This window comes from Larimichthys crocea, chromosome III (assembly GCF_000972845.2).
Source record: "Larimichthys crocea isolate SSNF chromosome III, L_crocea_2.0, whole genome shotgun sequence".
Lineage (NCBI taxonomy): Eukaryota > Metazoa > Chordata > Actinopteri > Sciaenidae > Larimichthys > Larimichthys crocea.
The window spans coordinates 26,695,971-26,768,059 of record NC_040013.1 but is presented as its reverse complement, the minus strand read 5'-3'; the positions used below and the strand labels follow the sequence as shown (position 1 = coordinate 26,768,059).

At 41.4% G+C, this 72,089-nt stretch overlaps 2 protein-coding genes across 2 annotated transcripts in view; both read right to left on the bottom strand.

The window, feature by feature from the left end:
* The window catches only part of ccnh (cyclin H), a 5,908-nt gene extending 5,262 nt beyond the window's left edge, over positions 1-646 (bottom strand). Inside the window, exons 1-2 of the mRNA XM_019262523.2 lie at positions 285-646; positions 81-203 (exon numbers count right to left, since the gene is read on the bottom strand). Of these exons, the coding sequence (XP_019118068.2) occupies positions 81-203; positions 285-401 (240 nt within the window). The 5' untranslated portion in view covers positions 402-646. The remainder of the gene's footprint in view (positions 1-80; positions 204-284) is intronic.
* A 37,989-nt stretch (positions 647-38,635) lies between these two features.
* Positions 38,636-56,353, bottom strand: tmem161b (transmembrane protein 161B). Its single transcript, XM_027277869.1, has 12 exons — positions 55,904-56,353; positions 50,037-50,140; positions 48,935-49,015; positions 47,284-47,381; positions 47,013-47,169; positions 45,420-45,571; positions 45,248-45,308; positions 44,976-45,116; positions 43,488-43,601; positions 42,472-42,646; positions 41,739-41,835; positions 38,636-41,639 (listed from the first exon to the last, which is right to left on the bottom strand). Exons 1-12 carry the CDS (start codon positions 55,904-55,906, stop codon positions 41,350-41,352), a joined length of 1,473 nt encoding a protein of 490 aa, XP_027133670.1. The 5' UTR covers positions 55,907-56,353; the 3' UTR covers positions 38,636-41,349.
* Between the last annotated feature and the right edge of the window lie 15,736 nt (positions 56,354-72,089).

The window sequence follows — 72,089 nt, the reverse complement described above, 5'->3', positions numbered from 1 at the left end:
CTAACCATGGACTTTACCATTTGAGTTCAACACTAAGTTCACACTGATCGTTGACACATGGGGAAAAGGCGCATACACACCACAACAGACTTTGGCATCGCGGGTTTGAACGCGTTGCAGAAGTCCAGCATCCTCCTCTCGTAGTGTCTGAATAAGACGTCCTCCTCATGACGCTGCAGGAACGAGGAGTCACTCACACCGGGCTGGTTCACACACAGAGACAGAGAGAGGAGGTGAGGTACCCGGCCACATGTGATCTTTTGCTGGTTTCTTTCCAAACTCACCTTCCCAGTTTCGAGGATCTTGTTGCGGAACTTCTGATTGGCTTTGCGTCTCATCAGCTCGAGTTCATCTTCACTTCGGAAAATCCAGTATTTCCTCTGGGAGCTGTTGTGGAACATGACTGACCAACAAACCAGGAAAAGTTGTGCAGCAGCAGCTCACTGCGCGTCAGGCGGTGAACTCACTTTATCTGCGTCTGAGTGTTCGCGTGTCCATCCACAGCCACACAGGCTCCTTTAGCTACTCGTAAAACTCCAATAATATGAATTAAAAAACTACAAACAGCAGCAACAACTAAAGAAAACGCGCGTCGCCGGTCTTTTACGCCAATGCTGTCCTCTTTGGATGACGCGCAGCCATCTACCGTAATGCGCGTAATGAGTGCGCAAAGGGAAGTTTCTCTCTCTCTCGCTCTTTCACTAAAAACTCAAACAATGTTTTCCTCAAGGGCTTCAGTTATATGGATATAATATATAATATAATTTTTAAGTATGACTGGGAATTACGTTCATTAAACTTAAAAAACCAAAGTTATCTGGCTCCAGCAGTTTTTTAGCCTATGGAAATTAAATTTCATTAATTGGATTTGGATATGCAAGTCTACTTTATTTTATTTCAAAGGTATCTATTTTACACATAGGCTACAATGCACCACTTCTGCAGGGAAACATAGAAATAACGTGCAACATATAAATATGATAAAGTAACTTTCTATACTTCTGACTTGCACTCCCCTTTCTTCCCCCTCATGCACCTGCAGCAGCTCCCAGACGACCCGCATGAAACTCTGAGAGTAACTGAGCCGCTTCACGGCCACGCTGGTCAAACGTCTGGGTTTGGGATCATTTCAGATGGAAGAGCGCAGCAGAAATTGAATCACACAGTGTGTTTAGACGGAGCCACTCAACCCCCCACCAGTGTTTCCGTATACCGTCATTTGCATAAACATGAGTAATTTATGAATAATAAATGCCCCCCTTGCATTCAGCGGGAGCCGTTAATTTGCATATCACCACAGCTACAGTTTTATTTCCTTAGTGCGGCGTTATCACGAAGCCCCTTCAAGCCTGCATAAACCCGAATCAAAGAAATAATGCTTTAACAGGTATGTGCTGAGGACTGTTTTATTATCTTAATCTCTCTCTCTCTACAGGCGGAAAAAAAAAGAAAGATTTGAACTTTAATGTCTTGAGCCGTGTCTGTGATCGGCTTGTGAAACGCTGCGCGCTTATTGTTGCAGCAGGCTTTACATCTACAGTATCCATCGCTCGGTCTTGCCCTGTAAAAATTGCATAAACATGAAGTGCCGATGCATTATTGATGAGACCATTGCAACGTTTACTGTATGTGCGCCCGTGCGTGTGCGCGCACCGATAGGGCGTATAATGTTTGACGTGCGCGCGTGAGTGCCTCCGTGCATGTACGCATGTGTTGTCAGTCTAACCAAACACCTTTCCCTCGTGCCATTTCGCTTAAACCCGCAGTGTGGTGTGTGGATGACTTATTCCCGCATCTCATGTTAGAATATCTTAAAAACGCATTTTTATTTATTTTGTTTTGTTCTGTTGTATTTTCTGTTTATATTTTTTGGCAGTAATGACACTTGGTCAATGTAGCCTGCTGTCTCTTTATTTACACAAGAAATGCATGAGGCAGCAAGTAAAAAAAAAAAACCCCTCTCTCTCTCTCTCTCTCTCTCTCTCTCTCTCTCTGTCAGGGTGTGTGAGAGGTGAGGCTCATGCATCTCTGTGACTAAAGCTTGTGCCTATATAATCTGACAGGTAGTGCTTTACGGGGAAATCAGACTTGGGTGATTTTGTGGCATCACCAGATCAGCTGAATGATCTTTGAGCCTCCCTGATCAAGTTAGTCTCATCCTAAAGCCGGAGTCAAAGTCTGCACTCCCGGCTGTTATATTTCAGCTGCATATTAAAAAAAAAAATAAATCTTTCCGGGGCACGGTGAAATTATTGCAGTTCATGGACACAGAAGTCAGCTGCTTGACCGATGGATTGATGCTGTGTGAAGCAACACCTTGGCTGTGCACAGCTTTGTAAACTATTCATGATGATGATAATGCTGTGGAGGAGGAGAAGGACCTAGACGAGGAGGAGGAGGAGGAGGATAATCCCCAGCCCGTGGCCCACCTCCCCACCGCCTCATCTATGAAGTTACTTTCTTGTATGAAAAGGAAATCATATGGAAATAACCTTGACAACGATGCAAATGATTTCTCTGACCAACGAGCCTGCTTAATCTCTTTTTCCTCTCCTCTGATATTCCTCCTTTCTCTCTCTCTCTCTCTCTCTCGTTCAATCCATCTCGGCTTCACACACCAACAAATACAATTAAATCCTCGTTCAAACCTCCTATATGTGCATATTAATTATTCTGCCCTCCATCCCCGGCGCAACCCCACCCCTCTTCCTCCTCCCTTCAATTGCGCTGCGGTTGCCTCGGCAACCGGGGATGGCAGTGCTGATGTCAGAAACTCCTCCAAGGACACTCATGCAGGCGCTGGGTCAGGTGATATGTACTGCTGCTGGGCATCGACTAACACCCAAGAACAAAATGGCCGTCACACCCCCCCCACCCCCATCCCCAACCCACCCCCTCATACTTTTTGCCGCATGGGAGAGTCTTTCTTTGAGCTTTTAAACAAAAGAGTAAGTGCACCTGTGCTGTGCCTGATACCTTTCTGTTTTGACCAGTATGTGTGATATGGATGATGTGGGATATATATCCGTGCGACGGAGACGCATCACAGAGCTGATCTGTCTGAGCCCCTCACAGATCAGCTGCCTGTCTGAAGAATTTAGAAATCTGCCTGGCTATTTAAGTGCATTCACATCTGTGTGTGTGTCTTTTTGTGTTTTAATGTGTCCATACATTGGTTTCCTCAGGTTGGCATTAAGCACCCGAGGTTTTTTTCAATTTAATTTTATATTTTGTATTATTTCTTCCCCCTCCCCCTCCCCTCCAGACACTCAACACACCCCCACCATCCCTCTTGCTCTCTCTCTCTCTCCATGTCTCTAATTGAGCTTTGTGTCTACCTCCATCTCCATTCAAATCCAGAGTCGATTTGCATATTGCCGCCGCACGCCGGACAGCTCCCCAGCTGTACAGTACAGAGCTAAATGAGGAACACAGACCCACTTTACGTGACGTGAATACTAAGCAGCGGAGGAGAGTCATTTTCCTGTTTCCTGAAAATACGGCTACCTGAGAGATGAGGGGTAGAGAGGAAGGAGGAACGGTTGTATCAAATCAGTGCATTCAGAGCGAGACAGGCATTACCAGTCTGAAAGGAGATGCTGATGTAGAGGCAGGGTTTATTATTTTAAATAAAACAAGACACTGCAGCAGGTATCATAACTGTAATTTGACATCAGAAGGAAGACAGATATACTGTGATATAGAAGTTGGTGATAGAAGCCAGTTTTACATGCATGACGTCTGTGCCTTCCTGCTCCGGTTTGAATGTGATTTCAGGTTTAAGTTCATATCAGAAACATTCTGCAGGAAAATAGCAAGATTTACCCAGCTTTTTTCTTACCAGTCCAACATGATAATTGCTCCCGTTTGCCTCAAATATTGCCGTGTTTAATTTGTACCCAGCTACCTCTTTGGCTTTTCTCTCGCTTCAGTCCTTTCGAGGCCTGATCCGGAGCTCCCTCTTGCACTTCCTCCAGAGACTCGGCATCAATATATATTAGGGACATTCTGCTTGAGTGTGCAGAGACACGTGATTATGTTGTATTTTTGATGCACTCCAAGCACACTTAACAGAATATGTTAAGCACACCCTTAATGGGAAACCTTAAAACCCCAAGGCCAATTTTCATTTCTAGCATGTTGGTAGGGATTTGTGACATTTCAATTCATTTCAGGATTCAATCAAAGCCATAGCTCCAGGGAGAGCAAAAATGGCACGCTCTTTATGGCAAATCCAACTGTCCTTGGTTTGCTATATGCATACAACTTCTTTTCCTCCGCAGTAAGACCACTGAGAATTGAGTGGAATTTAATGACCCATTTAACTTTACCTTGAAGACAAATGCAAACAGACAAAAGTGTTTCAGATTTTTTTTCCCCCTCTTTTTTTGGGGTGAGTTTAGATGGAAATGTTTTATTTAGAAAACAAAGCAACTCGTGCTCATTTGTAAAGGCCAGGATTTAAATCAAACACTGTGCTCCATCATTCTGAGCACCTCAGCTTTGAGTGAAATGTAGAGAAGGACAGATAGAGTGATGTTAAAGTGCAGCCATTCTGGTGACAATCTAATCCTTCACTGTACTCCAACAAGTCCTCCGAGTGACCCGTTATATCAACGCACAATGACTTCACCTTTCCAAATAGCCAGGCCATTTGGGTGAAATGTCTGCATGTATAGTGTGCTGGTGGAGTAGTGTATGGCCCATCTGTTGGTGCTGTTCTCATGGAGTGTATTTGTGTATTGTGCTCGACCATTTGGCCTTTATTTTGTGCATTCTGTAATTATGTGTCAGATTTCTTTTTTTTTCCTTTTAAAAAATATCTATCATATTTATATAATTTCTATCGAAATTGCAAAATCTATAAATTGTGAAAGTCCTGTTTGCAATTGAAAGAAATTCCTAATGTCAGGATAAATGTAACATTTTGGTTTTAACGTTTAAAATAGACATGTTCTTCTTCACAAAAATGTATTAATTACATTAGAAATTGGATACCCCCAAAACTTACCACATTTGCCCCGATAGCTACATTTTTAAATGTGTGTGTACATCACTAAAGCAAAGCGATATATCGCGTGCGTGTGTGTGTGTGTGTGTGTGTTGGAGAGCGAGAGATTCGTACATCAGTGTGAATTTGCTCACAGTGGGGGGGTTTTTGCATCTTAATCTAATTAAGAACTAGATGCCTGAATATAGACGAAGAATTATGAGCTTGAAAATGGGGGGAGGGGAAGTGTGTTTGATCAAGTCAGGTTGCCCAGCAACCCAAGCCATTTATTTCAGACAAAAAAAAAAAAAGCCCTCTAAGATTTAATAATCAGGTTGTCTGCATTAAAATGCAAAGGAGGCTGTCAGGGCTGCACCTGAAGGACGGCAAAAATTAGGCAGGGTAATTTCTCGACTTACAGGTGAATTGCTGACCTTCTGCTGTGAGTGCCTGTCAAAATCAACACTCAAACACTGCAAATCAGCCAAAATAAGCTTTTAAATATAGCTCGTAAAATTCAAATGGATAAAATCGAAGGAACATGTGCACACAGTGTATTTTTCTCATTTAGATTTTTGTTAATTGAAGCTCAAGTGAGTCCAAACACAGTTATTGTGAATTAAACACACAATGTTCATTTTCAATTTTTTCCCACTCAGGCAGGTTCACAGTTTAAATGCCTCATTTATTCCGGCAAATGAAACCAAATATAATGACAGACAGATATAATAACAGACATGAATGGGAAAAAAAATACCAAAATATATCTTTTACCATGTTTCTTATATTAAAGTTAACGTCCATTTTGGTACATTAATCATACACAAATACATATTTTAAATGAATGATGTTTTTTATTCATATTTTCTCTACCTATAATCAAAAAGCTTTTATGAAAACATATTTCATAAACATTAAACACTAGAAGGTATATTTTCTGACGCTCTTCACTGCTTCTCTAATTGACAGTGTGAAAGCTGGGTGTTGGCTGTTGAAGTGCTTCTGCTAATAATCACTGGCACCCTCCTCTTTTGTTTTCCTAATTGCCGCCATCCCTTTTGTTAGAGAGCATTCTTATAAGTGCATCAATCCCTGCTGGAGAGCACTGAAGGCTTCCTGTGGACTTCCTGTGGACTTTAACAAAAAGCCCTGTCAGGTGGATCAGCCATTAGTCACCAGTCTACAAATCTGATGTTAAAGTACACGCATAATTCCAAAGCACCCTGTGTGCTCCACAAATTGCGCACGTTTTATCCTGGAAATGTCACACATGTTGGGTTGAACTTTTTTTTTTCCTTACACAAAACATGTTGATACAAAATGTTGATTTGAACCTTTGCTCAGTTAAATCTCATCAAATGGCAATTATTTAAAAAAAAAAAACTCAATTATTTAAAATCATTAAATCATTCCCTGAATTTCCCCAAGAAGACTTTGTAATTAGAATTCCAAAAATAATGTTGAGCTTTGAAATAGCATCTAGATATACGAATTGAAACATAATAATAATAATAATAATGATAATAATAATACTAACAATAACAAAAATAATAATAATAAAACATCTTATCTTTCAGTCATTTGAAACAGTCACTTCCTGTCTGAGTAGATTAAAGCAGCATATAATCTGTAATCTGTAATAGATTTGATTGATCTGATTAAAGAATGCCCTCTTGTGGTCTGTGCACGAGGAATATTAAGAAGAAGCAATATATAATTAATATAATGAGAACAGTTCAAACACAGTTTTACCTGTGTTTTTTTTTTTGGTTTGTTTTTTACGTACTCACTCAAATTTAGTCTTATACTTACATCATATTTTGAATTTTAATAACACTTTTATTTCCTCTTTTAGTTCTGTTTTTTGTGGATGATCATTTCAGAGAAACCTCAAACACACACACACACACACACACACACACACACACATACACTCTCACACACACACATACACACACACAGGCTCAGTTACTTGAGTGGATGATGGGAATTACTCTTTCTTTTCACTAGATGGGGTAAGAGCATCATTTAAAAGGCTTTGAAACAGAGCAAATTGTTGCCCTACTGTACCTTTTTGCAAATAACACTTTGTGGATAAAAGTGTACTTTAATTCTGGAGATCTTCTAGAGATCCAGGTTCTTGGTGGAGGTCTGAACCTTTATCACCTTAGCATGTTGTGCTTGTGTTAAATCTCTGCAGGAGATGTTGAAATTTAGATTTTTTTTTTTAATTCATTGATGTGCATGGCTAAGGAGCAAGCTTGGAATGCAAAGAAAAATCTAAGCAACCAACAAGTGTGTGTGTGTGTGTGTGTGTGTGTGTGTGTTTGTGGACATTGCATTAGTGCTTTTGCCTCTACTACGCCTTGAGAAGACTTACTGTGGGTATTAACGTAACGTTCTAAAAAACACATTTTAGCAGCTGCAGTACAATGTTTGTGAATCCTAAACTTCATTCTTTTTCACATACGTTATATTCAGACTTCAAAATTGCGTTTCTCTGTGATTCAGAAAGTTTTTCCTCCTCTCTGACCTTCTCCTTTCCCAGTGCACCCCGACCCTGCTTCATACATTCATTTCAGGGCAGCATATCATTAGCTCATGGTTGTGTTATGGCCCGCTGTTGTTCGTCCCGTTCCAGCTCCTCAGTGTGTCTGAATTGGCATGGGAGAGAGAAGGGGAGAGCTTAACCACCAGAACTGTGAGGCTCTGTGGAGATGACAAGTAGCTCCTTGATTAACCCATAGGCTGGTTGAGCGGACACACTGTGTTCTTTATTCATTTCCCTTGTCCTTTTCTTTCAGAAAGAGACCCAATAGGGCCCAGCAGGTGAATGTAAAGAAACGCGAGAGGACTCCCCTCCGATCAGCCCTTTCAGACCCAGACAATGGGCCGGCCCACCTCTTGTACAGCTGCATTAAAACCCTGATTAAAGTTCTTCCTGTTAGCGATTGATTGAGGATGCAAAGCTAAAACCAACAAAAACCCGCACTGCTGAGGCCTGATAATGACCGGGCCCCACCTACAAAGCACAGGCTTCAAATGATTAGTGGGGTTTTGTTTTCTTAGTAGGTGTGTGTGAGTGAGTGAGTGAGTGTGTGTGTGTGTGTGTGTGTGTGTGTGTGTGTGTGTGTGTGTTAGAGAAAGACAGAAGTGAGGGAGGAGAGGTTGTCTAATCATACCAGGAGGTCTTCAGACAGATAGCTCTAATTAATCAACGGGCTCTCTGACAAAAACAACAAAAAAACTTTCTTTTCTTTCTTTTTTCTTTCTTTTATTTCAATTAGTACCGACAGCGTGTGTGTGTGTGTGTGTGTGTGTGTGTGTGTGTGTCTGTTTTATGTTCAAATGCTTGATTACTGTGCCTTGGCCTAAAATGGAATAAATACAAATATTAAATAACACCTAACATTAATAGCCTGTATCAAATTATTACATTAAATTTATTTTCCAAGTTTCCCTTGTGACGTACCAGGATATGTAAATACTCCGATAATAATAAAAAGGTGGGGAAAAAAGAAGAAAATGCACAATGCACAATATTATATGAAGAGGTGAATGTGTTGTACTGTACTTACTCGCGGTCCTTTAATCATCGATAATATTACGGCTGGAAAAAGACTAAAAATGGTTTCCCACATATGCTTATGGTCTGTTCAAACTTTCACATGCTTATCATAATCACGTTTTGAAGTGTGGATTTTTAAACACCCTTGTCATTGTTATGTAAACACCCCTTTTTGCATGTTAATCCTTTTATGAGAGAACGTTAGGGAGACGCATGACGACATGGGAAATGATTTGTGGAGAAGACGCTGAGAAGACTTTAACAATATGCATGTGTGTGTATGTCTGTGTCTCCCTCTGTGTGTGTGTCTAGAGAGAGAGAGAGAGAGAGGTTCTTCAAGAATCCATAAATATTGCATTTCTTTGTTTGATGGATGTGTGACACATTTTCATGTTTCCTCAACAAATTCCACTGTCATATTTTCCCTTTTGTCAGTCATCTACCAAACAGCAGATCCTGACAATTATCCCAGAGAAGCTCCTGATCAAAACCACCTTATTCTGTCTGCTGCTCAGCTCCATCACGCACACTGATTCTGCATCACTCTCTTCTTACTCTCGCACAATCTTTATTTGATTCCAGCGCTGTATATTGCACCACTCATCAGTTCAAATGCAAAGAAAAAAAAAAAAAATTACATTTACAAAGTGTTTGCGTCATCTGTATTTCACACATTTTGTAATGTCTGTTTGTAGATGCACGGCGCAGTTATTACAGTGTTGCTGCACAGTGATGGTTATAAGGCTTCTCTCGCTTGTGCTGTAACGAAGCAGCTAATTCACAGTTTGGACAGAGGAGGGCATTGTGCATTTGGTTTAATGTGGCCGCTGTTAGTGATGGACTTGTCAGCAGAACTATGGCTTAGAAAAGTCTTATTAAAAATCATTTTTGGCTACTTATTTATCTTTTTTTTTTACCTTTTCAAGAATAGTCGGATAGGTGTAAATTTGATTTTTGGGAATTGTATTTTTTTTTACTCTAGTTATTTGAGTCAAATAGAAGCAACATAATATCAAAGTTTTCTTTATTCATCCATTTTTCAAGTCATGGTCGATTTTCTGAATAAATGGTTGTTAAGCTGTGGAATTTCCTACAACAACAACAAAAAAAGAAGAACAAATCCACATATTTAAAACTACAAGAAAACCCTTTTTATTCCGCCAATCGTGCTGTGTTTGAATAACAGGAGAGTGAAAAATAGAGACAGACAGGTAGAGGAAGGCACTGAGGAGGCCCTCAGGCTACGGTGAGGGTCTTGGGCAGATTGGCTCTGGGGCTCCACAATGATCCTCACATCCCACACATTTATCAGAATAGGGTTAGCGTACAACACTGTGCCCACACTTACACTGCACACACGTTTAGACATCCGCCTACACCCACTGCAAGCCTTATAGCCTTTTTAATGTCTCCTCTGTGCACCTCTTCCTCCCACTCTACTGTTATTAGCCTCAGACAATCAGACTACCTGACTCCACCTCGCGGCATGTATATGAGTCAGAACGACCTGCAGTCTCACTTATTCTCAAGAGCATAATTGTTCCATGTGTATAGTGTGCATCAAATTGCCACTGCAGAGTCAAAGAAATGGTGCGGGAGAAAGAAAGACATTAGTACGGTATTAGCGAAATGTCTAAGACAGTGGAAGTGTCATTAGGGATTCTCCAATATGGTGAAAAAGCACACAGTGCAATATGTTGATAAATACAGTTATAGGAGTTTGGCTTTTATTCTTGCAACTTAAAATCTTTGCAGCTCAGACTAAGCCCTGTGATATATATATATATATTTTTATTTCATATATGGTCAGGGAGTCTTATTTAGTCTTACATGAGGCAAGTGTGGCCTCAGGCGCATGAAAAAGAGAAAATTCAACTTTTGACAGAGAGTCAATCTCTCTTTCATTTGCACTCTGTACATCTTGTTGCTCTATGGAACCTCTATGCTTATAGAAATGGACATTAACTGTACCTGGCAGGCAGCGAGTGGGATAAGAGCAGGGGTCTGTTGATAAATCCAGCTTGGTTCGTAGTCAGGCTTTAACAATGTCTACACCAAGCCCTCGGAGTGCAAAGCTATGAAATACTGTTTCTGTGTACCGCTGCTGTTCTGCATTCACCCCACTGATTTATTATAGATAGGACACAGTGTTACTGTCTGCCTACAAGTGTGCTTTTCATCTGCATTTGTAGCGGGTCAAAAATGAATGACCACGCCTGCACGTGATGAGTGACGTGATCAGAAATGCGCGTTGTCCAAAAATATGTTCTCTATTTCTAGAATTGGCTTTTTCCCCCTATTCTTTGTGTTGATTTGAAACTATTACAATGTTCTGGTTTATGTGTTTAAACCTAAAAAAACAACAATGTGGAATCGAGATCGTGGCAGTACACTGGGTGTATTTCCATGCCCGATCCGCACAGACTGGCAGTCTCGACACAACCCCTGTCCTCAGCTCCGAAACCCTGCAACCTCTTCCATGCCCCCACCAACCCACCCTCAACAAACGCAGCATAAACAGCAGCACGTTGTCACACACTCGACCCTCTGTGTCAGCACCGGGTCACGGAGGCCGACGACGGGCTGTGTGTACCATCAAACACACATGTCAGTGTGAAGGACTGTTAGATTGTCAGTAACTCTTCTCATCCAACCCTAAAATATTACACACACCCCCACAAACAAACACACATACACACACTCACTCACACAGACTGGCTCAATATCCTGATCTGTCTGACCCTGGTGGATGTGGATCAGTGCAGAAGCACTGACAACTCAGGCTCTGGCATGCCAACAAGTCTGGTGTCGATGAAGTGATGCTTTGAATTAAAAGTACGTTTGACGCTTAAGAGGAGCTAACCTGATTTGACTGGCTAATGTGATTTGAGTGGGCTCAGACAGAGATAGAGCTACAGTGTGTGCAGAGGAATGGATCTCTGCCAGCCGGATCTGCTTATTCACTCGATAATGGAAGCAAATGCAGCCAAATGAACCCCGAGGTTCGGCGTGGAGCTAATCTGAAATGTTAACAGTTGGCCTTGCATTGATGCTTTTCTAGGTTTTATCGCTGTGGTTATTTAATAGCTTCTGCTAACTGCTCTCGAGTATTTAGTGTGGTGATCATTGATAAGCTCTCTGAATTTTTTCTTTTTTTTCACTGGCATTGAGTAAGAAATCAAATGAAACCCAAATGCAATTATGTTAAAGTGTTAATGGATTGTATTTGGAACATCTATGTTCCTCTCTATTATGTGTTTAGCACTGGATATATTCACTCTCAAAATAGTTTTTCTTGCCCGTACTATGGCTAATTTTGTTGTGAGAAAAGCTTTTGATGAGAGAGGCCCAACTTCTGGGGTGTTTTCAGAGGTGAGAGAGTGTCAGAAATGGTGAGATACAAAGTGCAGAAGCGTTGATTGGGGAGAGGTGGGTGGATCTGGAGATCTGGGAGAAAAAGGTTTGACTATTAGGATGCCCATTTATATCGGTGTCTATGAAGTAGCGGCAGCCTGTGTGTTTCTCTTACCAACACTTCCTCTGTGCCATCACTGTTTGTGTGGGGAAAAGCAGGGTCTTTTGCTTTGTATGTAAAGAAGCTGAAGTGCAGTCCCCCCCCTCCCCACATCCTCAAAGAGCATTAATCATTGGTTCTCAAAGACACAGTCTCTCTGAGGAACAGTCACTCACCCCAGAATGACGAGACGCACATGAAAGCTGGCAAAGGGGGGTTCAAGATAAGGTATAGCGAACCATCCTGCAGGGAGAAGGGGGAGAGGATTTCCCCTCTCATTAAAGATCAACTGCTCGGCTCTCGCCTAACGAGAACTCCTGCTTGAAAGCAAACAAACAAACAAGCACTCACTTGGAGGCTTTCCACTATAGACGACTGCATATTGTCAACCCTCTACCTCCAGTAAACTCCCAGGCGTCGCGCTTCTCAGCGTAAGTTGTGGATGGGTGCTGGATCTCTATGAGGTCAGAGGTCACAGGTGGTCTCAGGAGGGAAGAAGCCCCAAAGCTGAGCCTTCGTCTGCTCTTCTCAGAAATGCCTTCATGATCTCCAAGCGAGAGGCCTCGCTCCTGAAGACCATCCCCTGCTGGGTCTCTAATCCTGTCTAAAAGAACCAGGAAGATGGCTTCTCTGCTCCTTCTCTGGCCTTTGGGTACTCCAACACCTCCCAGTATATGAAAGGATTAGCAAAGCAGGCCCTCCAGCACCCCCGCTGTCTCAATGTGGAGCTGACCCCGCAACCCTGTGGCCAGGTGGAGCTCACTGATGAGTGGATACCAAGGCCTGAATTAGCTTCTCTCTTGCTCTCTAAATGAGGTGTCCTGACGGGCGCCAGGTAAGACAGGTCACGAAGGGTCGGCAAACCCCTGTGGTCTGACACAAAAAGAGGCAGAGGATCACCTGCCGCTTGGCAGATCAAATGAGGACTTAAATAGGGGGCTCCTCTCTTGTCAAATCTCTCTCCATGAATACTCAGGAAGGCCAGAGACTACTGTATAGCCTCCCCCAGATTTGGCCTCCTGTAGACCCTACACCCTGTTGACTGCTAACACCCCTGTACTTCGGCCCAGGTCCCCTCGCAGTAGCCATCAAGCTCTTAATTCCTACTCTCAGCCCATCACTAAGTACTGTGTGCATAATGGACCTATAATCAACCTCTGGCCAATGGAGCCTTTTCTCTCAGCGTGTCTGCACTCATGTTGAGCTCGCATGTCGAGTTGCAATGAGATGCTAATTAGACTTCATATCTACAGGGCTAATCTGTGTGTTCACATTCAGGTGCTTTTAATCCACTCCATAGCCGAGCAGCTTGCTAATTTGCAGGTAGTATTACCATAGCGGTCAAGGGAAAAGGGTAAAATTATCTTATGAATTATTATGATGTAGACATGTTTGAAGGTGGCTGTTCTGACATAACACGAGGCAGTAATTTCTAAGTGTACGTACAGTGAGTTCTGTGGCTATAAGGTTAATGGTCAGATCCTGTTCTCTCTACCAAATAACCTCATCAAACTGCACCGCATGACAGGGTAAGTGAGGGGTGTGGCGATCTAGGTGCCCAACACAATGCCCCTTGTCAGTCAGCCTCATTCCTCGGGGTGAAGAGGGGCGAGGGAGGGTGCGACAGAGGCAGCCACAGGCCATTGGGTCTCTGCGATTGGCCTTAATCCGCCAGCTAATAAGTTCAGAGAGGGGCCATATGCTGCGGTGCAATGTGTGGGGAGGGGAGTGTTGCCTCATGTTACTTACACCAGGCCGGCGCTTTCTCAGGTACCGCCCTCCCACGGTCTGTTCCTTTGTACTGAGGGATCAGCCCTCTCCACGCTGTGAATGGTCCGAATTGATTAAACCCCACCGTATAATTGCCAGCAAATCCCAGCGAATCATTTCCCATCCATTTGAAAAGTACAATGTGCGTTTCTCTTTTTCTCCTCGCCTCCTTTCTTCCCCACCATCCCCACCCCTCAATGTCTTTCCCCTCCTGTTTACTTCTTTTTTTTTTCTTTTTTTTTTCAAGATCTCAGGTTTGTCCCTGCATGCCACTCTCCCCCTGCATGAGAGAGAAAGCAGAGGCAGGAGGAGGAAGAGGATAAGAGGAGGCAGGGGTGAGGAGGCATAGGGTATGCTTGGCTGGACAGTTGGCCGTAGATGAAAGTGGGCAAAAGAGAGACGTGTTTTAATCTGTGGCCCAGGCCAGCTGATCTGAGCTGGTACCTGGCTGGGCACAGCCTGGGCCGAGTCTGGTCACAGCATCAGGTCAACACCAGGCAGTCAAGATTTGAAGGAGGCAGAAGAAGTGGAACTGGCATCGCTGCAATAAATTTTAAATTAGATTTTTTTTTTTCTTCTTTAGTATTTTTCCAGCCTGTCCAAAGAAAACAAGACAAATCATTTTGGCAAGTGCCATAAAACATAAAACAACATTTGTTTACACTCAAGTCATAAAGAGCTCGAGTATCCATAGTAATTATAACAGGAGGATGTCATTATTATAGAAAGTCCACATAAGGAGGAGGTGGCTGGAGGTAATTATTGTAACCATGACAACAAAGGTCCCCTAACCTTCTACAAAGTAGTGGTTGTAACCTAAACCATGATGTTTCCCTAAACCAACAGTCATTTATGTAACCTAACCTAGCTCAACTGTAACCATAGTTTTGTCACAACATAAATTAGATTTGTAAAATCAAAAAAATGATGTTTCTCCACCAAGCTCAGAAAATTGTCGTTCTAGATGAATACAAATGACGTATTTTGTCGTTTTAATTTGAAGGTTTCGTTTTTTCAGGAGTGTACTTTGACTAAAATGACCTTTTTATGTGAACATGTCATTCAAAACAGTTTGCATTCATAATGTATTACTATTTACACTTTTCTTTGTCATTTTGGCTAAAGACAGGATAACTGGAGTACCCTCAGTATCATTGACCAGTGAACAGTCATCCCCTCTGACACTTGTCCTTCCCCTAATCAATCCCCCATTACGAGTACACATGTTCAACACCCTTTGATGGATCTGAGAGGTCCCCTGACAGAGGTTCAAGACTCTCTGACCTCAGCCATTTAACCCTTGACCTCAACTACTGCCTGGAAACATGTCCCACCCTGGGGATTCAGTTTATTTCATGTGGCTTGAAAAAAAATTGATCAGTATCAAATTCTGGAAACACAATTTGGTCTAAATTATAAGAAAATTCTCTGGACGAAAAATAGTGCCGGATGTTTGATTTGTTTAATTATACAAAATGTGGTACTGCCACAAATGTTACTTTTGTTTATATATATATATATATTTGTATATTAAAACAAATGTGCCTATGGCTGAGTTTGATTGAAAAAGATGGCTTAACTAGAAGATCCACTTACTAGCTCTTTCTGATGTTTTCAACCGTATCTCATGGTTTTCATCAGCGGATGGAGTTTGCTCATTTGTCTGGAAAAATCTGAGAAGATCTTGACTGAAGATAACATTTGTCTGGAAAAATCTGAGAAGATCTTGACTGAAGATAATTTTGTAAAATGTCTTTCCAATATTTCCAATATATTACAATATTGCTTGTTTTTTTGTTTTTTTTTAGCTGTTAGAAGGTCCAAGGTTCAGTTAAAAAAGCTACACCGTTATTCGTCAAGTGTCATATAGAGCAAAGTGCCGCCCATCATAATGGATTGCACTGTATCTCACATTGTTCTTGATCCACATCTCTTGGAGATCCTCTTTACATATGAGGTGATATACATACAAGCAGGCCCCGTCACCAATCTCGTAACCTGACATTGATCTTCAACTTTGACGCTTGGCTTTCATTACTGGCTGAAGGGCGTTGTTTGTGAGAGTGATCTTCATGTAAAGTGCTCATAAACGATCACGGGCCATGCAGGCAGATTTATGATCATGGGGGGTTACAAGGAGACGTGGGACAATGCAGCATCTCATCTATACTCATATAAATAGCACAGTCGTGTTAGTTTGGGGTTTGTAAGCGGTCATGGTGGAGATGATGATGGTGATGATGAGGAGGAGAAGATGGAGAAATATGAGGAGGCTGGGAAAAGGTGGAGAAGGGCAGTGAGGAAGCTGTCGCACAAGAAGTTGTGGTTATGATGCTTTTGGATGGATAACAGAACCCAACTGACTCCCGCTAGTTCAAAGAAAACCATGCAAATGCACATATGGATACAAAACACATATTAACATGCTAATTCTGGATGTAGCTCATGGTCAGAAATTGTTGCACCTCTGGCCCCTTATTTCCAAGCAGAATAATAGCCTAACCTTGAGATCAACACTGGAAAATGCAATCCTCAAAGACCGTTCCTCCAAAGACCCCATCTAGAGTTAATTATCATCCCCCACTCACAGTTCTGCATTGTTAAAGACTTCATGTGCATATTTTTGTCCCTCTTTTAAAACTAAAATGATTTCTATCGTGGTGCTTCATCTAGACAGGGGTTAGACTGGGAATCCAATAACTACAATGCAGTCTTACTCTTCCTCTGCATTAAAACTCAATGTATTTGCCACAGTATATCAAGGTCAATGGCATTTCCGGTTGACATTGGCAATGAATATGTGCAACTGGTGCTTTGCTTTAATGCGTGTGAAAGCCACGCATTAAAGGCTACAACCTCTTGATTATTTGCTATCATTATTGCTTGATTGTCATTGTTTTCTTTGGGTTTTTTTTTGCTTCTCGGCTGGAAGGTTAGCAGCTCACCATGACAAGAGTCATTAATCCCTCACATGTCCAGCCAAAGTCCGTAATTATGTCCACTAACTAGCGCAAGAGTTCATCAGCGAGAGTCTCTCGGGAGTGAGGTCGTGGTGTTTGGTTCGCGAACTCTGACCTCCAGTGACCACAGTGGTCTGACCCACACATGTGCTCTTGTACCAATGAGGTCATCAATGAGACCTTGTCAAGGGCCTTGAGCAAACAGATTAGGCCCATTGTTTGTAAATAGGATGACCAGCTGCCTCACTGCCCATCACTATAATTATGTGACCCGTGAAGAAGAACACTGACACACGGCTCCGTTTATTGGGAGCTCAAGTGGTTATCCAAGTCATTAAAAGGCATCACTTGGTAAAATGTATTTTCTTTCTCCTATAATACAATTTTGATCTTTTTTTTTTGGATCATCATCCGGAGCATAAATGTCATATTTTACCATTTTTTAAAGGCCAAATATACATCATACAATGATAGTATCCTATTATTGAAGCAGTGTGTATTTCTGATAAATCAAGAAAAGCTAAAACAGTGTGAGCTCTGTAGCATAACACGACTCTCACCAATCACACATTAATCCCAGCCAAAACAATGTCGTAGCCAAGGAGTCTTGGGTTGAGTTGAGTGTTGCTTAGTGCCAGTCATCCCCTTGTTAACCCCCCCTGCTCCCAAACAAATTGCCCCCCTGCCATCGCTCAGGACCCGTGAGCCCGTGTGTCCACCCAGTGCTTCAACCCCACCCCTTGGCCCCTTGGAGGGTGCGGCGTGGCTGACCATATCCTCATTTGACCTGCATCTCCCATATGGAGAGAGGCAGAGGACGGATTGAGGGGACAGAGGTCAGAGGTTAAATGACCAGGACTGTTTACAAGGCGATGGGGAGTTCAAACAGCAGACCCTTGTCCAGTCTTTGTCCTTATCCTATTAATGACTCCATTAAAGACTCCAATATTTGAACCATTATTAAATTAATTTATATTTATTTAAAGAATATTCTACAATACTTAATCCAAATGGGGAAGTTTATTAGTAATGGATTTTAAGCAAAACAGTATGTCTAATGAATAAGCAGCTCTCAGTCTAAACCTAAAGCCTCCACACCTTAGCTTCTATACATCTTCTCACATGGGTTATGAATCTGTTTAACACAGGGTTTGCTTTTGTTTGGACACCCTGTGTTTACATAAAGAGGCCCAGTGGGACCAGCCTTGGAGGTCAGGGGGTCGAACCTTGGTTGTCAGAGAGCCTTGTGACATTTCTTTCCCACGTTTCCCGGCTCCCATTGTCCACGGTGAGGAGCCCCCGTTAACGTTTGGCCCTGGGAGGTAGTGTGGCGTGAGAGGGAGGCCTAGGGGTATTGGACCCTCAGCGGGTCCCTGGGAAACGGGCGTAACCAGGCGGGGCTGAGGCGAGCGGGGACAGCATGGGGTCATTTTCCGGCTTGCTGCCCCTCTAAAGGGCTTTGGAGCACAGTATTGGCCCCTGGAGGAGTGCTGGTGTGGAAGACAGTACAAAGGGCTTTGTCTGCGTGTGTGTGTGTGTGTGTGTGAGTGTGTGTGTGTGTGTGTGTGAGAGAGAGAGAGATAGAGGGAGTTGTGTGACTGACTACACACCTCAGCAGGTTCAAAATTATTATTTTACATGTTAGCCATAAATTCTCGTCTCCGGTTTTATTAACGACTAATTGTGATAATGGATAAGGAAGTTTAATAACGTCATGGTGATTTTAGCAGGGCGAGAGCGGCAACCAGAGTCGACCAAGGTGTATGATCACAAAACATGGGATGATTATTCAATAACGACAGTGGCCGTTGTTGACGAGCCATCAGGATTGTCACATCATTTTTTAAATATATATTTCAAACGAATAACAACAAATTGTAAATAGAATGAAAAAGAGTTCAAATCAAATATCTTGAATAATAACTGTGATTAATATTCTGCATATGAGAACTAATTTCAGAGGTCACAGGATAAAATATTTGCAGTGTGACACAGAATTACAGTATTATAAATGGTCATTTCTTTTAATAAAAACACGATTTATTAACTGATTTAATCACAACAGTTGGACTGTTGGAGAGCAATAGGTGTTTTTATCATTCAGATAAGAAAATGGAAATATTTCATTGTGAATTGAACACACTCTTTTTTTTAAATCTGATCATAATTCTTTGTTTTAGTTCAATTTAGTCATCATGCAATATGTTTATTTATGTCACAGCATGATCTTTCAATATCAACACACCTTTTCTACCTTCCTTCTACCTTTCCTCACTAAGTAGCTGTGCATTTACATTTTGCCTCTTGTAGTCCTATGTCATTTGAAGCTAACACACTGAGCTATTGAATAATAAATAGACATCAGCAAAATGAATAAATAAAACATATCACCCTGCCATTATCACCTTTTTCTCTGTCTACATGCCAGAAAAAATATAACCGACGTTCCTACTTATTATAAGGTCATCCTTTTTTAATGTTAGCCTACTCATATCTTCGGGGTCTCTGACAGGTTTTCAGGAGTCTGGTTTTGCAGTGGAATTGACGTGTACAGTAATGTGTGACTACGGCTTTGTTGATCTGAGAGGGGGTGCGTGCCCGCTAGCTTTGAGAAATGATGGTGGAGAAAAGACCCCCTCCAAACCCCAACACACACACACACACACACACACACACACACACACACACAAACCCAGACACACAACCGCTGTTCCTGTGGAGAGCAAAGCAGCCGAGGATCTTGAGGGGGAAACGGTCTCTGGTGTACAGTGCGCACAGAGGATCTGTGCCGTTCTTGGTGCGGCTTGCATGTGTGGTGACGAATGGCAGCCATTTTGTTTTATGCATTAAAGATTCGCCGCGTCCCCTTCGATTCTTGAAATGTTTTGAGGTCACCTCTGGGGAATATGATAAATAAAAACAAAACCCATGCACCTGAACTCTGACTTTTTCCGCTTTTCTTTAAGAAATCGTTTATATTTTTCTCTTCATTTCTTCTTCGTTAATTGCATTTAATGTGTTTTTTCCCCCCTTTCCAACACAAAGCTAAAAGTAAAAGCCGGCTCAAGGTTGAGGAGGAAAAAAAAGAAGAAAAAAGTAAAATATTGGCAGAGATGGATTCTTTACACATGGAAAAAAAAATAGAGAAGCACGCTTTGTTTGTCTCCAATAGACCATGCTAGCTCCAGAGTGCTATATATAAAAGTTTCAATAAAATGTCTATTCATCCCAGGGCTGAGCGTATTACCAGTAGCATATCCGCCACAAGAACTAGCCTGATAGAATCTCTCCACTCTTCCAAATCGCAGACAAAACATTGCAATCTAGCGGCTGATTGCAGCTATTTTCTTGCTTCTCTCCTTAGCAGAATTGTTTCCTGGCCCTTACGAATTGAGTTTATCAGGTGTTGAACAATGGAATAGGGGTGGTTTATCAGGTGTTAAACAACAGGATGGAATATTGTGGAAAAGGTCGCAACTTTTTACAAAACTCAAAACCAAAACTTTGTTTCAATTTCATTGTGGGAAGAGGGCACGAAACCTTTTAGATCTGAAAAAAAGGAAGTCCTGGGTGCTTTGGATGCGCTGCAGCATTTCCACACGTCTCTTGTCGAATAGCCCTGACGCGTGGGAGGGTGCCATTTTATTTTCAAATGTATTTATTCATGGATCTGACATTTTAAACAACCTCTGCGTGCATGCGGAGTTACAAACCAGGCTAATTTTCTATCATATTCCATAGGTTTAAAGCTCTATCACGTTCCATAGGCTGTTAGATCTGAGGAATATTCACTTGCTGTCTTTCTCTCTTCGCCTCCTGCACTCCCAAAGCCTGAACCTGAACTTGGGTGTGCAGGCGTAGATTTATATGCATGCCCCTCCTTTGATGACAGGGTAAATATTCACACAGACAGCCAAGGTGCCCCCGTCATTACCCATGTGCTGTGTGTTTGCCCACCAGTTAAATTCTTAGGGGGATTGTTTGGTGAGATGAATGGGGCCAAAGTGCTGAAGGACGTATCGGAGTTCAGCAAACAAAACCTCCACAGATTGGCTCAGCAACAGCTCGGTCCAGTGGGCAAAGTTAGCAGCGAGGAGGTGAGCAGGGGGGAAAAAAAGAAGCGTTGTAGGGTTTTGCCTGTCAATTAAGGCTGCTGTGAATGGCTGGGAGGTGGAGAGAGCGCTCGGCTGTGCTTGCCATCGCTCTGGTCCTGATGGATCTGTGGAGATAGCTGAGGTGCCGTTCACCTCAAATAGGAAAAACCCTGTCAATATTCGACTATTTAATAACCCTGAATGTGCTGCTCAGCGTGCCTTTTGAAGACTGTGGGGTCTGCATTTCCCTTTGATGTACTTTCATTGTCAGACTCTCTATCTGAAATCTTCGAAGATGGAATTGGTGACATTTTCTCTTTTTTTTCATTCATTCAATCCAACCTCAAAGGTTTCCAACAGTATTTCTCTAGTCCAAGATGCTTTGTTGTATTGGTGGGGGGGTGGGTGGGTGGGGGGGCATTCAAGTTGGCTGTAGTTTCCCACTAGGATTTCTATCACCGGGTAATGGAACACCAGGAGATTCAGGCGAAGATGTTACTGACAAAAAATATAGATTTTTTTTTATGTGCCTTGCCTGCTAAATCGTAGACCTCAATGTTTAGATTGCTCCAATTCATTCCCATTTTCCAAAGTCAGAAACACAAAGATACACTGAAAAAAAAAAGCTCAATATTGACATTTGACTCGTGTCCTCACCTTTACGGCATTAAAGCACGTTAGCTCATGCTATCACACAGTTTACACCACCATACCTTCATCCCATGATCTTCACAGAGCGTGGTGTGTTTTTATTCTAGATTTACATTACACCTCTAACAGTGAAATGTTTCGCTGGATAATATTATATCATGCCAAGCCGTGTGACTGGACCGTATCAGACCAAAGAAAACTGGCGAGATTCTGTTTGTGTTTGCAAACATGTATGAACATGTTTAATTGTGAAACTGAAAAGAGGAAAGGTGGGAATCTGGAATCTGTTCTTTGGTTCCATGGTACAATTGAGAAGGCAGCTATTCTTAATGTGCTAAAAAAATGAAGCTAATTAGGTGGCCAGTAGAAGTAGTTAATGATAACAGACAGAGATAGTAAACTGAATCATTATTGTTTTTAAAATGTTGATCAAAAAGCTTTTGTAACAGATTTTATATCACTAACTCAACACAAGCCCTGAGCTATTGGTGTAGCTTTAAGCTTTTCTTTCCAAAGGGAGACAAGTCTCTTTCCATTTAGACTGATGCAGCATTCACATCTTTTTAGTTATAAATTCAGTAGACTGTGCTCATTTTGTGTTTTGTTCTTTTTAAAAATATATATACTGCACAGAGCCACAAAATCACAGCTTCCACTTGTAACTAAGACCAAGAGAAAAACTTCAATGGAATTCCTTAATGCAGGTTGTATTTATGACACATTGGACATGTCATAAATTCAGCACGGGTAAATTACTGCTACGTGTGTCATGAAATCACTCACACGCATAGACAGCAACACTGAGGACAATATCTGCCACGATGTCGTCTGTTTTACAGCCGTTGTACTCAAAATATATTTGACAATGACATGTTAAGATGGGATTTTAGTTGCAGCAGCTGCAGCCACTTTAAAGTCACAAATTAAACATCACATTGTATGAAATGTGAGCAGGATTGTTTTCTTAGCGCTATATTTTTTTTAAAAGACTTTATTTATGACGATTGGTTATTGGTGGCAAACTCGCAAAATCACTGCCCTAACCTGGAGAAGGGACCACAAAGGCAAAGCTATTCGAATGAAGGTCTCATGTCTGACTTCAGTGCCACTAAATCATATGTTTGTTTGAAGAAGCATTCATTGTAGGAATAAAATATCACACTAGACTAGATAAATGTGTCAGACTTAGATTTTAAATACAAATAAGCAAAGTACGGAAGAAAATCAGCCGGTGAACCGAGGATTGTGTCTAAGATAAATGAAAGTTCGGCAGACTTAAGCAAAAACTACATGGTGAGGTCAGTCCCTGAGAGCTTAGTTGAACTTTACCACAATGTGTCTGTTTCAGTATAAGCATATTATAAGGATGTACGCCATTGTAGTTGTAGTGCAGGTCCAATGCTTTCTGCCTTGTAAAACTTTAGTAGCACATTGGAGTTGCAGTGATTGTATGAGCTCCTTTCTCTCTCTTGCTTTGAATGTGACCTCACTTTTACGTTCTCTTCAAAGGAAGGTTGTTATACAGCGTTCTTCACCTCGACGATAGCACCCCCCTCCTTGACCTCTCACTTCAAAATGTACAATAAACTTACTACACGTGTTTATCAGGGGATGCTAAGACACCCGGAAAAACTCAAAGCAGAGCCCAGAGCCAAGGCAGTTATAATAGAGTGTATGCAGTACTAGTGCAAGCAGAGTCCCTCTGAAATGAATGGTGTGGACTTTCCTTCACTATAAAGTATCTTTCAAGGTCTGTCTGGAGGAGGACATAACTATAGAGCCCACACTCCAGAGCGTGCAGCTGTAATGTCTAACAACTTCCTCCATTTCTCCTTCTCATATTCAGCTAATTTGAGTCTTCCCGTCTCTCTGTGGTGCTGTGTGCTCTATACATCTTCACCCACCATTCCCTCACATTTTCACTCTGTGCACTCTCACTCTGGAGGACCTATACACTGGCAGATAAGAGGAAATGAAGTCTCGTCTGCACAATTTGAAGCGCTGCTTTGAAGCTGAATGTGAAATAGCAGCTCTGCTCCTCTCTGCTCCTCTCCGGCTGGTAAAATAAGGGCCCTCTCATTAAAAGCACTTTACCTGTGCTCCCCTCTATGGATCATTGCTCTCATTAAACAGATTTGGGGGTTACATTCAAATCACAATTACTCCAAGCACTAACTGTTAATGGGCACAAGGGTTGAAAGAGTAAGAGAAATGTTTCTGACATTTCTTTTTATATCTCTCTTTCAGCTGGGATGGGAACGCATCAAAAGGTGTAAGGTGAAGCATAAACTAACCTAAACCTGAATGGGGATTGATTTCAAAGATGTGCGATACTGAACTGTACCTGAAATCACAGTGAAAAAAAAAAAAATTAACTTCACACTAAATTTTAATCTTATGGTCTGCTGGGAACAGTTATGATTATATGTTTAAAATAGAGAATTGAATTTTCTCTCCAGACTGAACAAGTATCTGGAACACATTCTTGCCCTTACGTGACCTTTCAGTACTTACTGAGTGAGTTTCTCCACACTTGAATATGCAACACACATTACTGCGTGTCGGTGTGAGGTGTGTGTTTGTCTGGGGAGAGTTGTATATGTACCAGACTGTTAAGAACACCCCCTGGGTACTACTGCACAATGCCAAGAAGAGTGCAGGCGGGATACTTTCATCTGCTCACCACAGAGATCCAGCTGTGTGTGTGTGTGTGTGTGTGTGTGGTGTTTGTCTGAATGGTAAAGAAAGGAGATATGTCACCTAGGGCTCTGCAACGCAGAGAGCAGAAGATATTTTCTCGTATTGCAGTTACGCTATTTCTAATTTGACACTTGATCATTTAGATTTAACAATATTTAAACGACTGTTTGCACTTTGAATCAAGTGTTCCTCAGATAAATCTTTAAAAACTCACAGACTCATTGCTTCCTCCGAGAGTTTCCTTTAGTTGCTAACCTGCTGACTGCCTCGGGAAAATGGAGCAATATTAAGATTTTCATTAACAACCAAACAAAGAAGCCAGAATATTTCCTCATGAGGCGTCTTAGTTTGTGTGTTTAAGAGAAAAGGTTTTGCATTTTCTATGTATTTGTGTGAGGATGCATGCGGTCGCACCTCACTGCTACTCAGTTGCATGCGATTGTGTGTGCGGTTTTCACTGTATGTGTGAGGGCCTCTCCTGGTGACTGCCTAGGGCAACAGCACAGGATGTAATCCCATGTATGCCTCCAGTCTCTTAGCTGCCTGCGTAGATGTGGAGGAACGTTTTAGCCCCTGCAGTGTGCCGTAGGGCACGAGTGCTCACCCTCCTGTACTGTTAACAGACAAGCAGCTGCCTGGCGCAGTCTCTAACACAGTTTCATCCCGGCTTTCACCATTTGTGTGTGCAACTCTTTCTACAGTCCCTATCTGTGTGGTACAGTTCAATTTGCAGCTATGAGAGATGGCTTAAGGAGGGAGAAATTTACCTTTGACAGCCATTATATTAAAGTATGCACACTTTCATAAATTTGTATCAGTGTCTGGAGGTGAAGAGCACTCTCTTTCCTGAAAATCAAATCATCTACGTAATGTATAGCATTATCTTGATTGACACTTGGTTGTGCAAAAGCTAAGAAATATAGTGAGTAAAACATGCTTATAGTGAAGCCGAATGTCGTGCATTGATTGAAAACAGAGTGCAGACATCCTTAGTGCTCAATTCTGGCTCCATGACAGGCAATCAAATTCCATTTGACAAATGAATTCAGGGAAACAGTCTAATATGAATAGCTTTATTCAGACGGTGCGTAGACATCATATCACTTAAAATAAACATCAAGGGGAATTATCCAAGCTTTTTCGGTGTTCTTAAAATAGTTGAAGCAGATTTTCTGATTAAAACTTAGCAGCTACACAAACAAGATTTCTCATTTATTTATTTTTATTTTTGGCCTGAATCATAAAGTGGGGCTGCATCGGTGGAATAATCCCCTCCTCCTCCCAAACTGAGACTGACTGAGGTTTGTCCTAAATGCATTCAGCTGTTATTGGGTATTGGTACTTCTCCACGTTTTGGAAGTAACAAATAGACACCTAAAAATCTCTGGACTCTCCTTGATCTCATCATTTGATCACATCATTTTTTTATCATATGGAATAAAAAGCCATCACATGATCGGGCTGCTTAAACACCAGTGTTTTGTGTACAGTTTGCTCTGATGTGAGCTTCCTGGCTTTTGAAGCTGAAATTTTGTAAATTAAATAAGCTGAGCAAAACTCTCACCAGTATTGATTGTAAATGTCTTCACGCTTTGTACAATCAATAGCACATAATCATCCATTGCTGTTAAGGTTTTTCACAATATCCAATTTTCATTATATGATTATCGTGGCCAAAATAATTCACAATAATGATTACTGTGATGTCAATAGCAGATATAAATCAAATCAACTTTATTGTTTGTTTTTGGCAAATTAATTCTACTTAACTGTAACACACAACTAACCAGATGTATTACAGCCACCTACTATGCTGGAGGGTGAATCTGTGCTGGATTATCGACATGATATTATTGAATGTGTGTTACTAACATCATGTCAATAATTCATTTTCAGACATCACATCAACACTGGTACATCGTAACACAGTGAAGTAATACGATGGAGGAGTTGCATTTATATGACTGATTTTTTTTTTCACCATTTGCAGTGACCAGTGACTGATTTCCTTTCTGACTGTGTCCTTATCCTTTCAACTGGTTTATTATTACCATGGCCTGACCCCCTGTGGTGTTTATCGAGAGTTCTGATGAGGTTGTCGAGAAAGGCTAGAGGAGTGACAGGTGGTCTTGATGATAAGTATCCATCCACCCCCTTCCATCTCACCACGGTGTAAGCCCCAACCACTGATCTCATCTCTGATGTCCAACCGTTGCAACAGAACACAGCAGAAAGGTAGATCAATAGGTGTCATAATCGATAGGTCAGAATGAAGAATCACTGAAAGGTCAGCGCCGATCGATTCCCACATTATTGCACTGCGACCTCTCTGCTGTTGCGTGTTGGTCATTAACTATAAATCCCTGCAGGATGCCAGCACCCCTGCCTCCTTTTAGTAACATCAACTAATCCTAATTATTAGTTCCGCTCTGGCTGGAGGGGCAGATGATGACATTTTCTTCATCTGTGTGTGATGTGCTATGTTATGATATCTGCCTGGCCCTTACACCCCTGACCTGTCTCTCTGTGAGACAGTTCCTCGTTAGGAGAAAGTCAGCTCGCCCCCTGCTGCATGTAGCTGCAGCCATACAACCATCATTAGTGAGTGACAGTGCTCTATGTGGCTGCCATGCAGCGAGGTTCTCGGACCAGCATTCTTGAACTCCAGGTGGCTATCCTGGAGCTGTATGGGGTCCAGATCACGAATCTTGCAGCACTCGGCTCGGCGCAATCCTGGTCCAATATAGAGCTTAGCAAGACATCCACGTGAGCTCTCAGCTCTCAGTAGGGGAAGAGGACAGGATCACCCGGTTGAGCCAAATCTGATTTTCACCTCTGTCTAGAGTGGTGTGAAGCTATGATGGAGTTTTGACAGGCCTGAGAAATGCAGTGTCATGGGGTTGACAAAATAGATGTCAGGAGTTTACTCAGGTAAGATGCTGTATCTCATGGAACGTAGCCAGTCTGTATTTTAAAGACATGAGTGACAGGGGTGCAACCAGTCTGGCAAAAATAGCTTGCCAAATTTTCATGAGGCATGAGGTGTCCGAATAAGAGCAAAAAAAAAGAAAGAAAAAAAAAGCAAATATCCTTAATCAGCTGTGAGTTAGTGTGGAAAATATTCTGCAAATTGAACAAATTGGAAACCAGATACTGACATGCATGTTCAATGCTGAAAGAAATCAGGCCTGTGCTGTGGCCAAGTAACTACACAGCTCTCTTTTGACCCTCTAAACCCGTTTTGTCCAGCGCTTCTTCCCTGAAATGGCATTAGCATAAATCTCCAGCCCATAGAGGTAATGATGGCGTGAAATTATGGCTGCCTCAGCAGACCTTATTCCCCTCTCTGCTCTCCCTCCCTCTGGGTCCAAGGCCCCAGCCTTCGACTGAGACCATCTCCCATCCCTTCTTTCTCTCCTTCCTCTCTCCCTCCTCTCTTCTTCTCTGCCTCCTAGTTCCATTCAAAGGGAATGTGTAACTGAATTTGAAATTGAGTGCCCTTCTTTCAAGGACCACAGCTAATGAGACGTTTTGCCCTGAAATCCAGGCTGGATGGGGGGAGACCCTGATGGGTGGAGACGATAGCCACCCTGAACGTCAGGTGTAAGGCTGTCCGGATCAGAAGGGGAAAGGTGGTTTCTATAGGGGTGAGAAATAAGGATAAGCCTTTATAGAATGAGCACCCTTCTCTGGGTCACCTGGGGCTGCCATTGTAAGTCCAAGAGCCGACCTGTAATAGTACGCCTGTGTGATCTGCATCTATGTGCAAAGAGAAGACTGACATCAGCCAGGCCTCCCCCTTTTGCATACATGTATTAGGAGCTGTATTGAGAAAAAAAAAAAAGAAAGCCCATAAGGGTCTGGTGAGAGATAGGAGGTGACAATTAGATTGAGATGGAAGAAAGTACACTGGAGTGGGTCAGAGTGAGCTGAGGAAGGATGGAGTATGGAGAGATGGAGAACAGAGTCAAAGAGATGGAAAAGGGGTCGGGCCCATAGAAACAGGTATACTTGACAGTTTGCGGTCCGGGGATCATCCGTGAGACGCCGCATGGGTGCAATGATGAAAGGAATAGAGAGCTTTGCGTCCTAGGGGTTCTCTCTTTAATCAGGGGCCCCGAGGAGAGAACCTTGCAGCCTATGGGCCCCTGGCCGCTGCTAGCCACTGTCATGCTAATGAAAGAGGCTCAGGGTGTGAATGGAGAGGCTAGCTTGTTACCAGCGTGCTAATTAATGCATGCAGCAGGGGTGTGTGTATGAGTGAGGGTTTTATGCATTTTAATGAGGTGTCTGTGTACGTGTGAGTGTGTGTGTGTGTGTGTGCGCGCGTTGGGATGACAGGGATTTGAGGCATGGAGTGAGACGGATGTGCGACCAGGTTTAAAAACAGGGACTCAAGAGTGCAGAGCGCAGCAGATGCATGAAGGAGTAGTGTAATTTGTTGGGAATTACCTCAAGTCAAGACTCAAATCTGCCTCCACCATTATCTTTCTGCTCCAAAGTACAATTAAAAACACACCAGTGCTACTGTAGACTGCTTTGGCTACGTCAGAAATATACAGATTTTGTATATTTTCAGTCATAAATTAAAACCGATCAAGAACTGTAATAAATCAATTTTATTCTCACTAGTATTATTTATTAATGCCAAGAATCTAAATGACTTCCTTGGCTGCAGTCTGCACTGTCTCGATCATTGTGTGGTGGAAACAATCCTGTCTGATTTACTTTCTCACGACTAGCTACATCACATCGGCCGCTGTTTATCAGCGTTCTCGTGTCTGTCATGTCCCAGACTATACGACAAAAAATTATCCTTGGTGATCTGTTAAGGGTTGTCACCCCAGACAACCCTTTTTGTCTATGCGACGTTCCCACGGACGAATAGATGGAGGACTTGTGGATGCGCCATAGGCGCAGCATATGGCCCTAGGCGGCAGCATTGTCTGAGCTGTTTTGGGAAGATGAAAAAAACGGCATTGTTGCACGTGTCATTCAGACAAGACGTAGGGGCGTGTGTCAGGGCGAAGGGAATGCCATCGAAGACTGTGACCTTTTAATTTGCTGGTGGCCTCTCCCACAGACCTCTGTGTCGGCCGCACATGCCCCATTCTGTGATTTGGGACTCTATCAATCTCATCAGTATTGACAAGGGACATGTTTGCTAGGTTCAATTTGACTGATGTAACCCAGGAGGAAAATCCATAAGTAAAAAAAAAAAAAAAAAAAAAAAAAATGCCGACATGTATAAAAATATTTTTTGCACAATGGGGGCTGAGATAAATTAGGTTAAATGCTGTGAGGTTATGGCCTGTGAGAGAATTACCACAAGGCCTGGAATGTGAAATTGTCATCTTTGAAGAATTAAAATGATTTTCTAGAGCATCTACATTAATATCTCAGAGGATGTGACCCAGTACAGACGTGATACACTGCTCTACTTTCCCCATCAATCAGTTTATGTACAAGTTTGAACAGGCAGTTGGAGTTTTTCACAGTTAGGGGTTCCTGTCTTTTGGTCAAAGGCTAAAATAAAGTCAAAATATTATTTATATTTGATTGAATGGTGGAGTATTATTAACCACAGCTGCATATACATAATTTGTTTTTGTAAAAAAAAAAAAAAAAAGATACCAGCGGCAATAGCCTCCTGAATTTCCTTCATGCACGTCTGTTCAGTCCATGTTCAAGGCCTTTTACTTCTGTGTGCTGAATAACAGAGCATATTGTAGGTCACTGTCTCGCTTCATGAGCGCTACATACACTGGAGGTTCCTATATTTTGTTCCACCAGCACTACCGCCCATATCCCATCCAACCCCCAACCTTGTCCACCCTGTAAAGTGCCATTAGAAAAATGTCAAGGGGTCCCTGTCTCTCGTCCTGCCTGTCAAAATCATGTGCCATTATGCAAATCAACGTGTGAACACACACTCTCAAAGATTTACATAGGCTATACGGGCTATAGGCAATGGTTAATTCAGATGATTACAGAATTAATCTTAGAGATGTATTGCGTATGTACATTTATGAAAATGAGGGAATATTTTTACATTTGTCCTTGAAGGTTGAAACATTGTCGCTGCATTAACATGTATGTGGTGGCTGTGGCTCAGGAGTAGAGCGGGTTGTCCAGTAATCACAGGTTTGGCGGCTCGATCTCTGCCTCCTCCTGTCCAAGTGTCTTTGGGCAAGTTGTTCCCGATGGACGAGGCAGCACCTTGCATGGCAGCTCTGTCATCGACGTGAGTGTGAATGGCAATTGTATAAAAGCGCTATATGTGTGCAGTCCATTTAACCACCGAAATAATTGTTTTCTTTTTTTATCTCTGTCTAAAGGCTGACGACACAAATTCAACATTTGTGTTTACATGATTTCAGCACAAAAGAAGCTGTTAATTCTTTGTTATATGTAAAATGATCCTAAAAGCAAACTATAGATTTATTGTTATATGTAAAATGATCCTAAAAGCAAACTATAGATTTAAAGATCGCAAAATCTATAACTATTTTAATGAATTTGAAGCATATATATGAACAAACTCAAATCTGTTTGGCCTTCAGTCGAAGTCATTCATACACATGCTCGAATTTTATAAATATATATAAATAATACATATATATATATATATATATATATATAATAATATATATATATATATATATATATATATATATATATATATATATATATAATGTATATTAGTCTTGAAGTTCAAATAATTTTCATCCATTGATCCTTTTATTGAAGACATCATACTAAATGGTCCAATGACAGCACTCTCTTAAATTGGGTTGAAAGTGATTTTCTCAGTGACTATTAGATAGAAGTGCATGTGTGATTTTATCCTTTTACATTTCTTAACTCTTTACTCTTTCACTGGACTTAAATGTCTGTGTTTGAATTGCGGTGTCTGAAGTGGTTTTGTGGCTCTGCAGAAATGGAAATAGTGTGCGTGAGAAAAGAGGAAAAGAGGGACATAAGAGGTAGAAATATGTAATTTTTGGTGGAAAGCATGAATGTGCCTGAAGTGGAGGTCAGCCCTATAATGTAACCATTTGGAGGGAGGATCATTAAAGCCATTTACCATGACTTTCACTGCATTGCTTCTTAAGTAATGACAGAGGTCTTCCTATTGGGGGCAAATGAAAAGAGTTATGTGTATCCTTCTGCTGCACCTGTGCTATACTGAATGTTTCATTGCAGGAAATCACGAAAGGACAGATAACTTCACTGCTCTATGACATATCAGGGTATCCATTAGCTGCAGTAAGAGCACAAGAGAGAAAAAGACAGAGAGACAGGGAGAAAGAAATAGAGATCAGGCCGTCTGTTTTGACAGCCCTGAACCAGAATATTGCTCCATTGTTTGTTTCTCAGAGCAGAGGAGTCATAGATGTGGTTTGAGTGACAGTGAGTCCGATGTACGCTGACATGTGGAGCTGCTTCACATTTCCTCTAATTGCTCCGCATTGCCCGAGCTTGGCACACATGTAGAGCATGGTAAGAGGCGCCTCTTTTTAGGTCGAAACAGAGGGTGCTGTGATTTGGCATACAAAGAGAAAAGGAGGCACGAGGGGGGGGGTTGGAGGGGGTGGAAGAAGAGCAGGAGGAGGAGTAGAAGGGCTTGAAGAGGAGGTATTCTATTATTCCTGATAGACTACTCTGAAGGACAGAGAGGTGATGGCCTTGCTTGTACAACTCTGTGGCATAATAATGTCCTGCATTAAATCTCTGGCCAGTTAAAGCACAGATATAGTGCCGGCAGCACCAGATATATGACATCAGGTACGTTCTACCAATCAGGTGCCAATGGTGCAAGCTCTAGATTTTTTCTTTTTTGGAAATAAGCAAATGTAGAAACAAACAAGGGGGATGTGAGGGGTACAATGCTGTGGCATACATGGCGTCAGTTTTGATTCATGGTGTGCTGAAAAGCACTGAGATTGGAGGAAATCCTTGCAAGGGAGGGGGGGGAAAAAAGCCTCTATCCTTGCTGATGCTATTTTAATTAAATAGTTGCTAGGTTACATCGTGCAGAACGACAGGGGTGGGTGGTGTGGCACAGGCGCCCGGGCGAGTGGAATGGTGTGTGTGTGTGTGTGTGTGTGTGTGTGTGTGTGTGTGTGTGTGTGTGTGTGTGTGAGGGGACATGTCCCTGAACAATGAAAGCACATCCTTTTTTTTTTTTTTTTCCACACCCAATCTATAATAAGGATTTCAAATGTGAGACATATTGACATGAAATACAGTGAGAGCGATTTTACACTCTCTAAAACTCTCTCCCTCTCGCTCGCTCTCTCCCCACATTCGTCTGCCTTTTTCATTTTTCTCTCACAGATCAGAGGGTGGGGTTGGGTCATCTCTGTGACAGTGCTTTTCACCTCCACTGGTGACTTACCGAGGACTAGTGCTCCCATTGCACCCTGGGATGCCAGACGGTGGAGAATGCCACGGGCCTGTGTGCCCTGGCAACCGCTCCCGTTTCAGATGCCCCCTCCCCAACACACACACACACACACACACACACACACACACACACACACACACACACACACACACACACACACACACACACACACACACACACATCTCCTCCAGCGTCCTTTAGCGCTCCGCTCTCAGCCTCCATCCAGGACTCTGACCACACAGAAACCCAGACAGGGCACTGATGGATGGGGCTGGAGACAGGAGAGAGTCCCTTGATGTTGGAAATAAATCTGACAGGCCCTACTGGATAAGGCCAAGCATAATCTTTCTCACTGACTTCAGGCCGAAGGGTGTGTGTGTGTGTGTGTGTGTGTGTGTGTGTGTGTGTGTGTGTATGGGTTTGTCCTTTTTTTTCTCCACACCCTTTTCTTTATTTTTCAGCACCCTCCCTCATCTCCACCTCGGCCCTTCTTTCCTCCTCCACTTCTTCCCTCTATGCCAGCAGAGATAATGCCATAATTTACAGCTATGCATTGTAGAAGATGAATGATAGTTGCTTTTCTTGCTTAATATGCATTCACCACTACCAGATAATAGTCTTTTTGTACGAAGAATAAAAGAAATACCTTCAAAAGGAATAGAGCATTTTTATGTTATATTCTCCCCCCTAATGTGCTAAAAGTGATATATAATTCTGAGTCTTTCATTAGAAACAAAATTGATAATGATGAAAGTGTGCTACGTTTTTCTATAGCTGTTCGTTTTTCATATTCTGGAGTGAAATATTGCAGGCTGAAAAAAAAAAAGTTAGCTGTTCAGCCCCCCCACCTCGTCTCCTGAGTGTATATAGAGCTGACTTTAAAAAGAAATGGGGAAAAACACACACACACCTACATACACACACGCAGACACACACACACAAATGACATCTTTTGCAAAAACATCCACTCTTGATGCATATACAGCATAAATATGTATTCCAAGTCTCAGTCACAAACAGCTATTTCTCTCTTTACGTTCACTTCTATGTCTCCCCAGCCGACATTGTAGGGCTACGATATGTGTGTGTGTGTGTGTGTTGTGTGCGTGTGTGTGTGTGTGTGTGTGTGTGTTTCATGCACGGAGAGAAGCTGTGGGGACCCAGTGTCCGGGGGGCCAGTTTCCCTCGGGACTCTCCTCTAAATGACTCCGGTGACCTGTTGTCTTCCTCGGTGGTTGGAATCCTCTCGGGCAGGTCGCAGCGAGAGGTCAAGGGTCGCTTGAAGCAACACGGTGTCAATATGCGAACCTCTTCAGGACAAACAGGGTCAAATGGCAAATGAACTCTCTGAACAAGGTCACGGTTTGAATTTTGATTGAAGGATTGACATTACTGATTTTGTGATTTTTTTTTTCTTTGCATGCCATCGTTCATGTTTATTTAGTTTCTAAATTTGGCTTCCTATCACAATATGACAACAGTTGTTTATTTAGTTTTTTTCACCTATATCTCAGAAATGATCACACTCTTAATTCTTCTTAATTTTGTTTTAGAGGCAAAACGTGGGAGAAAACCACTTCTGAGAAGATGAATCCTTTTTTTCTCTTTACCAAGTCAAATCCAGTGGACCAAGCGTCACAGTGTAAACAATTAAAAAACCCAAAATATGGTATGGTACAGACAGGGTATTGTTGTACTATCATAAACAAACAACCCTTTAATATCTCACAATATGCAGCACACAAACATAATTCTCTATTTTTTTTCTTTCATCTTTTCACCAAAAAAAGTGTCACTACATATGTATGGAAAGTATTCCCAGTCTGCCAGAAACCACTGATGGCATTTGAAGTACAAGCTAACTGATAGGCTTACAATAAATGTCTCCCTTTATCCAGAGTAATGTTCTGACTTTGCCGCCTTCGTTCCAATCAGCTGTACATTTCCTGAGAGCAGCGCAGAGTTACATTGTCTTAATTAGGAACATAGGCTGGCTTTACAACAACGTGAGGACCTGGAGGTTGAAGTGCTCCGTGAATGCAATGTGCATCATCAGCCTAATGAAATATAACACTGAAAATTAAGTCTGTTGGACCTGAGGCACGCAGAACAACAGGATCCCTGAAGCAAAAATGATGCAGGTTTGAGTTGTGAGTGTGTGTGTGTGTTTATAGAAGTGCATTTGCTAGAGCGTAGAACCACAAAGGAAGCAATTATAGAAATATGTTTGTTTCTGTATTAATTCTTTCTTTGGAAGGAGAAAGACGACAAAACCCTGCAAAGAAAATGTGATGTAGGCTGCGGCTCCCTTTGTCCTAGTTTTAGCACCACATTTCGCGAAAGTGCATCAAAGTGTCAGCAATTCAAACATGAAAAATGGATGAAGACAATGGTGCATTTCTCACAATTTTTCTAATAAACTGTCAATCAAACTGCTCCATGAATGACACTAATATCATATGATGCAGCATTCCATATCAAAGATCTCATCGATGCTCGTTCCCCCTTTGGCTCAATCTGAGGCCTGTCCTCCCCTCTTATTATCACCATCATCATTCGGACATGAAAGGAGAGAAACAAGTGCCGCACCATTGCCAAGGAGAAACCTTGATCTTGGGAGCATTTGCATTCGCCACCTAGTTCCACTGGATGTATGAACGCGTTACCAAGGTGCTCTCTGATTGGATGGCACTGAAAAGCTGGCATTCTGCTAATGTTCAAAGCAAGCAGGCAGACTCTCCCCCTCCCCCCTCCACAAACTGTCACACTCAGTTGGTGGCACTAGGGGGCAGTCCACTCTGTTGGTTGTTATTGTTATGGAAGCATCTACAGTAGGATTTTTATCAAGAGAAATAGGACACAGTGAGAGTTAAATATATATATATATAAAAATATACATAAATCATTTATTAATTCATGTTGATTCCTTGAAAAAAATGATTGTGTCTGTGAGCTTAATGTGTGCTTTTTCACCATGAAAGACAGCAAGCTGTGTACAGTGGTGCTGCTTTGGCTAATTAATTTGGAACGTACCATTAATTTGTGGAAGGGTTGAGCACATTTTTGTTGTAAATCATGGATTACACATACGAGACACAGAATATGAAATGTGCTTGTCTCTGTGAGTGAATACTACTCTCTCGAGGAGTGTGAAGCTCAAAGTTAAATGCATCCTAATGATACAATATGAGTAAATGATAACAATATATCTGTAAAATGGCTGATCTTAAACTGTTAAATGTGCAGCCCGGTGTTTTTGAATGCACCTTTTGTTGCTGTGTGATGCTTGAGAGAATGATGAGCTGCACTCTCATCGCAATACATTTCAGTTTTAACCCTCAGTAATATATAAAAAAAAAAAAGGCCAAGCTGCGTTAGGAATAATAACACAAAATATGATCTAAATTAAATTTAAAAAGAAGGAGGAAATGTCAATGTTGGTTTACTTCCAGAATCACTGGGAGGAAATTCATTTTAGTGCTAAATACATGGACACACACACACACACACACACACACACACACATTTTTTAAGCAGATATACAGTAGCTGTGTGTCTGTGGTGGTGTAGTGTCTATCAGAAGGCTGCTGATTAAAGGCCTACAACAATGAAGCACGGAAACCCCAAAGGAACAGTGTTCATCTGGAGATGAATTAATGTAAGAGCAGTGGTGATTACCACGAGGGCAGTCAGCCATTTCATATTTCCAACACGGAGCAGTGGACCTCAAATTTTAACCATGACGAGAATTAAATGTACTTTGCTTGGCGAGAATCTCTTGTTTCCTTTTTTCCTCCCCTGCTTTGCACTGATAACTGCCACACATTTAACTCAATTAGGTCATAACACACAGACAGCTTTATAGATGAACAATATTTCTCATGTGCAAGGGTTGTGAATGACGAACAGGTCAGAAACTATGTGTATGTCAGTAGGATAACATGGACAAAAGTATCAATAAATTTAGTTCCATACAACACTGGACCACTGGATCATTACTTGACACTGACAGGATTCAAACAATAATCCAAATTGTGTTTTTCAATATTTAAAATAACCATCTCATTGTCGTGTTTCATTATGATTTCTCTGAAACACAGTTTGAATGAATTGTGACTTGTTCCTGTATTTTCATACCTGCCAATAAACTGCACTTTTATCTATTATCAATAAAATTGTTGCTTTGATTTTGAAATGTGTCACGTCTACGTCTCTTTTCTAAATTCTTTTGTGATTTTGTGGAATTTTATAAAGAACAATTTTGGATACGTGCTTAATGAAATGTCAGTCCGCTCGCTGCAGCGAAAGACGCTTGGATGTTTTGTGCTACCTTCTCAGAGGTTGTCATGGTAATGAAAAGATGATAATTGCATGTATTGCATTTAAAGGTGATTGCTACATGCTGATCTCAGACAACCAATCTGTAACTGGCACTCGGTTCAGAGCGTTTCGTATCTTTGTAATAATTTAGATGGTTCGTTATCAAGAAAGTACAAATCAACGTAGTGTTTTTTTTTTTTTTAGGCCGTTCACGACACAAGGTCAGGTCACTCATGGAGTATGGCTGCTGCTTCTCACTATCAGCATGAGGGTGGGATCACCATTCTGTCAGACAGAAAGCCCACTATTATAGAGTCACCCCTCCAGAAGCTTCTCAGTTCTTCTGGCTGTGTTGGGGACAGAAGGGTGGGGGTCTTTGCTCCCCTTTCCTGAAGGGGTCCACGCCGCTCTACGGAGAGAGGGAACTCGGTGAATAGGCCCCACTCGAGAGGAATAAAGGAACCTCTTCACTGGTTTGTTTTGGAAGCTGTTTTATTGATCTGTCTACCTATGAATGAATGCATTGGCCCAGTTTTCCCGCTCATGTGGACAATGGCACTCAAGGCCTGTATTAACTGGCCCTATGTTATTCTCAGAGAATGGCGTGCATTAAGAGGAGTTTGGGAACGTTTGTCATTTCATCTCTTTATCTACTCCACTAACCTTTCCCACAAGAATGGAGAAGGCAACCTAAGAAAAGCAAATCGATGGCCACTGACTGCCTAAATCAATGCCGGTTTGCCCAAGGACATATTTCATAAGAGTGATCCACAGCACAATTACAGTATTATTGAACACAATTCAAAGAATATTACATCTAATAACAACAAAAAACCCTATTTTAATTCCTAAGAGCTTGAAGACCCTAAAAAGGGGCCACTGTAAATGCATAGAAAACGCTGTAAGAGCAAATCAATAGCAGCATTGCTTTGGAAAAGGGACCTTATGTCCGAGGACAGAATAAAACACTAAAGCTTAAAGAAAGGGACGTTTGTGGGGAACTGCTTTGGTACTCAAGATTCAACATTTGAATTTGAGTGGGGCATATCATCGTATCCATCAAGCACATTCAAGCATGAATTCTAGGCCGTAACCACAAAAAAACAGTTGTGCAGTGCAGTAAAAGTCAAAGGGGTTTATAAAATAACACCACTTTATTCAAGTTATTTATGTTTTCCACACACACACAAAAAAATGTGCTTATTGTTCTCAACCACATTTCAAGGACCTTTACTCCACTTTGCATGATTTGGAGGAAAAGAAGAGGATGAGATTCAACAAGGAGAGACAGACCGAGCGAGTTAACGATTTCACAAACAAGTCTTTGGAAGTTGTTAGTCAGTCATTCTCTTGTACGGGACAGAGGGTCATCAAACTTTAATATGAATGCTGACTTGCTGTCACTTTGGTAAATTCATTCACTGACAAAACTTGCCAAAGTGAATATAGATATCTAAACTCAGTTTTTCTCTTTAATCATCTGCAGCATTTAATGGCCGCAACCAATATATCCATCTGAGATTTCTACACCTATAGGACTACGAGCTGAGAGTAAAAAAAACAAAGACATACATACCTAAAGTGCCAGATACATCTAAAGCTTCATAAATGAACCATCTCCCTGTTGTGCATATATGAAGCGTAATAACAAAAAAGGACATAGTAAAGAACATAATTTATTTAAGACAAAATCTAAAGCAGAAATAAATACATAACAGAACAACAATGTGTGTGATTTACTTCGTGAACCCAACAATGAATAAACACTTTGAGGTGGTAACAAACAGAAGAAACAATGCCTCGTTAGGCCACTGAATTCTGAATATCCCAGCTACTTCTTAACGAACCAGACCAGAACAATTAAAAAAAATAATGAAAAAAAAAGGTTGATCTGTAACTGATTTGTCAAACACATTGTCAAACACACTGATTTAAGCCAACATGCACTCTAAAATAAAGTGTTTGCTGTTAGAAATGTTTACAGGCCTCAACATGTGTAATAAATACAAAAAAAAACAATAACAAAAGGTTAAATCAATCAACAAAAATAGTCATTAGGACAAATTAGATTTAGTTTCAAAAGGTAGATTTAACAGATGCATTAGACAAATCATGGATTGAGGAAGTGTGGGGTGTGGGGTGTTAAATCAACTCACCATATAAATCATTTTTCATGAAAACAATCTAGAAATTAGGCAGGACTGATACATTCATTATGTGCATATTCCCCCCAATCATTTGAAACGGACACAACTGAAGCTAAAACTTCTGACATCAGGAGATTTAAAAATGTGAAACGGTGCTGCTCGGCTTTGTAAAATCTTTTCTGTACAAAAACCATAGAGCTGCAATTCTGGAAATTACAGCTCTACGATAAACGTAATGACAAAATAAAATGCCAGAGGACCAGTGAATCATGTGACACTCTACATTCCTGAACAGACTGGACAATCATATTGGGCCTTTGCTTCATGAGCACTATCACTGTTTGTGCGTATATTTACTGACCAACCAATTACAGCATGCAAAGACACTGTAAATACTGTCCCGGTGTGAACCAGAGCCCATGATTCCCTCTTCATCAAGATGGATTGACAGAAAACAGAAGGCCGCAGAGTTGTAGTCCAGTTGTAGTTTCGAACGCTAGCAGACACCAAACCAGGGGACAGGGGGAACAGACTCACTTGGCACCATTTTCAAATCAAAAACATGTTAGAAAAAGAATAAAAACAAACAAAATATTGTTCTTGAATAGTTTAAAAGCAATGGATGGGTAAAAGTTAAAAAAAAAGCAGAACATAAAGGCAGTAGCTTATCAACATCTGTTGACATCATCTCCTCTTGATCACAATGCCCTTTCAGATTACGGCTGACCTACAGCAGGGATCCTATACATGCAGACAGACACAAAGACACGAGTACATTACCTTGACTGAGCCCTATGTGCTGTCCTCCCTTTAAAATCATCGCTGCTGCTCAATGAAAAAAAAAAAAAGCGTAAAATTATCTCTTCTTGCTTCTAAAAATGGCTCAGATAAAAACAGGGGAGTTCACAATGTAAATGAAACATCACAGATCTGTTGGAACGCCTTTCATTTGAAAAAACTACGTTTGTCCTTGATGGCAAGTTCAATTAAAACACGTTTTTAAAATACATCAGCTTCAAGTCAATGAGATGTCTCCCCGTGAGCTTTAACATCTCCTCCTCCTCCTCTGCAGGTACAACTTTTTCATCTGTTGTCCACTCTAACCCATCTCTACCCGACCAGCCATTCTGAAAATATCCACAGGCCGCTCCTCCTCCAATAATCAGAGACTCATTGGTCCTTGTCGCGACATTTTAAGACTCATTCAGACACTTTTGTGGTCCGTGGCAATGGAATTTAGACATTTAAATAATGCAAGCGATCTTGCTTGAACACACATTTTTTATAGTTTTGATCAAAACAAGGGGCACACGTATGGCAGTTATCAGTTCCACCAAAACTTAGTAAAAAGAAATAAATAGGGATATTAGGTAAAAAAATGAAGTCGCATACTAGCCTCCAAGATGAATCTCCAGACTTAATGATATTCTGTGATCAATATAGCTTCTGTACAATGTGGGAAATCACCATGAACTGTGATACAGACTGGAATATATATATATAGTTGCATGACTCCTGTGCACCTAAGAGCCAACCAATAAAACCGAACAGCATGTATCCAGTCTTGCAGAGTACCTCCAGAAGTTTTTTCTCTGGATAAGTCTGTGATGTGGTCTCAAAAGGAGTCTTAGTGACCACTGAAAACAGGGGGGAGTGATCTGACTCCCTACTGACACGTATGAAACTGTAAGTGGCTGCACTTCGGACTTTCTAAAATCATGAATCTGGAGATGGTGATGGATCAAAACGCATTAAAAAGAACTCTCCCCACTGGCTTCAACAAAACTGGTGGAACTGAGCAGAACTGCCATACCATTTTCAACACATAAAATTAACTGTAATCGACATCTCACATACAGTACCGGACCAATTTCTCATTACTATGCCGATACACCACTGACACGGATTAATATTCTTTTAACTCGTACTTTAGTCTGTCCGTTATTAAGGTTTAGAAATCTCGCTCTCCAAATAAAAAGGTAGTAGTAAAAACAATGACAAGAGTTCACAGAGTCAACTGTGGAGGAAGCACTGGAAGTTGAACCAGGAGCTCTGATGATATGGTCAGTCATTGTGAGGTGGTCAGAGGGAGGAGAGAAAGAAGGAGGTGTGGAGCAGTCATCAATAGGCCTCTGTTGCCCCCCACCCCCACTCAGTCCTTTCTGATCAGGCTGAACACAAAGTAGCCCTGTGGGAGTCTGACTGCCACTGCTGGGTGAGTGATGCTATGCCGCCATGAGATACTGATGGTAGAAGAGGCCAAAGAGAGAGGTGGAAAAGAGGCAGGCGGCAATCCACCAAGCAAAGAAGGAAAAGAGGCCCCGGAAGAGCAAGGGGCTGAAGACAGTCCGCAGGCCTCCCAGGGCCACTGACAGCTGGGCTACTGACGCCCGGGCTCCCGTTTCTACCACTGAAGCTGGTGTTGGGCCTACTACTGGTGCCGCCCCCATCACAGAGTTCATTTCATGGGTGCAAGGCAGGTCTTCTTCAGGATAGACCCACCATGAGTGTCCACCTGGAATAAAGAAGGCAAAGGAAAGAAAACTAGTTTGAACTTGAAAGCAGATTGGAAAATTGAAAAAAAATCACTGAGCGGTGTGTGCGCGTGACTCACCTAAGGTTTTTAGCAGCAAAGTTGTATGCAGCAGCATCACCAGTGGTGCCACATACTGTAGTGCGATTACACACAAGTAGTAAAAAACACGTGCAACCTGGGTGAAATTATAGAAGAGCTGCGTTACAACGGGCATTTACACAAACTGCTTAACAAAGCATCCTCCAAGACTTTAACGCGCTCATAACTGCTTTTTGTTCCTCTGAAACATCTAATAAAAGGAATACAGCCTACAGCAAGCACATCAGTTTTAATGAAGTCCATACAACCATCGCATTAGCAATATAACAGCTTCGGCTGAAATTAAACTCACTAAGTGAACAATTTTAACAGACCTGCAGCATAGAGCAGACTTTCTTTGACAGCATACATGTATTTGCAGCCTCACACCTGAACACCTGGTCTGCACTTTTAGAGGCAGCGATAGGCGCTGATGTGCTTGGCCACAACTGATGCCGGTTCTAAACACACTCACTGATAATGTATCCAATTTCCAAGTGCACCACAGGTGCCTGCATGCCTCCTGCATTATGCATGTCCTGTGCACAGATGACTGAATTTTGTGTTCTGTTCTTCCGTTCAAAGACTCCACCCTAAATGTGTCTGGATTTGATTTTAATAAAAAAGGGAAATTGGTGTACTGCTAAATTTATCCACATCTGCAAGTCGATCTAAACAGTTACCATGAATTACTGGATGTAATAAGGATTGTTTTATCTCGTATTTTATTCACCATCTTCTGCAGGTCAACGGTACTTATCCGCCCCGCCTCCTTCTTCATCTGCTCCACACCCTTCTGGGCCAGGTTGAGGTAGGCCTGCAAATGATGTCTCATCATAGCGAGCCGGAGTATACACATCAGTATGATGGTCCACAACCGCAACGTATCAAACGTCTGCTCGGTCATCCTGATATTAATAGAAAGACAGGAGTGAGTAAGAGAGACAATGAAAGGGATGACAGCTTTTTTTCTGGCCTGAAAACTCAACACGTCGCATATTTTGCTCCATCGTTTGGAAGGGAGGCAGAGACAATGAGACAGAAAGGGAAAAACAGTCGGAGCAAAAAGGAGTCATAAACAACTCGGAAGAAAAAGCACAAGAGGGTGAAACGGAGAGATAAAAAGGTGGAAAAGTGGGTGCTATAACATGATATCATGTTTGACCTTGATGCCATCAAAGTCACTGTCGGCATCAGAGGAAAGTTTGACACATGGCAGAATTCAAAACACGCAGCAAATGAACAGAGAGCCTTCTATGAGGCCACATTTGTTTAGAGTCTAATTTTAACCCACGTAGACGATGTGTAAACTGTCACTTCATCTATGAGCTGAATACATTCCTTATCTCATCGAACCAATTCCATTTTCATAACGGCTGTTGCATTGTTTACATCCATTCTCCAGCACACAAGCCACAATTACTTTATTTCCACAGCTCTGCAGTGTTGTCTCTTCCCTCTTGTTTGACTGGTTGGTAATTAGCTTTCTAGACATCAAGGGAGTCCGACTGACTTGCCTGCCAAGTACAGATCAATCAGCAAAATGTGCGAGCAAGTACACCTTCAGCGCACTCTTGTTTTTAAAGACATGTTCAGTCTCATGCATGTACAAATGAGCATGGTCATTTATTATCATGTTAAACTATTATCAGAGAATTTAACCGAGAACATTTAAAGCAGCTAAAACCGTTATTCCTACAAATAACAAGAATTTTGCTTTTGAGCACATCGATAATTCATTTTACTTACAAAGGCACACTCTCCTTGTCCAGAGTGGGGTTCATTATGTAGTCCTTGGTAATGGGCTTCACCCACAGCAGGACCATGATAAGAGGGGACAGGAAGTTGATATGAAGCAGAGTCCTGTAGCAAACGGGAGGTGAAGGAGAGAACGTCCAGTTAAAAGCAATCCAAACATCCAACAATTATTTTGCCGTTTCTCAGCCTCCTTGAGCGAAAACTGTGTCCTCCAAAAAGGGTGGGTACATTTTTGGTTTAGCTAAAAATATCTGACCAACAGATGATGCACAACCCCGATACTTCTGTCATTGACTGAATTTTTATTAATGGAAAAATCTGAAGGCTCCGGGCATGACTGTCACACACGTAGACATCCTATAATAGATCTATCCGGTTGGCAGCCAGTGTGCATATTGATTAGCAAAGAGATGAAAATCATTCTGTATGTTCTGGATATTAAATGTTGTTGTGATAGAGTTGTTTTGAAAATTTAAATACTATTAAATAGGCTGTTTGTCTCATAATCAATGATAATTTTCTCGACTATGTCCGTCAAAATTACAGACAATGAGCAAGTCATCTCTGCTGACCACTGAAGAAAATCTGAACCGTGATCACCAATGATACAACATGGCTCACTGAAATCTTTATGTTAAGCTTTTTAAATCTTTATTTTGAAGTTAACACAGTGAGAAACAAGCTCCTATATACGCTATCAATACAACTCTCCCTGAGAGGGCTGAGAAGATAACCGAAGCACAGATTCTGAAGGGCCCGGAGATAATCCCTACAAGTGACAGGGTCTGAGGATGTAAACTCATGACAGTTAACTGGGGGAATGGAAGAGGAGGCCATTTTGGAGAGTCTGCTATGCCAAAGTGGATTATCTGAATGCAACGCGCTCCCTGCTCTGCACCCCCTATCATGGTCGTAGACATGCCACCCAGCGAGTTCTGAAATAGAAATCCGCCCCGACTGAGGAAGTCTTCATCTGACTCACAGGGTGCTCTCTCTCCCCTATGTGACATACACTGAATAGTAGGAGACAAGTACAACTGCACTATATTTGGCTTCTTGGTACTACCTGAGGTCTGTGTTTGTGGAGAATATGAGCACTCCGCGTATTAATTAAACCCAGAACCACGGCGGACTATCCTAAAGCTTTTTTCTATTATTATCAAAAACAATTTATTCGTTTACGTCGGCTAAAAATACCACTGTCGAGGATGTGACGCTCAAGGCTGAGCTGAGAAAAAGTGCTGCTAAAGCAGCTATAAAACACAGGACAACTAACAATAGTAAAATATAAATAAAATAAAGCACATTAGACATTTTTCCTGACCAGGAACTGATCTTAAAGTCTTATTTCAACAAATATTGCCCTGACTTTCCACCTTTTACATCCTCATTATTAAGCATAAGGAAGAGATCAAAAGTACTCAATGAAAAATACATGAGTGAGCACAGGAGTGAAGACAATTACTGCAGTGGACTCACTGTGTAAATTTGTCTGTGGTCAGATTGAGTGCATCTAGGTGCATTTGTGCCAATCGTAGGCCAGGGAAAGTTAGAAATGCTCCAATCAGGGAGCAGAGAAGGGCCAGGATCAGCTTGAAGGTGAGTTTAGATATGGGGCCCCTGTGAAAGAGAAAACACATAGTGAGATACTACTGTAGTTTCATGAGTCATAAAGAATTCATGAAGGCAGAGGGGGAAAAAAAACAAAAAACAAAAATATGATACTATGAGAATACTGATTTTGTACTTACTGGGACTCCAAGCCCTGGTGCTGCAGAAAGTGTAGAGCGCTGTCAGAGAAGTTTGCAAAACCTAAAAATGAAGAAATGTTTTAAAGTGACTCACTGTCTGGTGCCAAAAGCAATCTGATTTGGTTGTGACTAACGGGGTCATTTGTGAGAAAAGAATTACTGCAGCGCTCACCGGTCTCCAAACCAAACTCCAGGTAGTTTTCAGTGACGATGAGAATGGCCATGGCTTTGACGAAAAAGAAGAAAGCAAAGGTAATGCAGAGTGAACGCTCGCCTCCTTCCTCCAGCTTGAAGTAGTGGGCCGTTAGAGAGAAAAGGGTCTTGCTGTGGAGACCGAGTCAAGGAAAAACATCTCTACAAGCACACAGTCATACAAAGCAAACACAAACCACTGCAGATATATTTTCAATGCCTTTTTAGGTTCAAGGGAAACGGAAATAAAGTCTCTGCAATCAACCAATACAAAACATTTAGAACACTAAACGCACACCATTCATCACACAAAATGCATTTCATCTTTGTACAAGTACAAAGAGTGCGTGTGTGTACACACTACCCATTATATGTGTGGGTGCAGAATTTGTGGGTCTTGGCACCAATGCCTGCCATTGAGGATGTAATAGTATTTCATTCTGGCCCTGGCGACACTGATCACAAGGCTAAGGACAGGGCATGTTTCTAAAGAAAACCCTGGTCTCCACGGCGATGAAGCTCTCAGTTTCTGCAACATTTCAGGTGACAGCATGGCAATTTTTCACTCCCTTCTAGTCCATTTCAAGAAAAAGGTATTCAATTCAATGGAGTCTTCTTTGTTTTTTTTCCCCCTCTTCTATTCAGTGCTGTGAAGACAGCTGTATAAACACTGACCAGACGTGTTCGAGCCAGCATGGGGTTGAAAAGAGAAATAGTCGTGTTTGAGCTATCATGTGGTGGGCTACAATTAATATACCGCAGAGTTGGCCTGTCAACATTGGCCGAAAGTGAGGATGTGCAGCGAGGTACTGTAAGATGCAGACACTTGAGGAGCGTGCGGCTCCCAGGTTATCAGCGAAGGTTAAGGCAGCAGAGCTCATCTCCAGGGCCAGGAGTCTTAAACATATCATCAAAGCTGAAATAGGAAAAACTAAAATCAAGTGTCCCATTAACACATATATTGAGCCAACATATTCCCTCATCTTCATCTTCATAGTCCCATTTCATCTGTTCTACAATCTGTCCTTTTCCCCAAGCATATCAGTCTGTTGGGCTGTGAAAATTGGGCCTCCAATCTCCGACGTAGGCAGGAAATGACACACCATCTGACCGCAGTGAGCCGGCCCCCGTCCAGGAGCACTGGAAAGATTGATCCCTGCAGTTGGTGGCAAGGATAATGCATATTATTTAACCATCATTCAGCGTAGAAAAATAGCAGGTAGCTGTGTGGAGCATAAAGGCGGCGGAAGTCAAGTCAGCTGGAGCTTTAGCAGTCACTTTATAGTCTCTCTGCCTCTGCTGCATCCACACAATCAAGCTGGAATGATCTGGTCTCTTAAAAACAAATTGATGTTAACCCACTACATATGTGGGATGGTGGGCGAAGAATGTAAAGTGAAAATGTATGAGTGTGGAGGATACATAGAAAACCTACAGTGTTGCCAAACCACCCACAGATTCAATGTACGGCGTGAACGTGTGTCCAATTTAAAGACAGTTTACATCAAAACACAGGCTGATGAGAAAAAAAAATGAAAAACCAAGATGTAAAGAGTCCCTGATGTAAGGATACATGACAAAAGCGAGTACCAGCAGGCACCAGACCACGCTGATGTTCATCTCTCCTGAGGCCTGAGCCACACTGTAGTAGAGTTCTGTTATCAGATAGACTAGAGTTGCCGCTACTGTGAAATCCACCAGCCACTGGAACTCTGGGAAGTAGTGCAATGCTGCGGACATAAAGAGAATGAATGAATCCAAACAGATGCAACACAGCATTAAGAGTATATGATTTTAAAAAAGTGAGCATTAAACTTTAGACATTAGTCCTCTCAGATTTATACCTAAGGTGTCGACTTCTGTGATGCATTTCGTCTCCAGCTGTAAGTCGATGTCCTTGGGAACCGTTAGCGGCTTATTGTCTATGTGGCCATTATACTTCCTAGAGGAAAGGGGAGAGAGCGGCAAAACAACAAGAACGAGCGTCAGGGTACCAAAAAACAAGAAATTCCAAGATGAAGACTTTAGACTTTAGATTTCACTTATTTTTTTATATCCTGATTCAAACTATAAAATAGATCAGTATGATGAAAAGAAACCCCTTGCAGTGGAATGTGTTCTTGCAGATATTTTCTGTTTAGGTTTTTGTCACATCTTGCCTTTTATACAACTGAAAAGGAGATGGTCCACACATTCCTTGGCTCGAGTATTTCTGCAGTAAATACTGGTAAATTTGCCGTCCTTCAACTAGAACTTATCTTATGTTTTCCTATCCTTCCGAATAGTCATTGCGATAGTAAATCCCTCGCAGTTGAGTCTTCTTCGTTGTGATGTTCAAAGCAGCTCTGGCGTCCAATTTAAAAGTTGGCAGATTCTAGTTGCTTATATTACAACTAATACTACTGGGCTGGCAATGCATAAGTGGTGCTAAATCGCCAACAGCAGGCAAATGGAGAGCTGTTCTTTAGGCTTCAACAACTGTCTGGTGGGCCTCCTCAGTTCTGGGCTTTGTTTGTTCAGCCCTGTGTGTGTGCTGGATTCACAGGACAATGCCACTGTAAGACTCAAGGGCCAAACATGCCCTGAACAGATTTCATCTTTGAGGCACCTGACAGGAAAAAAAAAAAGGGGCTCAGCTTCACCCCTGACTGAGGGAGTCAGACCGTTAACAAAGGGAACGGAGCTGCATGGCACGAGCTGGCAAAAGGACAGTGGGTCCATCTTTTTCTTCGAGGGATTACTGATCATGTGGTGCTGGAGAGCCTTGACCTGCCTCATACAGGGTCAGAGAAAGGACTGCGCTACAAAAACCCCCTTAAGTTAGGAGCTGGACACCACGAGGAACAGTAAGGATTAACTTTCAGTTGTGACTTCACATTTAAATTCACATTTAAAAAGGAGAGAACAAAGGAAACGGCGCTATATCACATGTTCAACATATGGTTCAACTTCCACCTGCTATTCAAATATTGAATAGGTTTTTTTTTAAGCTGTAAAGTAGCCTTGAAGGGAAATCATCTTCCAGAATCAAAGCTTAACATCTGACTGCTTTGAAGACATAATGCTGTTTGGGAAACTTTGATTTCAGAGAGGATACAATCCTTTTTAAACTGTCAGCCCTTAAAATAGCCTAAATAGTAATGGCTCTGTAAAGAAGGACCAACTTTTCTCACATCTGCTAGACAGTGCCACTTCTAAGCTGCGTTTCTCTTGAGCCTCGATGAAGAGCCATAAAGGAACGAAACAACAAAAACAGACTTCTGTCTCTTCACTTCAAACAGGCCTTAAATGAGCCACATAAACACGCCAGCTTCATCTGTTTGCAGACATGCCTGTGGCCTCCGTCTATCTCAAATATCGGTTTCTTGGCTTTTCTTTCCTCTCTGATGAAAGGGGTGCCTTTTGTACCTCCTCTGTGCCACTGCATGCCCCCCGCCCCCACAACCCCCCCAAACAATAGTCCTACTTCATTCCAGCTCCCCCTTCATAACCTACCTGTCTTTCCTCTTCTGTCCTTTTTGTTTCCCAGCTAAGCTCCTCAGCTCATCTTCCGTAGGGTGCTGATACCACCGCAGACTGTCAACGCAGAAAAAGGAGAGAGACGTGAAAATCAGGCTCAGAAATGGTCACAATGAAGCAAATATTTCAAAGTTGTGGATCAGGAACAAATAAAGGACTGAGCAAGATTTGTTATCCGATCATATAATCATCAAGATATACGGTATAAAATACTTCATTGTGTTGATTCTGAAGTGATTTGGACTTGGAAGAGGAGTATTGGCTAATCACTTCCATTTCTTGTAAGAATAAAGGGAAAGTTGCTTATTACTAAAACGCTTGAAACATCTTTAGGTCACTTCTTAAAGCAATTATTTATTTACTGAAGTAACACATAAACATAAAACCGACATTTCTAAAAATCTTTACTTCACATCAGTGACTTTGATACACATCTAAAAAGCACTTTTGAGAGGATCGACAGCAGCAAGGTTATTTGTCCTTAAGGACCGAGTTTGAAATGGGAGCATCCTTAAAAAGGAGGACAAACATTTCAGGCACCCTCCTTAACTTTGTTTGGAAACCCTCTTGTCAGAGCATCCCGAGAAGTTCTTAGAGGCAGATGGAAGGAGCGCAGCTTGTTTTGACCCGTGCACATTCATTTATTATGGAAAATTAATTACAAAATATTCTAGAGGGAAATCCTAGGACTCTTGCTTTGGGTGAAAAAGTTTTCAAAATTGATTCAACGGTGCCCTGAAAAAGGAAAATGAATTAATTATTAAACGCGTTCCAAGAAGCTCTTGAAAAACACATGTGGAACTAATTAGAGGAAATAAGGCGGGCACTTTGTGTTTATGCGTCGTCCTCTCGGGTCATTCCAGTATTTTGATGCCTTTTGGTCTTTTGCGGTATGATTTTTTAAATTTTTTCTCCTTCTTCTTCTAGCCAAAGCTTTTTGTCGTAAACATTTTGATCCCCATTGTTCTGGCTTCTCTTTTTGAACCAAACATTTCAGAGGGCAAAGAAATTACTGCAGAAATGAGACTGTAGCATTTAGAGAAACTATGTGAAACAGCATGTACAGGATGCTACTTACCTGCCACTGCAGAGTAGCCATCTTGCGAAGGAATAATGAGGTATGATTTTCTGAATTACACTGGCCATTACCATGGTAACCACCAGCTGCACACCAATCACACCCTGTGGAAATAGGATGGGGGTTTAAAAAAAAAGAAGAAAAAAAGAAATCACATTTAAATACTAATTAGACGTGCTATAAAGCACTTACACGTAACAAGTACAGGCTGTGGACTAATAAAGGCTGAGGCATATGTTCTAACTGTGTCTATAAAATATTTTAAATGCATATTAAGGTCCATAATTGTATTACCAATATCAGATCCATGTCAAACCTTAAATGCATGTATTCATGTAAACAATACAATTCTTTCAATGTGCCCTCTACACACCGACAGACATGCCTGTTGACTCACACGTTTTTGAATAGGCACCACATACAGTATGTTGTCCCAACAAACATTGCAGTGCAGAGATGATTGTTGTCACTTGCTGTAACAGATTCTCTGATATACTACTACTCAGACTACTAGTCTGAGTCAGAGGAAGCAGGCCGAATATTTTAGTTGACATTCGCCTCCCCTTCCATAATTTGAATGTTACTGCTTTCCAACTAGGGCTGCCACGATTAGTCACGGTTATGTCGACGAACAAAATCGTCAACAACTATTTTAGTAGTCGACGCATCGTTTTTTTTTTTTATTAACTTGGCTTTTCTCTCGAAACTGCGCTTGCCTTTCTGTCACATAGACACACCCCTACGCACATGCGCAGTAGTGGTAATCGGCGTCAGGCCTGACTGTACCATAAATGATACCATAACACAGACCCTCCAGGAATTCACGATGTTGTAATTTGCAACTTCAACGCAACTTCAGTGAATCCCCGTGAATTCAGGGCGGTGTTGCAATTTTAACCAATCACCGCGATTTTTCCGCAACTTCCGCGCAGTCTGCCCGGGGGATTCAACTCGGCGGGTCAGGGACGGCCGCACGGTGCGGGAGGATCCCCTCGTGGGACCTCTCCCTGGCGCTGGCTGGCCTCCGCCGGGCGCATTTCCTCCGAGGCGGCTCCGGGTCGGCATGAAAAGACTCGGGGGAGAAGGTGGCTCACAGCTCTGTCTGCGAGCTTTACGTCAATTTACGCATGATCCAATTAGTCGAAAAATAATCGGAAAAATAATCGGTGATTAGTCGACTATCAAAATAATCGTTTGTGGCAGCCCTATTTCCAACTCCCCGTTACTACGGTACTAAAAAGGGTTCAGCCAGACCTCTCTCTCCAGTCTCCAAGCGTAGAGTCTGGCTATGTGAGACTACTTGTAAACAAAATCTAGTTATGCATTGCTATGAAACGTACACGATCCCAAGAGGAGGACTGCTTTTAAATTGCAAGACCGCATGCCTCTTTCCTTTAGGTGAGATGCTCAGTTAATAATGAACCAAAAAGGAGAGCAGGCTTTCTTTGTAGCTAAATACTACAGGAGGGAACGTTGTTGAGAGTTTGGGCTCAAAGACCTTGATTATGATCCAGCGTTCAAACACAGGATGACCTTCGTTTCACTATAAACAAAGTCAAGGAGAGCACTCTGTGGAACCCGGGAGATTAGCTCAGTGTTATTGAGTCAAACCACAAACATACATAAGGTCACGTTAAGATTCCTCAGAGCAACTCTTCTTCTTCACTTCCTTTTTTTTACTTGACGCCACCGTGTGCCACAAATCTTTTAGACTACCAACGAGTGCCTGAGCATGATTTACACCGTGATTCATGGGATAAAAATGTCTCTCAATCACATGGCTACAAGATTTCATCAACAACTATCATATGACATCATGGTAAACAGGATGATCCCCCATTACTCTTTATAACTTAAGACACCTCTCGAAACACTGATAAGACTTCAGGTGTACATTTAGTGGGTTAGGGGTAGTCGTGATGACATAGTGTAGATTGTCATGACAGTCTACACCATGAGAGGTTGTTCTCTACTGTGTAACTGTGTCTTTAATATCTCTGGTTTTATTCAAGAAATGTCCATCACCTCAATATGTGCATGTTTACACATTCGATTTTTGGGTTTAAGTAGGCCTATAAAGGATTTAGTTAATTAACGAATCAACTACTGTAATTTCGCCGTGTAAATACAATGTTCACTGAACACCTCTCTTAGTCACAGTGTCTGCCTCCGTGTGCCCAGGAGAATGAACAGCCAGCACTCCTGTGGTAGGTACCAAAAGATTTAGCAACATAAGGAGCTCAATATCAACCCAGCACACTTGGATCAATATTCACTTAGGCTTAAGAGGCCAGAATCATTCCAGTCCTGCTGCGCTTTTATCCACTCACTGTAGGGTAAGGTCTGTGGGTTGACCTATCTCTTTGGCAATCGGCAGGAATCATTGATATCTGTGCCTACACACATCCACGGCAAAGAGAACCAATTAGCCAACTAATCCCAGACAAAATACTTTTTCTCCTTTCCAACAACGGTCTTCTGTCTGTGCCGGCACCTGGGCGTGTACCAGTGGAATCTACAGTTACAATATAAATATGAATACTCAGCAATAAATCCGGAAGCCTTATTTGCTATTTCAGGCTGATCCTCACCCTACTCAAGAGCCTAAATTCACCCTAAAAGGGCAATTTTAAATGTTAATTTCACTTCGTCTGATGTGTGTCCTGGTAGCAATTTTGGGAACTCTTGGTCCATTAAGAAATGTGTTTTTCATAGAATGAAAAAAAAGTCAAACACAGACTCTGCTGACATGCAGATTCTGAAAATGTGTCATTAGGGTCGGTTCATCATCGAGCGCATGGAGCATACCCTATGGCTTTTAGTTATTGGTGATGTTTATAACGTCTGTGCACACTGTACTCTCTTTTCAACAACAAACACTGATTATTTTATTATTATTTTTTGTTAGTGCAGCCTTGAGCATCTTTACGTAACACTGAAAGAGCTGAAGCTCGCTCGGCCAGAAGCCGAACATCACGGACGTCAACCGATGTAACTAACTCACAGACTGTCTGTCCTGTGGCTGGTTATGTGCTTGCCAACCCTGATTGGTTGCCAACCCTGCTTTAAGCCTTCAGATTAGATTTTTTAATATACATAAAGTCTAAATTTCTGATATGACATTATTATTCAGGCTGTGTAGAGTGGAACATGCCAACTCACATATATCCAGCTTCTAACAAAGGCTACACTGATTATAATCATTAACCCTGTGCATAATACTAGTAAATATATTTCTGAGCAATGGTCAAATCTTTCTCTGACTGCAGTAGGTGTAGAAGGTGAATGAACAGGAGAGATGGTGAGGTCAAACCTACACACTAGACCTAGATTTTGGATTGGTCATGGGGATCCCCAGTGTCACCCGGCAGGAGGTAAGCTCCAAAAGCTAAAGTCAATACCTCTTCTGGAGCCACAGAGGGGAGAGAGTGGGTGCCATTAATTTGGCAATCATACTCACTCGAGATGTGACGCGTGACCAAACGCAACGTCTGACTCAAGACATTTCTTCATGTGAGTTATGGTCATGCTATATAGGTCAAAAAGCACACAACCTTCGTTTGGTGGATGCTGACCACTCTCTGTGGGGGCCCTCCAAGGATACCAGGCCTGGGGGAAATTGAGCCAGCATGGACACTCTTATCTTGGCCAGTCTGCTTGACCCCCCTCCGCACAACAACCAAATGAAATCTGTAGGGGGCTGGGGAGTGGGAGCTGCACTGATAACCACTGTCCATAAGAGCTCAAACACCTCACTACTATTTCGTCCATTAAAACTAACTTCGAAGCAGTGAACCCCCTTATTGACAGATGCTTCCCCAGCTTCATTCATCTCGACTACTCTTGGTGCATTTCTCTGGTCAGCTATTGACTGCTGTAGATAGAGATGTAAGACACTAGATGACATCGCTTCTTTAATGTACTGAGGCTCAAGTATTTCATTCCCCCTCTCCTTGTAGTATTACCGTTTACAGTATACAGCTGATACTACAATAAACTGGGAATGTGTCGTATCCATGTGTTCAACCTGCTTGATTTGAAGAATAGATGAAAGCACCTGGCTGTCAATCATTTCCATATTACTAGTGCTATTTTGTAAGTTTTTGTCACTACCCTTTTCTAGCTGCTGTAACAGAAGAAAACATTCAAGAAGATTAGGACATTCAGATTATACCATCTGTAGAATAAAAAATATCAACACACCCAAACATTAATAATACAAATCCAGCAATGAAACTCCACGATCGTGTTGTTACATTTCAATATTGTCTGACACCATCATGGGTGCCCATTCTTTGACTGTTACATACATGTAATGTAAAAAAGGTGCACAGAGTGCAATTTTCTCTCTGTAAGATCAGGATTCAAACATTTTTCCTGACAGGTTTAACAAAAACAGTGATTTAAATCATCAGATGCTTGAGAGATCCTCGGCATCTGGGCTCCTAATTGTCCCCAGAACTTCCACTAAGAAGTTTGGTGAGGCCACTTTTACCTACTGCGGCCCCCCATCTCTGGAACAGCCTGCCTATGGATCTGAGGGACTGCACCTCTGTATTTATTTTTAAAAAACAACTTTTTTAGCCAGGTTTTTACCTAAGGTGCCTGGCCATTCACTGCTGAGTTTTTAGGTCCTGATCACTCCCTGTTACTTTTATCTCTGGAGCTTATTCACTGTACAGGTCTTATCTAAATTAAATTCTGCTTTTTACCCTATAGGTCTTAATTTTTCTTCTTATTTGTTTCATTGTTGTAGTTTCATACTTTTTTTTACATTTCTTCTAATCTCTAGTTTTTCATGCAACTGCTCTCTTACCTTAAGAGCTGTTAGTTTTTGTCTGTTTCTGTTTTTACTCTGCTCTGTGAAGCACTTTGGGCTACAGTTCTGTATGAAAAGGTGCTATATAAAGAAATAAAGTTGAAATTAAGTTAGATCAAATGAGAAATTATAACTAAGAGCTCCTCTGAGGTCATCCTGAGGTCAAACTGAGCAGGTGAGGTGAGGTGAGTGAACACACCTGCAGCCAGCTGAAATGCATGCTTACCTACGTGTTGATATGATAAATCTCTTCTCTATAAAGACTGACTGATGTCAGTGAATGATTCAAAGTACACCTTTTGAGTACAACGTTACATACACATGTAATGTAAAAGAAAAGATGCACAAAGTGCAGTTCCCTCTCTGTAAGATCAGGATGCAAACATTTGACAAAACCCTTGGCATGAAATCTGATTTAAATCATCAGACGCTTGTGAAATTAAAGTCACACCAAATGAGAAATCATAACTAAGAGTTCCTCTGAGGGCATCCTGAGGTCAAACTGAGCAGGTGAGGTGAGTGAACACACCTTGACTTTCCCTCCCCAAAGGTATGCTTAGCTACATGTTGATATGATGAATGTCTCCTCTATAACACTGACTGATGTCAGCAATCCCAAACATTTACAACACAAGTATCTATGGACTGAGCTGATGCCCTCTCTGAGGTCATCCTGAGGTCAAACTGAGCAGGTGAGGTGAGGTGAGTGAACACACCTTGAAGGTATCCTGCAGCCAGCTGCATTGCATGCTCATCTACGTGTTAATATGATGAATCTCTCCTCTTATAACACCGACTGATGTCTGCAATCCTGAATAATCGCATGCAAGTGAACGCCTCTCACACACAGTGCACGTTATAACCTGTTATAACATCTGCAGACGGCCTGCTGCGGCTAACAGGCTAGGCTAAGCTCACACTGCAGTCCCGGTGAGTCTCTGTCTGCACATGAAGCAGAAAGATAACCACACAGGACAAATGATAACAGTGTGAATGAATGAAGAGAGAGAAAAGAGAAAGAGACAGCGCGGTGCGTTCAGGTGCTCACCATGTTGACGCGGTGCAGCTGACACGGACTCCGACAACACTGAGCGCCCCGAGTCGGAAATCAAGCGGCAGGCAGCACATAAGCCCTCCCTGCTGATGTTTGCGCACACAGTGAAGCTGTTTCTCATTCAAGCTGGCATCGTGTCCGTGCAGGAGATCGCTGTTATATATATATAAATATATATATATCGTCCCAAAAATAAAAAAGACGCCTGAACGCCTCTGCGCTCCTGAGGTATTTTGCAGTAGAGGTCACACTAAAACATTTCGGGTAAAGGGAGCTGTCTTCAGATAACGCCTGAGCAGAAAGGATAAAACACCGCGAGTGAATCATTCATAGATTTCACAAATGCAAATAAAACCGAGGCTATCGCGCGTGTTAAATGCACGCACGCCCGACTTCGTTTTAAGTCAGGTTTAAATGTTGCGTGCTTTTTTGTGTATTTTGTGCAGGATTACAAAAGGCGTCTATAAAGTATAGCTCAGGACCGCGCCGCAACCGGAAGAGAGCAGAGAGAGTCATGCAGCACACGTGACAGAGCTGTACCTGCAGCGCACGTGACACAGCTGTACCTGCAGCGCACGTGACACAGCTGCACCTGCAGCACACGTGACACAGTTGTACCTGCAGCAGATGTCTGACAGGCAGGTGTCACAGTCTGCAGGCCTCTGTTTGTTTGTTTGTTTGTTTTGCACTGTTATTGTTGACTGCACACACTAATCAGAACATCACAGGTTCGATCCCGGTTCGGTTCTTGGTCAAGATACCGAACCCCAAAATGCTCCTGAAGGCTGTGAATGCGTATGAATGCTTAGCTCCGAAAAACTGATGAGCAGTTGGCACCTTGCATGGCAGCCGATGCCATCGGTGTGTGATTGAGATGTGTCCTGTAAGACTAGAAAGGCGCTATGTAAGTACAGTCCATTTACCATTTACACACACACACACATAGCACTCTGCAGGTGTTTATACTGGTAAATCAGCACTGTCGGCGTCTCTACCTGTGATAAACAGGGATGGGAGTCGAGTTTTTTAATTGCATGGAATGGTTTGGCAGTTTATCTAACGATTAGGGATGTAACGATACACTCAACTCACGACTCGATACGGTTCATGATTTTTTTTTGTTCACGATACGTTTTTCTCACGATTTTCTTTTCTTTTTTAATTAAAATGAACTACAGACAAATTATGGACCAAATGAAATTATCTTTTTATTTGGAGGAATTTTTTTTAAATCTTAATCTCTCAAATAGTTTGTGTTCTCTTATAAAAAGTGCAACTTACACGGTCATCTTAAACAACAAAATACATGAAAAATATCTTTTATCTTTTATTCTTTAGAAACAATCTCACAAGTAAACTGGTGTCAACTGGTGTGATGTGCAGTTTTCGCTGACGAGGTGGCGTAACGTTACTTTGCTTCTCACTGTGGTGGCCGTGAATATGCTGCTGCGTGTTGCCGCTGTATGTTAGCAGTCTATTGCAATGTTTACATGCTGTTTTGGTTTTGTCTGTCCATTTCTCACCGGTTGTATTTGTGTATATAGGGAATCCAAAATGCCGCCACACAGGTGATTTAAAACTGCTCGGTGCATCCTGTATTTCAAAGCTATTTTCTACCGTCGCCATGTCTTCCCTCCTTCTGTGCTCCGTACCTACGTAGTGACGTGAGTCACATGACAACGTCTGACGTTGAACAAATGAATCACCAACCAGTGACTTTTTTTAGATAACGTAACCTATTTCTAATTTTAAAAAAAGAAGAAAAAGAACATATCCTACTTCTCTTGCATTCGCGAAGAATCGCGAATCGTCACAAATTTGTACCGATTTCTTAATCGTGTCACGATGCATCGTTACATCCCTACTCTCTCAATGATTCTCTTATCAATTCCAGAAAGCACGAATTACGTCACGTAACTTCCGCAAGAAGTTACGCACGCTCGATTCCCAGCAAGCACGACTAATTACGCCACGTAATTTATGCAAGTTTCGTGCGTCCAGTAAACAATGGCACCCACTTAGTTCAAACGCTCCAAAGTTTGGCTGCATTTTTACCAAAAAAGATGGCAACAAGGCAACTTGCAATCATTGCAAAGTGGAGATAACAGCGTGGGGATGGAACACGACCAACATGCAGAAACATTTGCACACACAACATGCAATATTTTTAAATGAATGTCGCGTTTTTGATACGCTTCGGACTGGAGATGAATCTCAACCTAGCAGCAGCGGCAGCAGCCAGGCTATGACCGCCTCTGCGGTTACTATGGAAGGTAACTCTGGTACGTAACACGCTGCCTACCATGTTAGCGCGATGTGCTTCTTGCCACAGTTACACATCCTTACTAGGCTGTGGGCCTCTTTTGACCTCGCTGTTTTTTTTTGTAAGGTCGTGGTCGTGATACTTCTAACTAAACAAAGTTGATGCTGATCAAACTGTTTGTTCTCCTTTTTTTCCCAAGTGAGAATCGATAAGAGAATCAAATCATTAAGCAGAATCGATAATGGAATCGGAATCGTAGAAATCTTATCAATTCCCATCCCTACTTGTGATAAAGGAGAAATGATTCAAAGTATACCTCAAGAAACACCCAGACAAAGTGCTGGAGAGAGTTCAATGCAATGAGTCACGGATCTCACAAACTAACTAAGGAGAGATCTCAGAACAGTGTTTGGAAGAAGGAACCCATCAAACCGAAAAGATCTAACCTCAACAGAGCGTCTCCAAGGTCAAATCAGAGGTTGAAAACATGAAGAGAGGGCCTCCGGCGCACCTTTTATAAAAGTAGAGAACGTGCAGGAGACAGCTGTAATATCCTGATTTTCTTTATGTGGGTCAGCTGACAGCATCTCTCTGTTTGAGCTTCCTGCCTGATGAACGTTGATAAAACTCCACGTCATCCACTTTATAACTCAGTTTCTGTTAAAAACGTGTAACCTCCAAAAGCTCCAAACACTTTTATTAATTTCTCCAAACTCTTACCCACATGGCATAAAGACATTAGCTGTAAGACAATGAAGAAAATGCAGCCCTGACTGACTTACTGCCACCTTTTAAGAGCCTAAAGCCTGTGGTCATAGAAAGCCTTGACTTGGGGGCGTCAGTAGCTCAGTCCATAGATACTTGGCTTGGGAAGTCTACATCAGTCAGTGTTATAGAGGAGACATTCATCATATCAACATGTAGCTAAGCATACCTTTGGGGGAAAAGTCCAAGGTGTGTTCACCCACCTCACCTGCTCAGTTTGACCTCAAGATGCCCTCATAGGAACTCTTAGTATGATTTCTAATTTGATGTAACTTTAATTTCACAAGCATCTGATGATTTAAATCAAATTTCATGCCAAGGGTTTTGTGAAACCTGTCAGGAAAAAATGTTTGCATCCTGATCTTACAGAGAGGGAATTGCACTTTGTGCACTTTTTTTTACATTACATGTGTATGTAACAGTCAAATAATGGGCACCCGTGATAGTGTTATTTTTGTACTCAAAATACTTTGTTTCATACTGGACTTGGCCGGTTCAAGTCCAGTGTGGAACAAAGTATGGTGGTGGACTGGTAGCTGGAGAGGTGCCAGTTCAGCTCCTGATCAAGGCACTGAGGCTGCTTTTAGTGATTAACATACATGATCACAATTCACATATGAAACTACATGAACCACCTCTCTCTCCTCATGTAATGAATATAATTTCGAGGCGCTGGTGTTACTTGTTTGACATATCTTTTATAGTTTTCTGTGTCCACTTCTGGAATTGATATTTAACTTTACGCACCTTTTATTTGAATCTGAAAGTTAGAGTTAATATAATAGTTTTGTAGAACAGTCTATGCCATTTCCACGCAAAAATAATGGCACAGTCTTTCAGTAATAATACCTTTTATATGTGATTACATTGTAGGCTAATGCTCATGCTTTTATATGTTCCCCTTAAACCTCTTACTTACTTAATACCGTGTACTTTATATGGAGTAAATTTCTTTTAAGTACACGATTTGAGTATCATTATTTGATTTGATTTGGTCAGTTTTCTTAATGTGCCAAACCTGGAAAGTGAGTGCAGTTCTCAACTAAATCAATTGTTTCACCAACAATTTACACATCTTTAAACTGTCACAGACATTATATACACAGAGACTCTCTGCTTTTGGATGAGAGTTGTTCTTTACATACTGTATTTAGGGGACAATCCTTCACATCAAGTGTCAAAACTTAATTACATAATTCCAAAAATGAAAATAACACGCAGCATGATTAAGATAGAGTCCAATAGAGTACGCATGTGTCCGTAGACACGGAGTGGCATGTACATCAACATGTGGGTATATAAGGAGTAGGCTGTATTTACACATGCGCATACGTTGCTAAGCCCTCCTCTCTTATTGCAGGGATACCTACCCCACCCCCTTGATGCATCGTACCAGCCTCTCATGGTATGTAGACACATACGCGTGCACGTGCGCGCACACACTGCAGGACGATGCTTCCACACTGTCTCAATCTACTCTCTTTGCACATTTCCCCCCATGTTAATTCAGCCCCGAGGCCTACGAGGTATCTCTCCAAAGATTGCTGTTTTAATAATGATGATGTCAGCAGTGAATGCAATTAAGCGATGCAGTAATTCACATGAGAAAATAAAAATTGCATCAAGACACGTTCAAATTTTTACGATTTTTGAGAACAGGAGGATGTTTCACAAAAGTGGCTCTGGAGAGACACAGACGGTGTTTAGTTTTAGTATCTGGGTTATTCCATACATTTCACATTGATTTCCTTTTCATTTATAATTGAAGGGAGTCTCATACTGTACATTCTCCTCGTTGTATTGCACATAACACTCAGCACTCTTACTGTTGCTGTTTGAACTCTATTCTCTCTGGAGGTTGTGATTTTTTTTTTCTTTTCACATTCAGTGTTGTCTGTTCTTTTTAGTCAGGCTTGTTATTTTTAGATGAAACATAATAGCCAGGATCTTCAGTGTACTGCGAGAGTTTCACACCCCTTCCTAGTGTTTAATCCATATGACATCTCCTCCGTGCCTACTGGTTCCTTTGAGTTTTTCGACTCACAAGCCTTACAATATAAATAAAGATGACGAGAATATTACAGTAAAAATCTCAGCCTAGTCAATCACGTAGACTCATTGTTCAATGTCACGATTCATTTTTAATGGCACTTCTTTTTGTGTGTGAGTGCTGGCGAGCATTATACATCGTTTCCTTCTTTTATTAATCAAACAACAGTTTGAAATGTGTGTCACTGATCTCAGCAGTATACCTCGAAGCAGAGGAGGGAAAATAGAACAAAAATCCATGTCAACTCCTCACCAGTAAGACTGAAATTGGTTCAGAATGTAATTCTCTTTGGTGCAGCGCCTCCTTCTCCATTCTCTGTAATCTACAAGAATGCAAATTACAATGCAAATGCAAATACTACTGAATAATTTATGTGTAGCGTAGAGTTCCTTTACAGAAACCGGGAGCTTTTTTTTTTTTTTCTTAAATAGAGTAACGTGGCATTCGGAGCACACATTTGGTTAACTGCGGAAATATAGCATAGAAATTCACTGTGTAAAATTCACTTCCACAATTTAGTGGAGGTGTTTGCAGGTATGAGGATTAAATATATGCACAATCTCCATTTCTGAATTATATTATCTCAAAGTACTCCACTGTACTCTAGCGTGTGTTCACTATATAATAATGCTGGATAAAATCGAGCTCTGGACGCATTCAACAACAGACATTTCTTTGTCTTAAACAGGAAATTAAATCTGACGATTCCTCTTTAGTGTTTATGTGTAATTTGACCCACTCTGAAACGACAAACTAAATTTTACTTGAAGTTCCTGTAGGTTATAGCAAACAGTAGTTCAATTATTATTTTTTTTCCAACATTCATTTATTCTCATGTTGACTGCAGCTGATAGTTAAATACCTCCAACATACTTTATGTAAATGTCAATCCAAATCACTGTTGACATTAGAGCCTATTCTCAGATACTGCAGTGCTTCTGCATCCAATACAGTAACAAGGCCTTTCAAGGACCACGCTCAGTACATCAATCTAATTTCTGTGTATCAAATTGAAGCACATGCAGAATGCCTCCGTCGTTTGTGCAGAGGCCGGGGAAAAAAAAAATCACACCTATTACAATTAATGACATTCTTATACACTTGAACACATACATTTTGTGTTTTGATGATGATGATAATAATAATACCAAAAAAAAAAGCTGCTCTTTCTATCCTAGCGTGTGGCTGTGTTCGGGCTTCTCCCTCAGCGGTTTTTCCATCAGGGATTGTAATTAACCAACAGCATTCATGAGTGGGCATGCTCATTTAGCCTGCGTCTGGGCTTAGACAGCTTTAGAGGGATGAAAGAACAAATCCTGGTGGAACAAGGCAATGTATGCTATAGCCAAAGTGAAAACATTGCAGACAGAATAACAACTACTCCAAAACTTTGTGTTTATTAACATCTGCAACGTATACTTTCTCCCGAGTATTCGGTCACGGGAAGTGTAGATCGTTTCTGTTGCTGACATGTTTTACACTGTAATATGTTTACGAGGGACTGAATATTTTTTGTGACAAGCCATTGGGTGTGGAGTTAAAACAAATATTAACTCGTCCATATGTTCAGACTTGTTTTTATATTTTTGCTTGTGTATAAACAGTAGAATAGCACCAGGCTCCTTCTATTTTCAAAGTGAAATGTTTTTTATGTGCATATTTGTATTCCTAAGTAAAATTTAAAAAAAATCTATTTTTAAAAAGACTAAGAAATAATTTGTTGCGATACAGTTTTATATACTGGCGCCATTCTATGCTCATTTGAATATAAAACCGATATGGAAATGTAATTAATTTGATGCTGTGTCGGTGATGCTGACTCGGTAATAAAACCTCTATTAAATCATAATTACATTCTGGCTTTTTCTCTTTGCAAATCATGAGATGAATCTGTGAGACGTTAAAAAAATGATATCTCTTCTTTTTTTTTTTTTTTTTGGGCCTCTTCTTAAATATTAAAGGATTTTGATTTCATGCTCAAAACCTACCGGACCTTGTTAAGATATTAATAATAAATAAAAAAAAGATATGATAACTGAGACATTGAGAACTTTTATGCTCTTTATTTAAGGAATTAACTAACACTAGGTGCCCCGCACACACGGTGTATGATAAGCGGCTCAATAACACATCAGAAGAGGGTGTAGGCTTGACTTGAGTTTGTCCATTAGGTCAGATTAATCATGAACCACCATGTTTTTTCCTTCTTTGTCTACGCCTCACGCAAAGAGAGTCCACAAACCAACAATGCAGCATCAGGCACAGTGGCACAGCCTGGCATCACGTTAGCCGACCGGCAGAGTTACCACCTGTCTGTAATCCACAAAATCATTTAATTGCCTGAAGGTTCGGTTGCGTGTTCATTTCTTTCTTTATTTATTTTTATCGTCTTACTGTATATTTCATTTCCTCCTCTAAAACTGCATAGTCTGTCACAGGAAGTCACAGGAAAATACCAGCTTTCACCAAACACTGCAGAGCGCCATTGCAGCACCAGAAAATATTAATGCTGGTTTTCTTTTTTTTTCTTCCGCTATTCAATTGAAGACTGATTTATATCAGAATTAGACTACAGTGTGTGTGTGTGAATGCGTGTGTGTGTGTGTGTGTGTGTGCATACAGCAACAGACACAATGAGAAATAAAGGCAGAGCTAGAGGGGGAGTGAGAGAGAGAGAGAGAGAAGCTCATTATAATCAGGCAATTATGCTGGCAGAATTAGAAGCGTCCTTATTTTCTCTTGTGGCAGCCTGAGTGTGGAGACGGTTTTTTAAGTGACTGCAGACTAATCCATGGATATGACTGACTATCCTGTGTTAATATGGAGCATCTGTAGTCGTGTATGACAACAAGATTTGGAAGTGAAAGCCTGTGATTTTGGCTTTTTGGAGAACCGGTGACTCAAGCAAGGCTCCCCAGGTTCTGCGCTCTAATTTGCATTGATGAGGATTTTTTTTTCTCCCCTTTCTCTCCTGGTTGAGGTTTTGGCTCAGCGGTAGTGAGTGAGAGACGAGGGCAGTTATACACGCCTACAACTCAGGACCATGGCTGTACACAATCAGTGTCTTCCAAACAGTGGTATTATAATTATATTGCATGTTTAAAAAATTTTTTGAGACATTTTCTTCAGTTTCATGTGGCGTAGTGTGTGTGCATTGCTGCTGTTGGTATTAATGTGACAGAGGGTGTGTGTGTGAGTGCATTATGTATGCTTTATCCCTAAAACTGGAATACATTTTAAAAGTTTACTATACATTGCAATGTCTTAAAGACCTTTTTTTTTTTTAAAGAAAATGAATATCAAAGTGTTTTTGGCTTAAGAAATATTGTAAAAAAAAATGTTATGATTGATTCTCACAATAAAATGAGTTTTAAAAAATACAATAAAAGGCTCACTTCATATATCTATTTGTCAAAACTCTTTAATCCAAATAAATGCACTGTTGTCATTACTGACTCAAGATTTGACACATATGTGATTGTGCACCAATGGCATGTTCACACTAAAGACTTTGACCTTAGGTCAAGGGTATTTGACCAGCATTTGACTCTTGACCTCTGCTACATGTCTTATCAACTCGCTTGTTAATGTGTATTGATCATCCCTCCCCTGAGACAGAAAAACTGAAATCTGTTATTTTAAGTCTCTTTTTTTTTTTTTTTGGAAAAATGAGAGGACCTAGTGTTTTTTTAAAAAAAAGAAATGCACTTGCAAAGATATAGAAATAAAACAAACCATTGCTTTATAATTTCAAATGATTCTCTTGCATCAAAATAAACAATGTTAATTTTAGTCCCTGGAGTATTTTTTTGGATGATGAGACAAAATATTACAAATAAAAAAAAAGACATATTTAACATCTGTCTTGAGAACACACCACCCAACATCTCCCACCCATTTTCCACTTCCAGAAAAAAAAAAAAGGTGAATTGTGCTTGGAATTTAGCAATAGGGATTGTCTATATGTGTGCATGTGTGTGTTGAGGTGAGGGGGGGGGGGTTAAGATGAAGTGGAATGACGACTCCCTGAAAGTTCTCAGGGAAGTGCTTGTGTCTGGCCATGGAGCAGGCAGCTGATTTGGGATAGGGCGTTAGCATAACAAAGGGCCTGAGCCTGTGAACTTGGGGCACCTTTCGACCCTGGCGCTGTGGGGATGAATAGTCTCTGGGCCTCCCCATAGAGCACCCCCATGGCTAGCCTGATCGTGGCTAAATTGTTAATCAGGGTAATTTAATATAGTTTTCAATATGCCTTCTCTCATCGGGAAAGCATTCATCGCCTTCTCGCCTTCCCGCCCAAAAAAAGGTCCCCCCCTATTCAACCAGGCGAGACGGGCAGCTGCAAGTCTTATAGCCATCTCAATTGAAATGTTCAATGATCAACAACGCAAAGGCCCCAGCCCTGTGTTTGTGTGTGGGTGTGCATATATGTTTGTATGTGTGTGTGTGCATGAGCAATGGTGTGAGCCACCCCTCTGTCTTTCTACCAAACTTGACCATGAAAGACTATTCATGCATACATAAATCTGGGGGTACACACATACAGACATACACAGAGTTAGTGAATGGCAGTGTGTGTCTGTGGGTGAGAGAGAAGACAAAGTGAGAGATAACAACTGCACTGTTCCTCGCTCCTGAAAACAATTGCGGCTTCTCCGCCTACATTTTCAGAAAGTGCAATGCCACATATTTACTTTGACCTGTGCTCCGAGAATGAGGAAATGAGGCAGCGTCCTTAAGCACCGACATGACAGACAATCTTTGGCACTTTTCCTCTCTAACCTGGATCCGAGTGAGGTCACTGCGAGTAATAACTCTTGGTCTCAGGACAGATGACGTCAGCTCTTCTAGTCGCAGCGTCCAGTAGCGAAGGTGAGTCATCCGACTCAGGGCCCCTAGTTTTAGGCAGTGCGGGTTGGAAACACCCATCCACACACACACTCACACAAATACACACACTCTCACACATGCACGCACACACACACACAGGGCCTGGGTCCTGACTCTGCTGTCTATAAATACATACTGTAATCGAGAATGACTCAGACACTTCATGGCTCTCTGTGGGGAGGCAGAAGATGGAGTGGGGAGGACAAGGAGTCTGTAGGAACAATGAAAGAAAACGAGCAAGGCCATGTGTTGCTATTATCTTTGTGTGTATTTAGGCTTCGAGCTGGCATGGTGGCAGAAAATGGCAGACAAAGAACAGGAAGTAGGGTTTCCCACGTGCTTCAAATACTGGCTGACACTTTCGTAGAACGTATAAATCAAGAACGAAACGTGACAATCACAATCTCTCGTTATGTGCCTATCACTGACACCAACACAGATATATAACCTTCGCAAAACCCCAAAAATGTTGCATTTATTATTATTATTAAACTGCTATCTTTTGTTGCTTTGTTTTTATTCATTGATTATCTGCTTTATGCGGTCAAAAAACGATATTAGGACAACCATTGGATATTTCCTCCGATTTGAAATGACACGCTGTGGCTGATTTTATTTATTCGCCGTCGTTATCAAAATGATTCCCCCTTTTTGTCGCAGTCTTCTCACCTTTTCTGTTTCTAATCATATTTTTACACACCGCCTTGAACTCTTTGTTCCTCGTCAGACGATAAAAAGTGTTGGCATGTAGACAATATTAACAACGCACTGATGGCAGAGTGCACACATGTATGTGCAAACACTGGCTAATCAGCATAACGCCTAGCCATGAGCAGTCCGTGTGCTTACACAGACACTATGAGGAGTCTCAGACCAGCAGACCGTGTTCCCTTGTGGACCATTGAATAGAAGTGGCCTGCTCTTGTGTACTCTGTCTAAGGCTGTATGTTAATTTATGCCGTGTGACTAGATGATGATAATTCATGTCTAAATCACCAGACTGCACCTCCCCAAAATCCAGACGTGCGTCTATGGGAACCAGGGACCCTAAGTCAACACAAGACCAGACATATTCACATCACTCACACCGAGACAAATCCACCCAGTTAACCAGGAAAGTAAAAGGTAAAACAAATACAAGAATGATTTTAACCAGCGGTTCTTCTTATTTATTTATTTTTAAATATCAGCATGTATTGTTCCAGATTGTTTGTGCAGTAAATAAGCAGCATTTATTTTGTTGATTAATGTGTTTTACCAGATAACAATATTCTGAAACTATTGTCAGACATCACATCCGTAAAATACAGCATCCATCTTTTACTACTCTGAAAGTCACTTAGTGCTACATACATGCCTGTAGTCTAAGTTTCAAAGTATGGATGTCACAGTGTTTGTTGTGCGACTAGTACGACAGGAAATAGAATTTATCAACATGGAAACAAAGGTATTATAGGCCCCTGGGGGGACAAGGTCTAACTGGGGTCAGGACTGTGGGGCCTTGTCTAGACAGCCCGCTTTTGTGGTTGCAGTGTTTCAGCCTCTATCTCACCCTTTCAATAAGAGAACTTGACCCTGTGTCGAGCTGCCGTGGGAGTCGGAGTGAGGGAGGGATGGACTGATGAGACAGTCGGACAGCGGTGGAAGTTTTTGGCAATTAAGTAGTGGAGACTTTTTTAAATTTAGGGTGATAAAACTTAAGCGAAACACCAAATAAATCATAGGTTTATTTTGACTTTTCACAGCCTTGTGTTCACCGCAAAATGGATGTCTTTAGGTGTTCCTTCAAGGCTTAACTTCTACATTTTTTCCCCAGTCCCTCTGTAAGGGTGTGTCACTCCAAACAATGCCTAATCCAGAACATATCTAGTCACACTGAGTTTAAACCAACCAATGACAATACCAATATGCAGGAACACCAAAACACCCATTAGACGCCAAATTCAAATCAATCCCTCCTACTCTCTTAGCTCCCGTCTCGGTGTATGTGGAGGGTGCAGGGTGCTGCTGCGGGGCACGGTATAATTGAAAGGCTGAAGAAGAATACTGCTTGTTTAAACCAACCAGCAGGCAGTGAGGGCATGATGGGAAAACAAAGCCGGAGCCCCAGGAGTGGGTGACACGACATCACTAATGGTGGAGCAGAGAAGAACGCTGCCTCTGTTTTGTTACCCTTAGTCCTCGTGACAACCAGCAGGTTGAAGATACTGTACAGTACAATTCAAGAATCTGAATCTAAAGTTTGCACAGCTATATTGAGTCGGTTCAATAGGATCTAATAGGGCTCTCCTGGGTGCCCGTTCCAGAGTTATTTTCTTTTCATATGGGAAATATATTGTCAATCATCTGCGTAATTAATTTGTATTTTGTGGCCGTGATCGCTTCAAAAGATGTTGATGTAGAGATTGAGTTTCATATTTTCACCTGTGATATAGTTTTGAGGCTGCCACAACTATATGATACGAGGGCAGAAGGAGCACATATGGTTTCATTTGACACCGCACATGTAAGAGAACCTCTTTATTTCCTCACTCCCTCCAATGTACAGTAACTATACACTGTGAATACATATAGCTGCAGACAGTAAGTGATAGGTGAGTGAATAGATTGTAAAGAGTGCCAATACGCTCTTCTATTTAGACAATATTGAAAATCTGCAATGTTCCCTCAGACCTTTCCATTTATTTTTCTTCCTATGGATAAGAGTTTGACACAGACTAGATCTACAGCAGCTGTGAATTCCCTTAAAGCAAATCACCAGGCATGTCTGTCCCTTATTGACCCACATCAGGAATCCCCACCCACCACCCGCAAGGCGGCGGCTCATTTTAGCCAGCAATAAATATCAATGTTACATATCAATAAACCCATCAGAGAGGTGGGTAGAAATAGCAAGGGGTTAGATTGAAAGGGGGGATGAATGTGGGGAATGAGAGAGGGCAGAGGTGGGAGAGAGAGAGAGATGAAGAAAGTGAAGGCTGCTCGTCGGTTTCGGCCCTGTGGTCTCGTGCCTCCTGGGATAGCCGAACACTCTGTCAAGATTCTACACTTCAAAATCAATCACTCTCGACCGAGCACAAAGAGAAAGGCGCACACGTTCACACGCGTGTGCACACTCGCACACGCAAACAAATGTACATTCACACAACATGTTACAGGCAATGTCTTCTGTCCTTGTCCAGCTTCAACGAGGCAGCCTCAGCATGTCAGAGCAGTGTGTGTGATAGCGGGCTGTTGCGATTCCATGACAAGAGGAGAACACGTTAGATCACCAACATACTCCAAAAAAAGACACTGCCGGGCTGTATTACCTGTTACATGTTCCAGTGAGATGTAGAGATCATGCCCAACCAGGCATTCATGTACCCCGGGGTTATTTCTGCAGTTGACTGTGGGTATGTGGAAAGTTTGTGGAGTAGCTCAACTGATTTGGAAAAAAATAGAAATTACAAAAAAGAACCCACACATTGAGTCAGCTGTAACATCTGGTGACTATATGCAGGCAGAGCAGAGAAGTTCAACTAATGGAGGGTTAAACTAATGGATAATAAGCTGAAATAAATAGTATTGGCTAAAGAAGATGACTTTAAGTAATAGACGAGCAGTTTAAGTAAAAATGTTGGATAAATAGTTGAAACTTGCAATCTCTGCCACTTGAAGTGGTGAATGCAAATTTGACCAAACTGACCTAAAAACTGACATTTGTATGAAAGAAATATCTTAACATTATCCACTTTTATATAATTATATAGTATGACCATGATGATTGATGGTTGATGAAGGGGTTCTTGAGTTCATCTGAGAGCTGTGTGGGTAGATCTGGGGAAAAAAAGGTGGGGAACCACAGATTTTCAGCATAAGTTATTTTGGTCGATGTATCTGATAAGGACTGAAAAGTCAATCAAACCCTGTTAATTTGTTCCTAGTAAAGTCCCTTATAATCAAATCAAACTGCACCAGATTTCACTTATGATCGTAAGCCGCTTTTTAAAATCAGCACACATCCTTGTATTGCATTTTATAGCACTGAAACCCTCTGCAGCCAGCAGCCTCTTTGGTTTCCAGATCTTCCAAGGGAATAACCAGAGAGTTAAACACACACCAAAGGTAGTTTCAGTAAGACCTCATTTTTCTCACTGTGAAGTTTCCAGACTTGGAGTTCTGTATCTTGTCGTCTGTTGGGATCATGGGGCGGATAGTACTTGTGAATCTTCTCCCAAACAAAATAAGATAACACAAAGTCCTGCTATCTGTAGATAAAAGTGAAATACTGTGCCGTCTAGTGGAAAAAAAGAGGAGGGAGACAAAGAAAGGAACAAAAAAAGTTCTATCACATAATGGAGTTTAGAAGTTTTATTCTTTACTTTTCCTCGCCAGCAGTTACCAAGGTCATGTTCCTGGGCCAAAAAAAAAAAACACCTTAATATAAAAAAAAGAGATTATTTCCAAAGCGCTGCATCAACAGTAGAATTCTTGCATTTTTTTTTTTTACTGCCTTCAGGAGATCAATCTTAAATAAGTGCCATCTGAGATCTTTGTGGTTCCCAAATGCTCTTGGCTCAATTCAATTGTACTGAAAGATGTAGACAGCTGCATTATGATTCCAGGAAGACCTATTTAAACTGTGATCCATGTCTTCACATGTTTCAATCTGTCTTAACTTTATTTCACTTCACATTCACCCACCAATACAATACAATGTGATTTTCTTTCACAGATAAAGCCACATTATTGATGAAGTGTTTGTCAAGAAAAAAATAAATCACGTTTCACAGTATATGTAACACCCTATTAATGTTTTTGCTTCTTTTTTTTTTTACAGCCTTGGATCTTAATGAGAAATCTATTCCCATGTTAGAGCCCAGACTCATTAAAACATATTAGTATTCTTGTCATGTCAGGGGAAAACAGACACAGGCTTGCAACTTATTTTGGGCTCTGATTAAGAATAAAACAAAATGTGATCTTAGCAATTTCTGGCTGCTTAAAGGAATTGAAGTACAGTAATTATATAAATTAATCAAAATGTAAGCTTGGCCCAAATGATCTCTACTAACAGCATTTATTTAAAACCCACAGAAAACAGGCCTCTTATCTATACCGTGTCCCGATTCTAATCTGAGTCCTCGTGTTTAAGAAGCATGTTGCACATGGTGGCACATACAATACTGTTACGTGCTGAATAGCATGTGAGTAGTATGTAGGGAAAAGATGAGACACAGTGAAAACAATGGCTTTGCAATGATGTTTTGTGCTTTTGTTTTTCCACCATTTCATCAACCCACTATATAGCAGAGAAACCATTTAAGCACTTGTGAGGAAAAAGGTTTATTCAGTCAGGACTCATCGAAGCTTTAAAAGAAAAATTACATCGTGCTTATCCGGGGGGGGGACAAAAGAAACCCTAGCGGTCAATATGATCAGGACTCTCATTTGAGCCACCCACATAGTGACACTATATATATATATATATATACTGTATATACCCAATTATTTGCCATAAACATCCATGTGCAGGCTTCCACTGGTGTGACACGATAATGTGAACAACAACAACAATGGAATAAACCATGTAAAAGTTATATCAGAATCCACTCTGTACTAAAGTGGTTCCCAACCTGTGGCTGATCCACCAAGGTCTAGCAAGATAGATGTGGTCACCATAGATAGTTTTACATCTTCAGGCCTCCAAAAAAGATTCAAGTGAACCCGTCACTCTTTGGGTAAACTGCTCATAACCACTGCTCTACATTACTCTACTCCATCAATTTTTTCAGTGTTCGTGTATATAGTGCAACATTTATGCGTTCATCCTTTCATAGACAGTTCATGACTGTCCAAAATTGCATGATCATTAAGCTTTAACGAGATGGAAATAACGAAATGCTAATACAGTTTCGTCAGCAACAACAGAAATTAGATTTCTTCAGAATTTGAGGCTTAAAGGGAAAATATTAAAATATGCAGCTGTGTGGCAGTCATAAGAGAGCTGAAGAAAATACAAAATATCCTTGTCACTTCAGTTTTATACTTTGTATGTGTGGCCTTATCTGTTATTGTCACTTCTAACTCTCTGGATTGAAGTAGACTTTAAACTTGAACATGAATATGAACCAGAAAACCAAGGCAGTAGATTTCATTATAAGGCTAATTGTTGCAGTATATTTTAAGAGTTCCTGCCAGCTGCTTGGAATGACTGGGTATCTTGCACA

Bases quoted from the DNA above. Each gene is read 5' to 3' on its own strand.
- tmem161b (XM_027277869.1), bottom strand. The intron at 45,117-45,247 runs GTAAGTACAAAA...TCTCTTTCACAG, and splicing joins CACCAGGGCTTGGAGTCCCA to GGGCCCCATATCTAAACTCA. The intron at 43,602-44,975 runs GTGAGTCCACTG...CGTTTGCTACAG, and splicing joins ACCACAGACAAATTTACACA to GACTCTGCTTCATATCAACT.